This window comes from Malus domestica, chromosome 17, assembly GCF_042453785.1.
Source record: "Malus domestica chromosome 17, GDT2T_hap1".
Taxonomy (NCBI): Eukaryota; Viridiplantae; Streptophyta; class Magnoliopsida; order Rosales; family Rosaceae; genus Malus; species Malus domestica.
The window spans coordinates 14,989,506-15,061,594 of NC_091677.1; the positions used below are offsets into that span (position 1 = coordinate 14,989,506).

General features: G+C 37.7%; 2 protein-coding genes and 1 long non-coding RNA gene across 3 annotated transcripts; 2 read left to right on the forward strand and 1 right to left on the reverse strand.

Moving 5' to 3' along the window:
* The first annotated feature begins 13,250 nt into the window (after window positions 1-13,250).
* Window positions 13,251-23,597, forward strand: LOC103423670 (homeobox-DDT domain protein RLT3-like). Its single transcript, XM_029097295.2, has 17 exons — window positions 13,251-13,630; window positions 14,001-14,363; window positions 14,795-14,853; window positions 14,964-15,335; window positions 15,452-15,514; window positions 15,594-15,804; window positions 15,926-16,026; window positions 18,174-18,260; window positions 18,341-18,472; window positions 18,910-19,050; window positions 19,546-19,668; window positions 19,787-20,245; window positions 20,808-21,221; window positions 21,326-21,937; window positions 22,520-22,624; window positions 22,708-22,927; window positions 23,006-23,597. The coding sequence occupies exons 1-17, from the start codon at window positions 13,525-13,527 to the stop codon at window positions 23,026-23,028; spliced, it is 3,591 nt and encodes a 1,196-aa protein (XP_028953128.2). The 5' UTR covers window positions 13,251-13,524; the 3' UTR covers window positions 23,029-23,597.
* An 8,142-nt stretch (window positions 23,598-31,739) lies between these two features.
* Window positions 31,740-32,481, reverse strand: LOC139193288 (uncharacterized). Its single transcript, XR_011577680.1, has 2 exons — window positions 32,062-32,481; window positions 31,740-31,971 (listed from the first exon to the last, which is right to left on the reverse strand). It is a non-coding gene; the product is annotated as an uncharacterized lncRNA (long non-coding RNA).
* Window positions 32,482-53,972: 21,491 nt separating this feature from the next.
* Window positions 53,973-54,832, forward strand: LOC114824315 (uncharacterized). The gene is made up of 2 exons (XM_070817265.1): window positions 53,973-54,003; window positions 54,084-54,832. The coding sequence occupies exons 1-2, from the start codon at window positions 53,983-53,985 to the stop codon at window positions 54,735-54,737; spliced, it is 675 nt and encodes a 224-aa protein (XP_070673366.1). The 5' UTR covers window positions 53,973-53,982; the 3' UTR covers window positions 54,738-54,832.
* Window positions 54,833-72,089: the final 17,257 nt, after the last annotated feature.

Below are 72,089 nucleotides of genomic sequence, written 5' to 3' on the forward strand. Positions count from 1 at the left end.
CACTACAATTGTTGTGATAGTCAGATAGCAAGCACTGGTCCTAGAGCAGCTTCTGTGCCTAAACATTAAGGGTAACCTAAATTTTCCCTTCCCCCCCCCCCAAAATCCACTCCAACCCAAAATCTAAACCAAACTTAAAACCTAAAACTTAAAATAAAGGCATATACCAGTCACAAATTTAGCCCACAAATTGAAGTGGGACCCACGGATGAGACTGAAAACTGTGATGTGAAGCCCAAACGCCCAAACACACTTCCTCCACTCGCAGACGCGCAAGTCATTTAGCCGAGGTGGACCCCACCCACGTGGGTGTGTCCCCTGGCGTGTCAGAATATGTCTGTAGCCAACAGCTACTTTTCTCCATCGCACAGTTGTGGTAATTGGACCATTGATTAATCCAACAGTCCACATTCAAATGTTTTTTTTTAGTTTTATATTTATATATTTATTGAATCCAACGGCTTAGATCGAATATAATAAAATCTAACGGTAAAAAACAAGATCTAACGGTCCAAATTTAAATCCAACGGCTAAAATAATTTAAAAAAATTATTTAACTTAAAATTCAACCAAAAACTCTATAAATACCTATGTATTTGTTCAAACATCCACACAAAACTCACTTTTCTCCTACAATTCTTCCAATTTTTCTTTCTACCATTTCTTCTCATTTCCAAAATTTTCAAGATGGCAAAAAAGCATGTTAGAGGTCGTAATTGGACCTTTGACGAAGATATTGCTTTATGTTTGGCATGAATTTATGTTAGCGAAGATGGTGTCGTCGGCACCAATCAAAATAGAAAGGTTTTGTGGGGTAAAATCGTTGATAAGTTCCATGAAAACTCCAACGCCGATCAAAGGGAAGTTGGTGGTGTTTATGATCGGTGGAAGATTATCAACAAAGCGTGCACCTTGTGGAAGGGAAGTTTGGAGAGAGCCATGGTTGACATGTCTAATGGAAGGGGCGCCTCAGAAATTGTGAGTTTCTTTGTTGATATTTTATTTGTCATGTACATAATAGTATTTTGCAACTAATTGTTTTTATGTATTTGTTGCATAGGGTGACAAAGTAATGGCAATTTACAAGACAAGAACTACACCAAAAAATCAAGCTTTTAAGTTGCATCTTGCTTGGAACATCCTCAAAGATTGTCCGAGGTGGGGAACCGATGTGAACCAACAATGTGGAAGATTATTTCATAGTGAAGCCCCACCCCCAAATGATGTCAATGAAGGTGTGAATTTTGCCGACAATGAAGGTGTCGAACAAATGAACCCAACTCCTTCTTTTGCAAGGCCCCCGGGTAGAGATAAGCAAAAGGAAGCAAAGAGAAAAGGAAAGTCCCAAGATCTGATATGTGCACAATTTGCTAGCGAAATGGCAAGAATGAATGAAAACCAATGCCATCGGGAAGAAGAATTGGCCCAAATGCGTTTGGCCATGAAGGAATAAGGGGATAGGGAGCAAGAAAGGTTCGAAATTAATTTGATGATGGAGGACCTCGACAAATACACTCCATAGAGGAAGAAATACTTACGTGGTAAGCAAAAGGACATTTTACGAAAGAATGGCACAAGGAGTATATTTCAAGATGATGATTCATCTCAAGACTATCACCCAAGTCTATCACCAAGTCAAGATGGTGGATATCATTATTAAGTTTATGTAGTTTATGAGTTTTCGATTGTATTAAGTTTATGTGGTTTATTAATTGTCTTTTTTTTTTTTAAGTTTATGTGGTTTATTAATTGTCATTTGTATTAAGTTTATGTGGTTTATTAAATGCCGTTTTATTAAGTTTATGTGGTTATCATGATTTTCATGTATTGATTTAGTAATTTTTCAAAATTTATCGGAATTTAAATATTTTTAGGTTAAAATGTTCATAAAATTAATTTAGGATAGTCTACATAATTTTTTTTTTTAAAGTTATTTAAAAAAAAATAGCCTTAATTTATTCTTTGATAATCTCGGGCTAAAATTTTAGGCAAGAAGGGTTGGAGTAGAAAAGCTGTTTCTGGGCTAAATATTTTTAGGTTTTAGGTCACCATTGGAGATGGTCTTAGGGGTGGGGATGAAGTGGGGTTTACATACAGCCGAGGTAGGTCTTTATCAACATTTGGGAGCTAAAGAGCCTAGATATGTCAAGACCTCATGGTAATCAATACGAGCCCCCACCACCTATCAAATGTTGTTCTTCGACTCATCACTACTTTGAGCACTAACTTTCTTCTCTTACCCTTTTAAAGGAAGCAAAATTACAGTTCAGTTAAAAAAAAGTAAGCAACCCCGTATGTCGTAAGCGTAAGGGGGATCAAAAACCTATAAAAAGAGGAGGAAGTGTTTGACAAGAGGGATTGAACCTCTTAATTTGCTTCCGTTGTCGTGGGATAAAACTATTTGTGTCGGGCCAAATTTTTGAATAAAATTTTATTTAGATAAAAAATGAAAATTAGAATTAGAATTTTCATTCTAATTATTTAGGTGAAGCAAAACAGAACTACGCTCAATCAAGCACTAGCAATGAGGAAAAATAGGTCTTTTGCCTAGTAGTCGCCTTTCTCTTGTCCAGATCGGAAGTTGGAAATAAGGAGTCTGGTAATATATTTGTAGAACGAGGATAAATAATTATAGGAAAAATTAGTATCCGGTCCCTAGTTACTAATGTTCATTGATTAAAACCTTATTAGTTTTCAGATTTTAATCCAAGCCCCTAGCATTAATGTAATAATGAATTTACATGTCAGTTACATAATTTTTTAAAATAAAAATTAATAATTGATTTAGAATTTTAATACTCGCACCTTTATTAAACTCCTAACTAATTTTCAATTCAAAACATTTCCAAAATAAATAAAAAATTAGAATAAGTTTGTACCCATAAAATCAGCTACACGAGCAATTTGATAAGCTCCCAGATCCAAAAATTCATTGAAAATGGAGTTCTTGGTACCGGTCATTGCAGACACATGTATAAAAAGAACTCAATTGTGTAAACCTAAAACTCAACATTGTTGTTACAAGAACAGATCATGATAAGAACCCTAATATTCTCGCAGAATTTCGGACAATTGAAGAACAAAATTTCATTTCGCAAAGCTATGAAAAAGCTATTGAATTATCTGAAGCACGTGAAAAGAAAAGAAGGAAGCAGAATTGCTTAGATAATCAAGTAAACTACATATTACCATAAACAAAGATTTGATATGCATTAACTTTTTATAGCCATGAAACTAGTGGATTAATTGTGGGAGTGGATTTTCTGTGTGTTGATATTTTCCGTTTTCAACGTATGACATTTGGCTTTTTAGAGAGAGATTATTTCACCGACTTGATTTACAGGTGTCTAATATATTTATAACGATTTTCTGCAAAATGGGGACGAAAGAGTAACTTGCACAAATCTTTACATTTTTCTAAACCCTAAACCCTAATTTGCTATTTACTCGATCGTATACATTTTTAGAATACTTCTTAAACTACTTTAATTTATGAAACGGATGATTCAACTCAAATGCAAGGAGTCGAATGCATAGATCAATTGGTCCAGTTTTTATTACCAACATTGGATAATTTTAAGTAGGACTGGAGAGTAGAGAGGAACACTTTCCATCATTCAACCTTTTTTCTGGTGGTCCTAAAAAGCATCTTTAATTTGTTTTAAAAGATGAGACTTAATCTTGTCCATGATTTGATAATCAATTCACATTATCTTATGATCAGTGCGCACTACTCAAACTTTTACGTGCAAAGTCCACTTTTGATGACCTGCATTTGCCCTAAATATTTAATTAAAGAGTATCATCATTTTTAAGGAAACTAAAAAATATGGTAGGAGACGAGCCCTTTCTGTAATTGATAAAGTAAATCACCAGGTTGGATCGGATGCATTAAGTCAATAAATAGATAAAAATGAAATAATTGAAAAAACAATAAGAATCTAGTGCCTAGTGGAACATATAAAAAGAATGCATTTGTCAAACTACACTATAGGCAAATGAATGTGATCCAAATATTAAACAAACGCGCAGATAACATTTTAATGTAGTGACGGAAAGTAATGATACATGTATTTTTGGGGCGGATTTAACCTCCACTGATCTCCTTTCCCTCAAACAACTAACAATATAATGCTAACGCTATCGTTATCGTTTGTCAAAACAAAAAAACTATTAAACAAACGCAACTTCCAATTGATTATTACATACATGCTATAATGTGAATCGAACACTTGGTCTTGCATAAAAAAATTAAGATATCAATCTTTGATGGTTTAGGGTTTTAGTTCTTTATATTATATACTCACCAAACCTGACACGGAAGTGTTCATAGGGTTGAGGAAGGAGGGATCTGGAATTTGCAACTTGGCAGTGGTTAAGAGGAAGAAAGTTTTAAGGGTACTGGATAAATATATAAGTCACATTAGCTTGACTTGGACTAAATTACATTGGATTAATGAATCATTAATCTCGGACAAATATATTTTTGGAACTCATTTTTTTTTATAGTCAAAATGGTCTCTAAGATTGGCATAACTCTTGATCTTGGTCATTGAGATTTGAAATCGATATATGTGGTCCCTGAGTTAGTCCACCATCAATCATTTTGGTCATTTCGTGAAAAATCTCTATTAAATAAGAATAAATTATTTTTGTCAAATCACACTAGCCCATTGTTTATTAAATTGAGGGTATTTTTTCCATTTTGATTCTTATGTAACATAATTTTTTACAAAATGACCTAAATGATTGATGGATAAATTCAGGGATTACTTCTATTGATTTCAAATCTTATGGACCAAAATGAGGAGTTATGTTAATCTCAGAGACCATTTTAGCTAAAAAAAACCTTTTATTTTCCATTTTTCCAATTTGCCTCTACCCAATGAATCTAAATGACCAGAGAATCATTACTAGTCAATTGTGAGGTTTAGCTTACTCCCCCACTCCCTTAGTGTGAATAATATCGTTTGTTTAAAAAAACAACCAGAAAGTAAAAAACGAGCCACCCATGATTTCTTACTATATACCACAACCTTCATAGAGCCTAGCTGAGCGAATTTGTAAGTGAGAGGTTTTAGGTTCGATTCTCTCCAAAGGAAATTTTGAACCACATTATTGCTAGTCTATTGTGATGCTTAGCCCATTCCCCCACCCCCTTAGAGTAGATAATTTCATTTATTTCAAAAAAAAAAAAAACAACCAGAGAATAAAAAACGAGCCACCAACGATTTCTTACTATATACCACAACCATCACAGAGTGTCTAACGAACCACATTTGTAAGTAAGAGATCTTAGGTTCGATTCTCGCTACATGCGAATTTGAATCATATTATTGCTAACCCATTATAAGACTTAATCCACTTTCCCCCACTCCCTTAGTATAGATAACATCGTTTATTTCAAAAAAAAAAAAAAAAAGACCAGAAAGTCAAAAATGAGCCACACACGATTTCTTACTATATATCACAATCATCACAGAGCCTAGCGGACCACGTTTGTAAGTGAGATGTTTGATGTTCGATTCTCGCCAAATGCGAATTTGAACCACATTATTATTAGCATATCATGAGGCTTAACCCAATTCTCTACCCTATTTTGTGTAGAAATATCGTTTATTTCAAAATGATTATAAAATAAAAATAAAAAAAAGACAACCAGAGAGTCAAAAACGAACCACCCACACGATTTCTTACTATATACCACAACCATCACATAGCCTAGCAGACCACATTTGTAAGTGAAAAGTTTTAGATTCGATTCTTATCAAAGACGAATTTGAACCACATTATTGCTAGCCCATTATGAGGCTTAGCCCACTCCCCTACCCCATTTAGTGTAGTTAATATCATTTATTTAAAAAAAAATTAAAGAAAACGACCAAGGAGTCAAAAAATGAGCCACCCACGATTTCTCACTGTATACCACAATCATCATAGAGCCTAGCTGACCACATTTGTAAAAATATGATCTAGAATTGATGTCAATCCTTGTTCTATATGGCCATTCTTTGCAAAGATAAATGACATAAAAATCATTTTATATAGAAATTGATCACAGAGGGTTTTTTTGCGGAGGTTTTGACCCATCACTTCTAGCCAAAACCTACTTCAATTTCCCTTTTTCATTTTCATCTTCACAGTGTTGTTTTTTTATTCATGGTGGTTAATTTTTAATCAGTAGTTCTCAAATTGAAAAGCTCAAGTTTCTAGGTTAGTTCAATTTGCTGAGGTTTATTTCATTTGTTGGGAAGAACATGCGGCTGGACTCTGTAGACGAGGTTGTCAGAGTTGCTTAGAGAGGTTGGTTTCGGCGACCAGACCGTCAGACTGCAGGCAACGTAATGTGGGAGGGGACATGGGGACTGAAGGTCAGAGGCGAGAGAGATAAAGGAAATCGGGAAGAAGGTCACTTATGGAAAAGGTTCACGCAAAGGCAATAACGGTTGAAGAACCACATATGTCGAGTGGTTTCTGGAGTTGCATTAGCAAGACTGGCAGCCCGAATCAGATACCGGATAGTACTTACACTTTGTTGAAATAATAAAATGCAAAATGAAAGTTATTGATTTTCTGTCTAAGTGAGAGTCGCAACCTAGACGGGTTTAGGTGGGCTAGACAGACACCTAAGTAGGTCTAAGCGCACTTTCTTAATTTTCAGACGTCTAGGGACTATTCGGGATGGTGGCCAGCTGCCTAGCTCCTAGGCGGCGGTGGAGATTTTTAGAACAGTGTTATTTAGTACAAATCTGGTGTTTGGTGTCGTTTGTATTAAATGAGAACCAGATAAATTAATCCGGACCCACCTATTTTATACAGCTCACACCCGCTAACTTATACACTCCAAAATCTATGTATAATTAGTCGGGTTGCTAACAAAAGCACACTTGCTACTTTCTTAACCCCTTCCTCGCGAATCATCTTCCAGCTGCTTGTGTTTGCCATCGTCAGCGTCAAGAATTTCTCCTCCTTCTTTTTCTTTCTCCTTTTTCCCCCTCCCTTTCCCACTTCCTCCTCCTGATTTCTTACTTGAACAACTCACCCTATTCGAATCTAACTCTATTAGCCCTAATTAATTAGCAACAAAACATCTGCCTCTAAAACCCAATTGCTTATGCAATATCTAATTGGGTTTCTTATGCAATTTTATGCAATTTCTTGTATATATTTTGGTCGAATTCGAATCAATTTATCTTCAATCTTGATGCTAGTTTAGGGCAAGGTCCTAAAAGACGCTAGACACTAGGTACTAGTCGTGTGGCGTGCTAGGGCTAAGCGCCTAGACTATTAGATGGTCTATGTAGCGGCTAGGCAGACTAGGTGAATTTAATTAAATTTATTATATAACATAGAAATAGTTGCCTACGTACACTCTAAAAAAATTATTTTTGTATTGAGACTTTGAGAAAGTTAAAAATTAAGCCATTGTAGCATTAGCATCATCACAGACTAATGCAGCAAAAATTAAAAAAAAAACCCAAAATCCAACCCCATTTGAAAATTAAATAATTCATAATCTAAAATTGACATCATTTTTCATCACAAATTAATCAATAATTCAATGAATCAACATATGTAATGGAATGGTGTATCTATAATTCAACACCATTCAATTGTAGTATGAAGAAAATTAAAGATTACAGTCTAAAAAGAAAATAAAAATGGAAAACTTACTTGCAAAGTTTGAACAGGCTGCAGAATAAGCCAAGGCAATGGGGCGCCTGAGTTTAGGCGACGACAGCTGCATAGTTAGATTCTGAGTGAGCGGATGAGAGAGAGAGAGAAAAAAAAAGAACACATCTGTGCGGAGAGACAGGGAGAAGAGAAACACGAAACAATAAGAAAAATAATAAGAGTTCTTCTTGGGTAGGTTACCCAAAAAACCTTTAACTTAATTAAATAAATTAAAAAAATAATGGAACCATAAACCCTGAATCGTGTAGCCTGCCTGGGCTGATTTTTAGATAGTAGTTTGGGAATAAGAATCCTATTTTAGCATGGGTTTAAGAGCTTTGCTCAGCCCATATGCCGGACAATCTTCACGGTGTTTATAAAGGAATTAGGATGTGTTTGTTTGCCTTCACTAAATCTCTTTGGACTGGACTAGCTATTAGTCCAATACCGTGTTTGTTACATGTAGAAATAGATTTAATGAGATTAGAGCCGACTTGTCCCGACTAAGTCCTTCATTAGAAGGTCTTAGCAAGACCCCCCCCAATAAGCATTGGATTGCTAATAATGTTCGCATTCTTGTCCAGTTTTTCTCCTTGCTTCTTTGTTCTGGTCTGGTTAACCGACCTCGCCAGACCACCCCACCGATAGCGATGGTGACGATCGTCGTGAGATGTACTTATTTTCGGCTCTGCACTTCTTCGACTTCATAAAGGACAAGAGCGAAGCCGAGTCTGCCATAGAAAACTCTTCACTGTTGGCGGCATGGCCATTCACGTCGATTGGAGGAGGGGATGATGGTGGGTCATCGAAGAAGAGATGTTGGATGAGGAGACGATGGTGGGCTCACGGCTGGAGGTTTGATTCGGAGATGGAGGATCTCAATTACGTAGAGGTCTGATAGACTGATTCGCTTCTTTCCATTTTTTCCCCCAATTTTTTATTTTTTATTTTTTATTTTTTATTTTTTTATCATTTTAATTTAGGGGAAATTTATTGGCAGTGTCGATTTATTGTTTGGTTTGATTTGAATTTGGCATGTAAATCTTTGGTTTTTTATACTAGAAAACGAACTTTTGGAGTGGATTATGAGTTAATTTGCAATTTCTCCTCCTACGTATTTTTCAATGTAGGATTTGATTGTAGGTTGGTTAGTATATGATGTTGTTGTATGAAATTTTGTTGTTATGATTGTATACGGTCCATTTTTTACTATTTTCATTGTCTCCTTTTTTAGTCCGACAAATCACCAAATACTTCACTAAGTTGGTCCAGTTTAGTCTATTATAAGCCAGTGTAGCTTAGTCCTAGAAGTTAATCTAGTCCGAGATAGTCCGGTGCAACAAACGCACCCTTAGCATCCAAATCTCGTCCAAGCATTTTTGTTTTTTGTTTTTTTTTTAATTAAAAAAAACACATTTGTGATCTTTTATCTAAACTACATATTAATGAAACACAACCAAAAGATGGTGAAAAGACATTTTTGTCTTTTATCACAACAAAAAAGTTAAGAACAATAACGTAATTTCATAAAACAAAATTTTGTTGTTTTTTGTTTAAGCTTCACCTACAAGTGATTGTATCATCTCTAATTTAAAAAATTAAAAATTAAAAAACATCTCTCCCTCTTCCTACTCCCATGTCCTCAGTCTCTTCCTCTTTCCTTCAATTTTAAAAACAAAAGCAAAAAATTTCACAAAAGTGTGTGGGCATATACTAGTATGAATTATTATTCTAAAATTAGTAAACAAGCAATTACAAATTATAAGTCGAGTCCTACCTCTTAATCCGACAGAGAACCAAACGTTTAGAACATAGTCAGTACGCCAAATAATTGGTCAGTACTTATCCAATGTACAAATTAGTCTATTTGACTGAAATAGTCAGTAATGTGAAACGTACCAAACGAGGCCCTAATGTTTGGCAGTAGTCTAGAAAAAGTGAGTGCAATATTAATATAGTGAACTCATATATGTTTCACGCTCTTACAGTAGGGTCGAAATTTTGAGTGTAATACCAATATATTTGACTCATGAGTGTGATGTGAATATATTGAACCACACTAGTGTAACAATTGTATTATAGGTGTCAAACTCAAGTTGTTTAATTCTTATATATAGGTATCACACTTCCACACGAGTCCTTTCTAGTCTCATTTAAGTTAGTCCTTGAACACACCAACACATGATATTATAATCCTAGCTAATTCAATAATCCTGGCTAAAGAGGTGAAACATTAAATAAATAATAAATGGTTCATATGTTTCACTTTTAGAATATATTAAATAAATAATAAATTTAAGTGTTATAATTTAAGTAGAATAATAACATCACATGTCTGTGTTTGGGGTACATTGAAAAAATAATTCGTTTAAAGGGTTGTAATCTTGCTTAAAATTTAAACCCAAGACAAAGCTAATGGCTCTTTGGGATTATTGTGTTGTTCTACACAATATTTGTCCACCAATATTTAGTGCCTTCACATGTCTAACCTATCTTCTTGGTCGTCCCAAAGTGAAAGACCATCTCGAGGCTTTCGTAACACTTGAAAACACAAGTTGACAACTTCTCAGATGATAGATATAACGTCGACCTCCTTTCTGAGGGGATGTGTGAGTTGTGATCATACCATTGTTAAATTTGAATCCTCACTTACAAAGAAGTGACATGTTATGAACTTGCCAAGCTTGATTGGCGTAATGAATCTCTATTTGCTTCTGATATCGTTTGTAAAGAAGTGTCAAGTTATGAATTTGCATATGCAAAATGTTGCTCCTTTCTAATAGAACGAACTCATCTTCTCGCATGTCAGGTTACTTATTGGTTTTCGGACTAATGCGAGTTACTTATCGGTTCTTGATGATGCGTGTGTAGAAGAGGCGTGGGTACTAGTACCCCCAACACCATTCTTCTATCATTGTCTTGGTTCCATGAGTTTCTTTGGATGAACAAGTGTTGATTTGGGTGTTAGGGTCGAGATTTTGACGTTTTGGCGGCGAAGTGTTTTCTTTGGGGTTTTGTGATAGTTGATTTCATTTTTTTCTTTTCTTTTAATACAATGATATATTTATACTAAGGGGTGAGAATAATGATTTGGTTTCAAATAATTCATTCATGAGATATGAACTTCAGAAATTTCACTTACAAGTGAAGAGGAATATCATTAGAACATAGTTATTTGGTTCGATTTTCACTTTTGAGGTGAAGTGAACCAAGCTGGACTCAAGGTATACCTAGTCCACTAATGGCCAAACAACATGCTATATATATATATATATAGCAAGTCCACCCCACTACGACAGTAATTGCCCCATCAACTGGGCAAAGACAATTATTGTCTTAGTGAATAGTAATTGTCCGAGTGCATCTCCACCCCGCAAATGGCATTAAAAAATTATATTTAAAAATATTAATATTATGTTTAATTTCAAATAGGACTTTTAACTAATCTCGTCACGTCATGTATCATTATTCGAAATTACAACCCCGTCCCGGTCACGCCACAGTTCATATTCTCTTAAATTATTATTATTATTATTATTATTATTATTATTTTTTACACTTTTCTATATTTTTATATTTCTATAAAAAATTTACTAAAACAAAATTCATATGGATTGTTGGATGACATTTTTTTTGCAATCCAAGAGCCAGGTTGTGCCACGTGGTCACAAAGTCTTTCTCAAATACTTTTTTCTTTTTTTTGAATTTTTAAAATTTGGATTAACACAGACCACCAGATTTGGAAAATCCAACAGCCCATGTCCGCACTAATCTTGAGTGGCTGCAGCACGGGCCCTGCCACTTGCATTTTGTGGGACCACTCGTGCTCACGCGCGTATCTGGTGCAAAAAAATTATAACGTGGGTGACTTCCTGACGTCACATGACCTCATGCCTGGATTAGGCAATCCCTGCTCGACTGCTCAGTTAGTTGGTTTAGGGCCCACCAGATTGCCCGAGGGCGTGCGCTGAAAAGGTTTTTGTGTGTTTTGGGGGATTCAATCACCCAATTGCTTAAGCAATTGGATGGGTTAGAAATGCTCTAATGGGCTGGAAGTCCATATATATAGGTTGGGCACCTTGGGCTACAAAAACTACATGAAACAAAGTTGAAGTTGGGCCATTGGCCCAAAACTCCAAATGCAAACCACTTCCTTTGTCCAAACCTTGACTATGGGTAGGCAAACGGGTCCAGGACCCACGGGTCGAGGCGGGTACCCATAATTTGGGGCGAGTCCAAAATTTCAGAATAAAAACCGAGGCGGGGCAGGGTGGGTATATGAATTTAGTGAGGCGGGGCGTGTCTTAAAATAAGAGTGGACGGGCCCCCAGCTCGGCCCATTTCTAGCATGTCCAAGAACCCTAGGCCAACACGCTCGGTCTCTCCTCCTGGCTCCTCTCATCTCACTCACAGACGTCGATCTCTCATCTGTTCACCACCACCATCATCAAACGTCGATCTCTCATCCGTCCGCCACCATCATCACCCTCTTGGTCTAATTTCTTTCCCTCATTTTCTGAATTTACTTCTCTCTCTAACCTTCACTTTGCAAAACTCTCTTATTTCCACCAAGAAACCATCATCCACAACCATCATTTTCCTGGCCAGATTTAAATCGGAACCACCAAAATCAGTTTTTGGGTGGCTTGATGATCATGTTATGTGCTTGCATGGAAGATCCGAAGCTGCGACAGTAGTAAACTCTCGAGCCCGAGAACCTTAGGCTAACTCATTGGATTTTGGTGAGTCATTCGTCCAAATTTGTACCAATTTGTATATGGTTGAGTTATGTAGTGATGTATGTTGGGATTTGGGATGAAATTTGAGGGTTTTAACCCTTATTTCATCACTATCAATTTCTCCAGAATTTGGCTGGGAGACTCGTCCAAATTATGGCGAATCAGAGACGGATTTAAACCCCATTATAGAAATTATGAGCTTGTTGGTAAGTTTCTAGACTCTTACATGAATTTTGAGTGAAATTTAAGTGGGAATCGGGATTCTTAACCTCTGAATGCCTACAAGCATTTATCTAGAAAGTGGTTATGGACTCCGGTTGAGTTTCGTCGAGTCCGAAGCCAATTTCAGCCCAAATCTTCTTGGATTGAACGTAATAGAATATTTCCATCATTTTTGGAGGGTTTTGGTTTAATTTGGTGAAGGAATAGAGCTGATTCTAACCTTGGACAATTTCTAGACCTTCTCTGTAGAATCCGTTAAGCTTCGGCGATGTCAAAGATCTGAAGGATGAGCGACATAGCGAGTCCGGGTGGCGATCCAAGCCCAAAAAAGAAAAGAAAAGGAGGACCTATGGACTCGTTCCGAACAGATCGGGTTAGGTTCTGTTCCAATGATTAGATTTGTAATATCCGACCCGACTTGATCAGTTTCCTTTTTTAACGGGTCTGGTTTGATCCCTTGGGCGTGGCCTGTGCCCACCCCTAACCTTGAGAATGCATCTTCTTGTACCCAAAAAGCGAACCTCAAAAAAAAAAAAAAAAAAAAAAAAACAGAAAAAAAGATGATGCCATAAATATTTAAGTTAATTAATTAAGTAAATATTTCCCAAGAAATTTGATGAAGATAACTATTTTGGTAAAACCCAAAACCCTACTTGGTGGTTAGCTGCTGCTTCTCCCCTCATCTTTTTTGGCACAAAATTACAGACAAAGCATGCAGATTACAGAGCTCACTCTTCCAACTCCATTTTTCTGCAACTCCGGCACCGCAGCTCACGCTCCGACATCGCCGGCGGCAGTCCCACTCTGCTAGCTTGTACAACTCCCACCCATTTTTCTACTTTTGGTTTCTGCACTTCAGCTGCTTCTAGAAAATGGTGGCGAAGTTTCTATGATTTTCTGCGATTTCGAGAAGTTGGAGAGGAAGGGAAAGATGATGGAGAAGATAAAGAAGAAAACGCAATTGCAGGTTGAAGCCCTCGAGAGCTTCTACTCTGGTATCCTAATCTCTCTCTCTCTCTCCCCTCTCTCGCTCAATTTTGTTATTGTTGCTCTGTTTCTGTATTGGGTTCGATATTGAGTTACCCAATTGACTGTTTGATTGAAATTAGCATTTTAGATTTTCATTTCTTGATTTGGAGTTTCAAATTTGGAATATTCAACTGCAATTACTGTTCTGTGTGTCGATTTTTCGAAACTGGTCAGGACGTAGTTGCACAGTGCAACTATTGAAGCAATTTAGGATTGTTTATGCATCTGGTGCCATAGATTCTGCGGAATGATAACAAACCGTTGGTGTTAGCCACAAGAGAATTAAACCCGATATTTGTATTTTTTTTTGTTTATTTATATTTTAATTTTATACAGAGGAGAAGTATCCGTCACAAACGGCAATGGAATGCCATGCTGCTGCGTTCGGATTGACTTACAAGCAGGTTCGGGGTTGGTTTGTGGAGAAGAGGAGGAGAGAGAAGCGAGGAAATAGAACCAGTGAGTTGGGAGCTGGTGCTACAGGGATAGATAAACACGGCCCCTCAAGAACAAAAGCTCCTCCATCATCTAGATACATGAAAACAAGTTTGCTTACTAAGAAGGAAAGAATGAAATGGAATCATATTCAGGAATTGTTAACTCCAGACTACATTCTAAAGAAGGTGTTCCGTAAGGATGGTCCTCCGCTTGGTGTGGAATTTGACTCTCTTCCCTCTGGGGCACGTTGCCATTCTCCAGGTATGAACCGAGAAACTTTCTGGTCTGAGAAATCATAGGAAAAATGAATCATTTTTGGTTCACATTTTCATCTATCTGATATATATTCTACTTTTCAGTTTGTTCATAAAATATGCCATGCATCAGTCACAAAATTTTTGTTAGTTTTTTCGATTATTGATGAGAACATTCTCTTGATTTATTTTTAGGGGAGAGGCTTAATTCTTTGACATATGGTTGTTTTGTAATTTTTAAGGTCATTCAGAATTAGATTGTTTTGGTAGTTTGCTTGTGTTATTCTTCACCGAGTTAACTCTTATTCCTGTTGCGGTAGCCAATTGAATTTTTCTCCTCTCTGTTCTTTGTGATGTTATTTTCCTAATTGTAGAGATTTTCTCTTAATGTGATACATACTTTAAGAAGGTTTCACTCACATTGTAATTTCCGTTTAGATTCCCCAAATTTTCTTTCCCCTTGCGAAGAGAACGACAGAGCAACTAAAAGGAGAAAGGTAATGGATAGTCTTTTTTTTGCTGCCTTTATTTTTTATAATTTTCTTGTTTCTATTTAAGTCACCATAACCAGTCCCACATATATTCTTACCCTTTTCAATTTTATTAGGTTATCAAGCATGCTGTAATTAATCATCAGGATTGCAACACGAGTGCTCCAGTTAAAAAACATGGTGTTGGGAAAGGTTTTATGATGAATCATCAGGATTGCAACAAGAGTGCTCCAGTACAAAAACATGGTGTTGGGAAAGGTTTGATAACGAATCATCAGGATTGCAACAAGCGTGCTCCAGTACAAAAACATGGTGTTGGGAAAGGTTTGATGACGGTTTGGCAGGCAACCAATCCTAATGCTAGAGATTTTCCTATTGAAATGGGTTTGGCCAATGGTGAAGTTTCCAGTGTGTCACTAATTCGAACATCTCTATCGCAAAAACCAGTAACTCGGAACAGAAGATTGCAACCAAAAAAATGTGTTCCTGTAAGTCATACTGTCTTGCTTGGAGATATTTGAGCAATGATTTTGGGAGTCATCTTAAATATCGATCTTAGTGGTTACTTTTAGAAAGTTGTCTTGACAGTTTGTTGCCTTTTCAGAAACAGGGAAGGGTACGAAATAAGTTACAAGAAAAGAGGAAGCATTTAGCCAAAAGAAGAGAGGCAAGTAAAAAGTTGTTATTGCAAATCTGTGTTTCAAGATATCAGCTTTGATAACATTCAGTTTTCTTTTGGACACCAGATGGAAGCTAACAATAAGAACCAGAAGTTTCCGGGCAAAGAAAAATGTGAACTTGCTTTGGAAGGAACAGGTTCCCAAGAACATTTGGATAAGATTGCAATGCTTGTGGATGATGAGGAGCTGGAGCAAAGGGAATTACAAGTAAGACCAAATTCACTGGGGTGCTCTGATCATTTTACTAATGGAGATCATGCATGCTCACTTTGCAAAGGTTGGTTTGAAAGAAAAATTGAACCAATTTTCCAATCTAAAATGGAATTCTGTATAATATATGTTTGCACGTATACTATTTTACTATTTTGGATGCGAATAAGAAGTTTCTGTAATTTCAGATTTGCTGGCCAAGTTTCCTCCAAATTCTGTGACGATGAAGCTACCATTTGATATGCAACCTTGGGATTCTTCTCCAGAGATTGTCAAGAAACTGTTCAAGGTACATAATGTCAAATTGCTTGCAACTTGATTCTGTTGAGTTGCAAATACAGGATACGTTGTACGTGAAAGATGTCATACATTTCATTTGTTGGAATTTGTAGCTTGTTGTCACACTTTAGTTCTTTTTTGTTCAGAATGATGTTTCAGGGGTCTGTTTTTCTCAGTGTATTAAAAGCGTGAGGCGTGGGTGAGGCATCCGAGGGATAGCCCGGCCTAGGCATGAGGCGAAGCCTCACGGGACCTAAATTTTAATTTATACACTGTACACATATATTATATTAAAAACAAGAAGATTATTAATCAATAATCACCCTGAGCACACACATATATTATAAATATATGTACACACATATATATACATTTATTATATTTTATATACATATAAAATAGAGGATGAAAAGCACAATGAGCACACATATAACAATGCACGCATACAGCGCACACATCCATTATATAAAAAAATAAAGAGTAAATTGTACAAATGGTCCCTCAACTTTAATCAAATTGGAGCAATGGTCCCTCAACTAAAAATCCATTACCTTTGGTCCCTCAACTTATCAAAACGTGCAGCTATGGTCCCTCAACTAAAAATCCATTACCATTGGTCCCTGAACTTTAATTCAAGTGGAGAAATGGTCCTTTAACTTTAACCCAATTGTAGCAATGGTCCTTCCAATATAACTCGTTTTGACAAATTTTTTGACATAGTTGACGAAAATAACCATAATTATACACTTTGATGAGTTAAGGGACCCTAATTATATAAATGGTCATTCCAACATAGCTTATTTTGACAAAATTTTGACAAAATTGATGAAAATGACTATAGCTACACATTTTGATAAGTTGAGGGACCAATAGTAATGGATTTTTAGTTGAGGGACCATTGCTCCAATTTGATTAAAGTTGAGGGACCATTTGTACAATTTACTCAAAAATAAAAATCAGAAAAAAAGCAGAGAGATGATAGTGCAAGGAAGAGGTATGAGGCAGTTAAAACCTACCCAAATTTTGGGTTTGGGAGAAAAAAAAAAAACCCCTGAGGCACGCCTAGGCGGCGCCTTCCGCCCACTCCTTCAAAACAGAGGCGTTAGCCTTCGCACCCAGCCTCAGAGGCGCCCTAGGCATGCCCTGAGGCTAGTTTTTTAAAACATTGGTTTTTCTACAATTTCTAAGAACACTTCGATCATTTTGCAAAAGGATTTTCCTCTACTATCATTCTTGTAGAGAATTAGGTTTAGTCTATATGGATTAGATGTAATTGAGCAAGTAGCAACTTCCACTGTAAATGTGTGTTAGAAGCCTCTGTATTCACAATTTCACATTACACATATTTAACACCTCTCTTTATGCATATTGACTTTTAGATACTAGCTAATGAACAAAGTTCTTGCGAACACTTCTTTGTGAAGGGTTGGGGTAGGGAAAAAGGAGAGAATTTTCTAACTTTTCAGTATTGATCTCCCCTTTATCCTTGGGAGTGAAGTTGTGATAGCTCATAACCATTCCTTTGTTTTTTGGATTCATTGGTCTTTTGGCTTTAGATAAATACTAATAAATATGGTCTCAAAACATTCTTTCTCTTTCATCTCATCTTTATAGTTAGCCAAGATGTAAGAACATTTTTAGAGACTGTTGAATTTATTCAACTATTCAAGATACATCACTGAGCCTATGATTGAATGTATTCTTCATCTTGACCTTCTTTCAGCTCATAACACAGTACTACTAAGCTACCACTGTAATGTCTTAAAACATAAAAAGTGTACAGTTAATTAGCTTTTTCCACAACTGATCAGTATAAAAAAAAAAAGGTCGTACCCAGTGCACAAGGCTCCCGCTTTACGCAGGGTCTGGGAGAGGTGAATGTCGGCTAGCCTTACCCCCATTTATGGAGAGGCTGCTCCCAAAACTGATCAGTATGATTAGAAAATTTGTGTTAAATTATGGAGATATGCTTATTTATTATTCTCTGTGGAAACTGGCAAATGAAAAGATCTGCAGTGTTAAAGCTTTACCCTAGATTGTTGCTGTTGTTATTTATTGGGTTTATTAGTAGATGTGTCCAAGGGCCATGAATTCAGTTTACTAGATTTTGTTAAGTTATTATACTAAAATATATTCTGGATTGACTTTCTTGGGCAGGTTTTCCATTTCCTTTATACTTATGCCATTATGGTAGATATAAGCTCCTTCACTATTGACGAGTTTGCTCAAGCATTTCATGACAAGGTTCTGTTCTTTGATCCAACATCAGATTTATATTGTGTCTTCCACTTGCTCAACTTCTTTCTTTTGTCCATGCCTTTTAGGATTCCATGCTACTTGTAAAAATTCACGTGGCCCTTCTGAAGCTTCTTCTAACTAATGTTGAAGCGGAGCTTTCCTGTGGATCCATACCTCATTTGAACAAATCATGCAATTTTCTTGCATTTATTCACTCGGTGAGTTACAAGGAACAGTAATGTCATATGCATTTTATTTGGGTACATACATGCCACCGCGTGCCAACATTATGAAGTTTGTCATGATAGTAGTTATATGATTGGGCAGGACCTCATGATACTGGTTTTCTTGTAATTTTTCTGGTATGAATGTTTAAGGATAGATGGATTTCTAGTCCGTCCTTGATTGTAATTTACTTTTCCTTTTCAGTAGACGTTTATTCGTCCTATTAAAAAATAAAAAAACTTCTGAACAAAATCATAATCAACTATTAGTTGTTCAACCTCATGCACTTTAAGAAGATCTACTTGCTCTTTGTAGTATCTCAAAGATATTTTTTGTCAAGCTCTTTTAGATCTCTTAAATTAATTGTTTTTTCATCTTGAATCGAATGCAAGTACTCAACAACTGTCATCTTTATAAAATGATTTGGCAGGTTGAAAACCAAAAATCCACTCTGGAATTCTGGAAGAGATCTCTAAACCCTTTAACATGGACAGAAATAATGCGCCAAGTACTAGTTGCAGCTGGTTTTGGTTCAAAGCAAGGTGCAATGCGAAGGGACGCCCTTAGCAAGGTTTTCGAAACTATTTAACTACCATAGTTGATTTAACTAATACGTATTTATTATTAACACATACGTATTCCACAAGTTAAGTGGTATGGATGCTCGACATATGTGTTAATTACCAAAAACCTTGAGGGTTCAGAGCCATAGTGGCAGTGGTGATTTATTATCTGTCATTACCCCAGATAATCTCCTTTTGCCTTGACCCAGAACTCTAGTTAGATAGAGTCAGTTGCCATACTGGAGGGAAGACCAATGTTAAAGAAAATAATTTCGTATTTTGCGCTTTTTAATAATATCCATTGAGCGTATTTTTTATTTGCCTCCACTTGTCTACAACATTATTTGCCATAATGCGTATAAATTCCATGGAGGTGTTATTTTCTTCCCTGTGGTAATTTATGTTATACTGTTAAAAAGTTTTTTTTTTTTTTGTTTTTTTTTGCATAAATCTACCTATACACATGAAACTTGGATTTTGAAATTTAATCTTCTGTTATCTAGGAAATGAGCCTTATGGTGAAGTATGGTTTACGTCCTGGTACTTTGAAGGGCGAATTGTTTAGAGTTCTGCTAGAGCAAGGAATTCATGGGTTGAAAGTTTCTGAGTTGGCAAAGTCATTACAGGTATGTTTCTTAAACATGTTATTATCTTAACCTTTCTTATGTGTTAATCATTAAGTTTATAACACACAAGCACATCATTGCACTTGAATTAGTGACGGACTTTTTTTTTCTTTTGAAGATTTCTGAATTGAACCTTTCCAGCGAAATAGAGGAACTAGAGTCTTTAATTTGTTCAACTCTTTCAAGTGATATTACGTTATTTGAGAAAATTTCCTCATCCACATATCGTGTCCGTATTAATTCTTCGGGAAAGGAAGTTGAGGAATCCCAATCAGATACCGAAGACTCTGGAGCAGTTGATGACGAATTTGGTGACAGTGGTACATGTAGCAGTGATGATGATTCTGGCTGGAATTCAAGAAATTCCAGAATTAGGAAACTGACTTATACGAACAATGGTAGAAATAAAGATAGCATGCTGACAGTACACACTGAAATCGATGAGAGTCATCCAGGCGAAGTATGGTTATTAGGACTGATGGAAGGCGAATATTCAGATTTAAGCATTGAAGAAAAGGTGAATGCAATTGTAGCTCTAATTGATCTTCTTACTGCAGGATCCAGTTTCAGGATGGAGGTAATTTATAGAATCTTGGCATTGACATTGAAATCTTTTCTTTATTGTTATTTCTTTCACCCTGCAATGAAGTTACCCTATTAAATGAAACTTGTGCTGCCCTTTGTAAGATAATATTATATGATGGTGCAAACAACCTTAGATTTACAATTGTTTGACAGTAAATATTATTTGAATATTGAATGAGATTCAAGTAGCCATCGTTGTTATAGTGGTTACAACATTAATGTTGATTCCTATTAGTGCTTGCCTTCAAATTGGATCCATCTTTTGGGTTGAAAGCCTGTGACCCTAATGAAATGTTGACAGGTCATTAGTGCTAGCTTCTTAGGTTTATTCCAAAAATACTAGAAAAGAAATTTCTAGCTTGTTGTCTTTGCTATTGTTATGTATCATGTGTTTCCCCATTGTGTTCTTACTTCTAGATGGGCTTCAATTGTACTGATAGTTTTCAACTCATGTGTCATGCAGGGTAGTTAAGTAATTTTCCACAGATTAATCATGTCCTCTCATTTTTCTTGTAATCGAGTGTTATAACCATAGTGTGCTTATTCTTTTATAGGATCCTACAAATGCTGTTGCTGAATGCATTCCTAGCAGCCTTCATTCTGGTTCAGGAGGAAAAATTAAGAGGTTATCCGCTAACCAACATAGTGATCCAAGGTCAACCTGGGTCCATGCAGGACAGATGAGTCGTGCAAAAGAAGATAATACATTAAATTTTCACCCGATAGATTCTTCAGCAGCAATCTCAAAGTTTTCTGAAGAGAGATCCTCCACAAAAGGAAAAAATGGAAAAGAAAAAGAAGTGCAGTTTGGCTTACACCCAATGCAATCTGTGTTTTTGGGTTCTGATCGTAGATACAATAGATACTGGCTTTTCTTGGGCCCTTGTAATGAATATGACCCAGGCCATAGAAGGGTTTACTTTGAATCTTCAGAAGATGGTCACTGGCAGGTTATTGATACTGAAGAGGTATCCATCTCAACTTCTGTTATACAGTCAACGTGATTATAGTACATGTTGCCTAACCTTGTATAAGTTATAATGTTTACTTGCTTTTGCTTAACCGAATGCAGGCTTTGTGTGCCTTGTTGTCAGTTTTGGATGACAGGGGTAAACGAGAGGCTGTTCTTATCGAATCTGTGGAGAAACGAATATCGTTTCTCTGCCAGGCAATGTCAAGTAGAATGGTAACTAGTGATAGAATTGACAAATTGGCGCAATCTGATCAATCTGTGCCGGATAATGTTAGAGAAGACACTTATTCACCAGTATCTGAGGTAGACAACTTATCTGGAACTGCAAATGATTCTCCACCTTCATCTGGAGCTGTGGTTCTTGAAGTTAGGAAAAAGGGAGAAGAACTGAAACAGAAATGGAAACGGATCCAAGCATTTGATTCATGGTTATGGAATTTCTTTTACCTAGAGCTTAATGCTGTTAAACTTGGTAAACGATCCTATTTTGATACACTTCATAGATGTGAAAGTTGTCATGATTTGTATTGGAGAGATGAAAAGCACTGCAGAATTTGCCATAAAACATTTGAGCTTCATTTTGATCTGGAAGAACGGTATGCCATACATGTAGCCACATGCAAGGAGAAAGAAGCAAGTGATACTTATCCTGAGCATAAGGTCCTCTCATCACAGATTCAATCACTAAAAGCTGCAATGCATGCAATTGAGGTAACCTGTCATTTGGATTTTAGCTTTGCATTTTCTGATAAATGGTTGTAGTTGAGAAATGAAAACATCGTCAAGTTAAAAAGATTTAAAGTTAAACTCCTAGACTGGAGAAAAATAAGACTTCATTTGATGGTCAAGCTAGGAATATGGCTTGGAATGTGACTAGTCAGATATTTGTGCAGTCGAATCCAATAGCTTTTCTTTTAAAAGAAAAAACAACCTGATTTCTTATTCGCTAAAGTGCAATAAGATTGTATGTGAAGGGATGGCGGGGAACAAGGCCAAAAGAGTAATTTTCCTTGTGTTACTGAGAAGGGACTGAGGAAGATGTATACCACTCTAAATGGAGCGGAGTGATCAAATAGTATCTTCTTGCCCCCTCTGGTTAGTTTGGGCCTCTGGTAGATAACCCACAAATAATAATGGGGCTATTCTTTGGTGTGTTTTGGCCCTGAAATTTTGATTGTTGGATGCTTAAAACGTGTTTTCTAAATTATATATTGAAGACATTTATAGACGCTTCAAATCTCTTAAAGTTTTTTCTGTGCTTTGCTGATCTTCACCTCCCTCTGCTTCGTGCAGTCAGTCATGCCTGAAGATGCTTTGCTGGGTGCTTGGAAAAAATCTGCCCATAAGTTATGGGTGAAACGGCTCAGACGTACCTCATCTTTGTCTGAGCTTTTGCAGGTTTGGTACCTTTCACTTTTCAATATTATCTGTGTTTATTATTTAGTCTGAACCAGCAGCTTCTTTATTGTTTATTCCTGCAGGTTCTTGCGGACTTTGTGGGTGCCATCAACGAGGACCGCCTGTATGAATGCAATACTGTGCAAGGTTCTTGTAATTTTGCTGAAGAACTCATTGCGTCCTTTGCATGTATGCCACACACATCATCTGCAGTTGCACTTTGGCTGGTGAAATTAGATGCCTTAATTTCTCCGTTCTTGGAAAGAGCCCATTCTGAGAAAAGGAAAGAAATTAGTATCAGAGGTAACAGATGAATATAGTGACTTCTAATTGTGTATATATTGAAAATCTCGTCATCTGAAAAACTTCTTTGTACTTCAGGGAAGCATGTTCCAAAGCAATAGCCCCACCTTTTTTCAGGAGATTATGCAAATGCGAATTCAACCCCGCATTTTTTGACAGATTGAGGAGCATTTATGTATCCACTGTACTTGCCCTAGGACAGCCACTGCCAGATTGGTAACATTGTTGCAGGGTACCAATCATGGTACTTCGTATGAAGCTTGGCTTTTAAGTTCTCTTTTGTTGCCATGCACGGCTATATCGAGTCATTAGTAGATGCAGTGGAAAGTTGCACGTTGAATCCATCCAATTTTATATCACGGAAGCCTCCTCCGGAATATTGCCGCTGTCTTTGTGGAAGATTCAGATTTTGTCCATGCGTGCTTGTTCTAGTTTATGAAAAGAGGAATAAAATGTCACCAATGTACATTGTTGTAAAGAAAACAAAATATTTTTAGTTTTTTACATTTTAGTGGAAGTTTAGAAGAGTTGAAAGTGATCTTTATGATATTCTTTTGTATGCAATTGTAGGTGAATAGTATCCCAAGCAATCCAGTTTGCTGCCAAAAGCTTGTTGGTTTGGTGGAATTTGTATTTCTTTATTATTTAATCATCTATTTATATTGTATTAGTCCAATGTGCAGGAAAAAGAGTGACATTATTTATGTTTGCATTTTCCGTTGAAAAATTGTGCTTAGATTTGCATCATTTTTGTTGCTCGATTGGCAGGTTGTGTTCTAACTTGTAAAGAGATCGGATAGACCTAATTCATATTTGGTTCATTTATTAGTCAGATTATTGGATTCGGATTGTATTAGGTAGGATTGGCAAAAGGGCGGTGTTTGTTGTGTTCCTGTTGTTTTCGTGTAACATCTGCTATCTTAACGGGTTGTGTTGTGTCACACCTATTATCTTAACGGGTTCTTAACAGGTCGGGTTATTTTACTCAGGTAAAATGACTTGACCCGTTATGACCCGTTAAGAATTTTTTATTTTTCCCTAAATTTGCACATTCTACACTGCCACATAAATATTACTTTGAAAACCAATTCGAAACGAAAAACCCCAACTTTCACAAACCCCAGAAACGAAAAACCCCAAATTGAAGAAACAGAACCAATCTTATTTTAAAAGTAATTCGAAAGAATCAACAATTACCTCGAGGTTTGCTCGATCTAGAGAAAGAGAATCGAAGACAAAAGTAGTAGATCGACCGGTGGTAGGTTACTAGGACGTATGTGGTGACAGTGGTGTGTGGAGGGAGATTGGAGAGGGTGGTCGTGGGCTCGTGGATGCTCGGAGTTGAGGTTTAAGACTGAGATTCGAGAGTTCAGTTAGAGTGAGAGAGGACAGCTGCTTCGGTTCGAGCCTTCGAATGAGAGAGTCTGATTTAGGGCTAAGAAAAACATTGGACGACTGAGATTAAACCTCAGCTGATCCAACAGTCATCAATTTTCTAAATTTAATATATATAGATATATATATATATATATATATATATATATATATATATATTTATACTTAATTATTAAATTAATATTTTTCTTATCGTGTAACAGGCTACCCACGTGTGTACCTGACTGACCCGTTATTTTAACAGGTGTTTATCAGGTTACCTGATAACGACCTAATTCGTTATTGTGTCAACCCGAAAACCTGTTAATTTTGTGTCGCGTCGGGTTAATTGTTCGTGTCAGAAATTGCTAGGCCTTGTATTCGGATCATTGAATTTAAATTGACCATCCATATGAAGAAAGTGATTTAAGGCCATGGGATATTTCTCACTCTTGTGTCATCTACCTAGTGTTTAAAATATTGGTCTGCATAAAAATATCGATATACAAATTTGTTGAAATATTGATGGATATATTGAAAATCGATACCGATATCAGTTGCTTTCGATGGAAATAATGAAAATTTAAAATGAAACTTTTGGAAATGTCAAACACTGGTTTGGACGAAATATAAAAGTTTCCTTGATATTTAAGCGATGTGTTGGAAATATCGATGAAATCTGTCAATTTTAGCCTAAACTGAAGAGTTTCTCCTATATGAGGTGAAGTTTAGACTTCAACCCCTTTTCATATATTTTTTTCTTCTGATTTTTCGTATATATCCATGAAAATATCGACAATATTGAAGAAATTTCAAACACTGCAACTACCATATACCCTTTGTCAAAGCTCTCTTCCATTGCAATTCCAAATTATTAACAATATTTGAGTTCACCTCATGGGTGCACCTTTTTGTTTATCTAATTGTGATTAACGGATCTTTATTGTCCAAAAATCAAGGTTTTAAAAGACGCTAAACGCTAGTCGGACGGCAAGGCTGGGGCCTAGCTGGACTAAGCAGATTTAAATAAATTTAATATATATATATATATATATATATATATATATATATATATATATAGTAATTTGGCGAATTTGAGGTTATAAATGAAATTTCAAACATCTTATGAAATTCATAGTGAATTTAAAAGAAAAGTGAAATGTCAAATATGTGTGTATAAAATAATTGGCTAAATGAGATACTGGGGCACATAAAACGAAAGTGGGGCACACCACACCAGTATTTAATACGTGTTAGGTTGTTAATTGTTCTGTCCATTTTTTTTTTTGTCAAATGATAGAATTGTTAGGTTATGCAATAAAAATTTGTTAATCACACAATTAGAGACTTTATTTAGATGATATTCCTCACTGACTGTTCTGCAACATGTCCCTATACTGCTGTTCGGGCTAGATTTGTCCCTTGCATAACTCCCTTTGTCTTGCCTGTTGGGCAAAGTTTGGTGCTTGGTCTTCACCAATAAAAGTTTGTTATTAGTTTGAATGGTGCATTTGTGGGGCCTTTGTTAGGATTTGAGGTTCACAATCAAAGCTAATATCAGTTTGAGCGTGCCACTGTTCTTTTTATGATTGTTTTATTGGTTTTTTAGTTCATTGTTTACTTGCGCCACAAGTCATTTCGACCCTTTGGTTTATCTGGATTATTCACAGATAGGTTAAGTTTGTATTAATTTGTTTTCTTGCCTTTGGATCAAGAACTTTTTATTTATAATACCATATGTTCGATTATGAAGGAAAATAAGATCATTCAAGTTATTTCCTTAGTTATCAGTTTAGGCCGACAACAAGGAAACAAGAGTTATTAGTTTGACAGGATTAATTATGGATAAAACTAATACGAAAGTAGTTAAAAATGACATATGATCTAATGAAAGATGCAAAAACAACAGATTAACCTTATGGAAGTGCAAATAAATGAGATTCGGGCAAGATTACAACCTTGGCGGGCAAAGGTTAGTTTTCTTGCAGACACTTCTCCTTGTATTTTACAGAGATTGAAGTCTAGGAAAATGAAAATATAAACAAGGTTTACTAAAAAGGGATTCGATAGTAGAGCTTCTTAAAATTGGCAAAAGATAGCTTTCTATGGTGGGCCTGCAACTAGAAAAAGGTAAGGGGTGAACAAACTAAAGAGAGTTTTCTGCTCTCAATTTCTTCCTTAACTTTCTCTTCTATCTCTTTTGACATCCTTCTTGGAGCTTGCTTCATCGGCTTGTACACTTTCTTTATAGGCATTATGTATTCTACCAACTCAAAATCTAGCCCTGGCATCTCTATATAATGCCATGCAAAACAATCATTGAACTCATGCAAAAGATAAACTATTTTGTTCGATTTGCGGGTTCCAAAAGGTCACTAAGTTGTATTGGCCTTGGATCCTCCTCAGTCCCTATATTAATGGTTTCCAAAGGGTCTTGAACTTCAAGTGTTGACTTATCGGGCTCTATAGACAAAAATTCGATCGACTTTGGGGCCTCGGGCATATCAGCAGGCCAATCCAAGTTATATATACATTTTGCCCTATGTACAACAACTTTTATATATTCTTCTCCAAAAATTCCTTCTTCTTGGTTATCTTTGGTGCCTGAAGTTTCTTCTTCCCGTTCTACCATTTCTTTGGTTAAACATTGCTTGATTTCTCTTATTTCTCTTCTATACTTTAGCAGTCTTTTGATTAAGGACCTGACTGCTACTACCTGGTCCTTTTTCTTCTGGTCTGTCATCAGTGGTAATGGCGGGCTGGGACAATGTGAGGTCTATCCCATTCCTCCTTAGCAAGAAGCAATCTTTATAAACCTTCTCGGGCACTTTTTTCAAGGGGTCGGGCAAAATTACTACTCTTGATTATTCTCTGCTAGTTTCTTTAAGGTTTATGGGGGCCGTCATTGGTTCTTGTGATAAATAATCTTCTTGCATCACAATTGGTTGATCTGATTCAGCACAAAACATGGATGATAACACATAAGTCATGTTAACATAAAAGTTGCTAGGTCCAGACGCCCCCTTCTTTTTTCTCTCCAATATGGCATATGAACTGATCCATCCAAGCTTGTGCATCTTTATTTAACATCAACTTTGGTGTTTCTTCCTCTTTTGCTGGCCTAATGTTAAAATCAAGTAGTTGCTTTGGAGTCCCAAAAGGTGTGCCCCCTTGTGATGGTGCATATACCATTTTCTCAGGAGATATGGTTCCAAAATGAATAGGCACAGGGTTCCAACCTGGTGTAGGTACCATAACTATGCTTTCTTGCATTCTTCTTAACACCTTGTACTTCCTAGGGTGAGAAGTTTAAGGAACATGTTCTCCCCCTCATTCAGTTATGTTGTTGACCTTTTATATCTCATTCTTGCTCCTTTAGCTTGGCTGCTTCTCACTTCCTGAAACAATCTTCTCAAACTTGATGTTCTCAGAGGCTTCTGATATGGTAGTGGTTTTCAATGAATTCATATGAGCTTTATGTTGCCTCTGAACCCTTCTTATCATAGATGGCCTTATATCTCTCGCAAGCCTTCCATCTTTGCATACCACATACCATTTTTGGCCTAGTTGGGCTGAATTTACCTTTGTAACTGGTGTTATTGGGCTTATGGTCCTTTTTGTTCTCCTTGGTCTGGTGCTACCATGATCGGTGGACTGGGGCACTTGGACATTTGTCCAACGTGGTAACCTCCCATATTTTCCTTCTACTTCCTCTGAAGCTTCAAAATCCCTGAACACCTAAGACAAAGTATTGGGTTATGAATCTCCTCCCAACCTGTGAAACACATTATTAGAGGTCTATTTTTTTGGCTCAGATGCTTGAAAATTAGCTTTGCAGGCTTCTTGTTCTTCCTTCTTTTTTCTTTTAAATAATTATTCGTCAATAATGACCCCTGGTGTTGGTACCTCTAACTCACATTCACATTGGTATTTACTACATAAAACAACTCAATTGATCACAGCTATTTGAGGTTTAGCATGCAACCGCTTGCTACCTTCAGTGGGCGTGACTGTAACTTTCCTCTGTCATCCTATATTCAAGGTGGCCTTTCCCTTCCTCATCTTAACCCAATTGAGGTTTATCATATTAATTTGGGCTTTAGGAAAGGGTACGTGTCAATCACCATGTTGGCTTGGGGATTTTCTTGCAACAACTTCCCTTTGACTATCAAGTCTTGAATTTAGTCTCTAAATTGCACACAATTTGTGATGGAATTATTGAAAGTGTAGTGGATCTTGCAATACTTCCCCCTTAGTTCTTTAGGTTTATACATCTTCTTGGTGTTGACGAGCAAGATCACTTGAGCCCTCACTAGCTCCTAATAGATTTCAGTAGCCTTGGTTAAGTCGAAAGAGTATGATTGATACTTTAGGGGCTTGATATGAACAAATCCTCCATCATTCATCACAATCTTCTGATCCTTGATTGGTTGAATTAAACCCTTCACTGTTAAAGGTTTGAAAGGAATAGTTATCTCTACAGTGCACAACTCTATTCCTTCACCCAAGTTATCCTTACTTTCCTCTATCTCCAAGCCTTCAAACTCCAACTGATGTATTGGTGCTTTATTTTTATAGAAAATGGGTGCTTTAGATGAGCGCTTCACTTGTTCTTTTGTCAATAACCTGTCATATTTGGTAGCTGCAATCACTAACTCCCGAAGCTCATTAAACTGTACATCATATAACTTCTTTTTCAGAGGTAGCCTCAAAGCTTTCTGGGCAACAACTCTCATCATAAAATTCTTTGTAGACTCATGCTTATATTGCTTTACCCCCACTAAGTCCTTAATAGTCATCTTAGGCTTCACTCTATAGAACTGCTTATGAAAGGGTAACAAAGAGTACCATTAGGAAGCTAATCCCACTAGAGAGTTCCCAAACAATCTTAACTTGTAGTTGGGATTGTCCTCAAAAGACACATAGTAATTTGAAAATTTAAAAATATGGTATCTGGAGGACACATTACAATCCTCCCAACTAAAGGTTGGAAAGGTGGGCATCTTAAAATTAAGGGGAAAAGGGTTTTGCTCATCCACATATGTAGGGTACGGCTTCTGGTATGCGACCTTGAACATCGGGTGAGCTTAAGGTTGAGCATTTTGTATCATTATCTTCTTTAATTCTGCCAGTTCATTCCTAAGTTGTTGATTGTCTATATTGTTATTCAAGGAAAAAGAATTCTGCCATTTCAGGCCATGGTCCATGCTCGAGAAGGCATCTCTTGTTGCATTGGGTTATTTCCAACTATCTTCCCATCTTCCCTTATTAACCAATGCTGGTGGTCGATAAGGTGGGGGTTTTCCTTCATCAACGAGCAAGCTTCTGGTATTGGTGCACTTACCTGGTTTGGATGCGCTAAGTTTGATTACATCTAGCTTGCCTGGCTTCCTAACCTCTAATGGTGGTGGAAAAAGGTTTGTCAAGCCTAACTCTTGTGACTCTTCTTTAATGTCCTCTTGGTGACCAGTTCCCGCCTGCTCATTCTTTTTCTTCCCAAGTAAGGGGAACTGGGGGGTAGTTGGTTCTTTCTTCAAATCTAAAACTAGACCTCTTTCATTAACAGCTCATTCCTTTGGTGGGGAGTATTCTAACTCCAACTTTTTCTGTAATGTACCTGTTAAAGAGCATAGCCTGCTAACCTTCCCCTTGGTTTATAGGGAGATTTTTTTCCATACTTCTCAGCACTTGCATCATGGTTGCTTGCAAGTCTTCTTTAGTTACTTTTCCTTCAGACTTTTCAGAAGAAGTCAAGCTTTCTATGATCCTGGGACTAAGTGGGGAGGGAAAAGCTTCTGGTTAATTTGTTATGTCTGCTTCTGGCAGGCATGTTGCCCGAATTCTACCTTTCACCTGAATTTCTGATCATTCCTTCGTCTTGGCATACAATATTACAAGATTGGGTCCCATAAGGCGTGCCAAAATTATGTTCGAGCTAGACAACAAGATTGGCATACAATATTACAAGATTGAATTCAAGTTATTTCCTTAGTTATCAGTTTAGGCCGACAACAAGGAAACAAGAGTTATTAGTTTGACAATATTAATCATGGATGAAACTAATACGAAAGTAGTTAAAAATGACAAAACTAATACGAAAGTAGTTAAAAATGACATAGGATCCAATGAAAGATGCAAAAACAACAGATCTACTTTATGGAAGTACAAATAAAGGAGATTCGGGCAAGATTACAACCTTAGCAGACAAGGTTCGTTTATGAAAGATGCAAACACTTCTCCTTGTATTTTACAGAGATTGAAGTCTTGGAAAATGAAAGTATAAACAAGGTTTACTAAAGGGATTCTATACTACGACAAAGGGAATGGTAGCAGAGCTTCTAAAAACTGACAAAAGATAGCTTTCTATGGTGGACCTGCAACTAGAAAAAGGTATGGGGTGAACAAACTAAAGCATAATGGTTTCTTGTTGTTGAGTGCCGAGTTGAATGTTGCTTGATTGATTGGTTGAAATAGAGTTTTTTTGCTCGCATCCTTTGCTGTTTTTGTATTCTTAGCCTGAGCGTCCAAGCCTTCCCTTTTGGTGATGCCTTCCAAAGCACGGTGAGTCATCCACTACAAAACAAAGTGTCATTAGCGAGGGTCAAATACCGTTGGAAAAGGCATTTTGCCGTCGCAAATACTTATTTCCGACGGGAAAAAGCCCTCGCTGAGCGTCGGAAATTGTCTCATTGGAAATACTTTTGTTCCGACCAGCCGTTGGAATTAATGCATTTTCGACACACATGACTCGTTGTTAATAGTTATTTTTATGTTGGAAATGAATGTTCAAAATGGCAAACTTATTTTATTTTCGACATGGAATTTTGGTCGCAAATACTTATAGAGTTGTCGAAATTACTTTTCAAGTGACGACAAATGTTTTTTGCGATCACGTTTTTCCAACCAAACAATTGTGTCAAAAAATCTTTTTCCAACAAAATCATATTTTTTTACGAGAGTACACAATCATCGCAATTACAATTACCGACCATACAAGGTTGTCGAAAATACATAACGGCTTGACAGAAATAGGCACAAAAACATATTTGCTATGATCAAGCATCGTCGAAAATATGTACTTCCAACGGTGAAGTTTTGTCAGTAATACATATTTGCAATGGCAAGCTTCGTCGGGAATATATATATTTTCGACAATGAAGACTCGTCGAATATATATATTTGCAATGGTGAAGTTTCATCGGTAATATATATTTCTGACGGTGAAGCTTCATTGGAAATAAATATTAATGACCATATTTAGTCGTCGCAAGTTTTTTCATAACCAATATTTGGTTGAAAATGGGTTTTTCCTATATGAGCGTCTTTGTTAGAAATGTGCACATTAACGAGAGAAATTTACAATCGAAAAAGCTATTATTCTATTTATAATTAAATTATATATTGAAATTAAAATATGATAAAAATAGGTATGTAATCGTTACTAATAAATTAACCAAACCATTGTATTAAATTTCTCAATATCCAAGCAAGATTATTCATAAAATTATTTAAAAAAGAAAATGGACAATAGTTAAATTGGAAAAAAATACAAAAAGAACAATATCCCACGAATAAAACCTAACAAGTTCAGATATTTGATAATATCAAAATGAAAGTATGATGCACTACTAATCTTCATGTTGAGCATCTGACCAACTTTCAACATTCTCCTGTCAAACAAACAATAAAGAGAGTAAGTAAAGAAATAATATATTATTCAACAGTAAGACAAACAATAAAAATGAAATAAAACAATTTACCATAGAAGCAGATGGTCCTGAGCGCGCATAATTATTTGAGTTGTTTGGCATCAATCTTTCAACTAATTCTTGCAAAGAATTCAACTTATCTGTTAAAGTGTGGACTTGGTCCTTCAATTGCTCATGGCTTTCTTCACGTTCTAAGCACATACGTTTATTACAACTTTGGCTATTTGAGGGATATGCATCTTTAGTACTAAAGCCAACACCTACACCAAGAAGACGACCATGACTTGGGCCACCAATCACCTCCTTGTATATAACCCAATCATTTACTTCATTTTGTTCTTCCATAGCAGTATTCTTTTTGTTGTCCATTTTTTCCTTCAATAAAATTGTAATATGTAAGCATAGGTAATACACACAATATCATGTAAAAAAAAGATTGAAATTATGATAACATACATAAAGTTCTTTAGCCTTTTCACTTGCCCAAGTTTCTTCACCTTCACTCTTACGCTTACTCACATGGAATTTTTTGAAACAATCAATCGGGCTAGGTTCAATTCCACTACGATCAAGCTATTAAGATTATAAAAAAAAAAAGTTCGTTAAATAAATTTTAACTATGCAAGAATGACGGTAAGGAAATGTGCTAGAAACATGGATGTCTTCCAAAAAAAAAAAATTTCTAGGATGATTCCATGGGTCTTATACTATTCTTTTCCATGCCAGTGAAATTGACATGTAGTTTAGACAAAATCAAAAATAATTTCTGATGGCCAAGAACCCAGACTTGATTAGGCAAAGACAAAATCCCATTGTAGCTTTTCTTTTTGTACATATAAATTAAAAATCCACATATAAAATTACCTTGTATATTTGCATGTTGGGTCTCTTGCATTTCATTGTCATGTAGTTCAGTGGTGGTATCATGTTGGTTTAAAGAGAGTCTAGATGACAGACGACGTGTGCTTGATGAATTTTTTTGGCTCCTTCCCTTTTTTGCCATATCTATCAATCATACAAATACAAGAAAATTAGATGCCAATAGTACCGAAAGATAGAAAAATGAAAAAACGAAACCATGAAAGCTAAAATAAAATCGACTAGAATTAGGGTTTCAATGGCAGAAGGCAAAATATATACATAAACCCTAATTGTTAGAAAATCCCAGCAACCATGAAAAATGAATAAAATTGAAATTTAATATATACATAAACCCTAAACTTAAAATTGGCACAAGGAGAACTCATTGTCACAAAACCTAAACTGGACGAACTAGACAAACAAGATGACTTTAGGGTTACCTGTATGCTCACGGTTGTGCACTTTGAATATTGATTATGGAGAGTTTTTGTTGCCTCCTTTGAAGGTTGGAGGCATTAATATAAATAATGGCATAGATGCAACCCTAATCTAATCAAGAGTGTAGTTTCCCTCGTCTTTTTTTTTGGCTGTGGGCGGAACAAATTTTAGGAAATTTTTTTGGAAATTGTGGGAGAAAAGGGAGGGACATGCCAAAACCCTAATTAATTTGGAAAAAAACCAAACCGTCAAACTTACATAAAAACAAGAGTTTGGGCGTGTGTGGAATTTTAATTATTGAGATTGAATTTCGTATTTTCTATTCCATTGAAATCTGTTTCTATGTGGTTTATGATTAATTTGGAAAAAAAACCAAACCGTCAAACTTACATAAAAACAAGAGTTTAGGAACTGTGGGAAAAAGAAGAGGGAAGCCAAATTTATTTTTGGGAACTGGCAAAACACTAAATTCTACAAACATTTTTTTTAAAATATAAAATAATATTGTTCCATACCATTCATTTAAGGAAAAAAGCCAAAACCCTGAACATTATCAAAAATTAATATTTGCAGTCTGGAAAATTAATTTGAATGATCTAACCGTCAAACTTGTTTCTATATGCTTCAAGATCACATACGTAAAAAATTGCAAAAAATGGACATTCAGATATTAGGTAACGAGACGAGACCTTTTGACGGTTATAAACACAAACTCACGATTTAACAGTGATCTTAACTCCGATTTTGATGATTTTTTACAAATACAATCCTCAACCTTATAAGAGTATGTTGAATGAATTTGATCTTCAATTTAAAATATTTGCACTAGTGGACACCACAAATTATTATGTTCAACTTAATGAAAGTATAAAATAAACTCCAAGTGTTTGTTGAATATGTCGTTTTGAAGGAATACACATTCTACAAAACTAGTTTCAACGATCCAACCGTCAAACTTGTTTCTATATGCTTCAAGATCACATACGTAAAAAATTGCAAAAAACGGACATTCAGATATTAGGTAACGAGACGAGACCTTTTGACGGTTATAAACGCAAACTCACGATTTAACGGTGATCTTAACTCCGATTTTGATGATTTTTTACAAATACACTCCTCAACCCTATAAGACTATGATGAATGAATTCGATCTTCAATTTAAAATATTTGCACTAGTGGACACCACAAATTATTATGTTCAACTTAATGAAAGTATAAAATAAACTCCAAGTGTTTGTTGAATCTGTCGTTTTGAAGGAATACACATTCTACAAAACTAGTTTCAACGATCCAACCGTCAAACTTGTTTCTATATGCTTCAAGATCACATACGTAAAAAATTGCAAAAAACGGACATTCAGATATTAGGTAACGAGACGAGACCTTTTGACGGTTATAAACACAAACTCACGATTTAACGGTGATCTTAACTCCGATTTTGATGATTTTTTACAAATACACTCCTCAACCCTATAAGACTATGATGAATGAATTCGATCTTCAATTTAAAATATTTGCACTAGTGGACACCACAAATTATTATGTTCAACTTAATGAAAGTATAAAATAAACTCCAAGTGTTTGTTGAATCTGTCGTTTTGAAGGAATACACATTCTACAAAACTAGTTCCAACGATCCAACCGTCAAACTTGTTTCTATATGCTTCAAGATCACATACGTAAAAAATTGCAAAAAACGGACATTCAGATATTAGGTAACGAGACGAGACCTTTTGACGGTTATAAACGCAAACTCACGATTTAATGGTGATCTTAACTCCGATTTTGATGATTTTTTACAAATACACTCCTCAACCCTATAAGACTATGATGAATGAATTCGATCTTCAATTTAAAATATTTGCACTAGTGGACACCACAAATTATTATGTTCAACTTAATGAAAGTATAAAAGAAACTCCAAGTGTTTGTTGAATCTGTCGTTTTGAAGGAATACTATTTTAATATGGTTTTGTGTTTTTTTTTTGTCGAAAATACGGTTTCGTGTATGTAATATTTTAATACCCAAATTAATGTATACGATCCCTCCACTTTAGTACTGCTTAATTATACCCAAAATAAACCTACGTATAATTTTAGTTGGGATAAACAACTCTTGGATTTGTGAACTCCAATTCCTCCGTTTTATGGTTTGGGCATTCTTGACTTTCTCCCTCCATTCCGTCGGACGTCTGTACTCTAGGTATTTCTTCCATCATCTGGACGTTCTTGAATTTTTTATTCCGTTCCATTGTTATGTTATTTATTGGCTTGTTCTGTTTTCCAATTAATTGTGACTTCAACCTTTATTTTTCAGATTTATAGTTTTGATTTTGCACGTCTGTTGGGGGGGGGGGGGGGAGTCTGTGGGGATGGGTTGGGGGGTGTTTCGGATTTATATTTTTATTTGGGTCAAATTGAAGGGGTTGTCTTAGTCTTGCTAAAAGAAGAGAAGAAACCATGTACGGTTGGGGTTGGGTAGACAAAGAAGGCTCCATAATCAATTATAAATGTCTAATGCATCTAGAATTCTAGTAGGGATTGACTAAGAAGCAGGAATATGGGAGTTAGGTTGTACATATCTGAATTACTTTCAACTTTTTCTATATGTTTGGGTTGGGGGGGGGGGGAGATTAAGAGTTAGCATTTGGGTGTGTGTGGAATTTTAATTATTGAGATTGAATTTCGTATTTTCTATTCCATTGAAATCTGTTTCTATGTGGTTTATGACTAATTGAGGTCCATGTGAGATTGAATTTAGAATCTTTATTTGCTTTTCTTCTTTATTGGCATGCAAGTTATGAATTGGATTATCGAAATAAGAGGATTTTGTTGATTTGCATTTAAGCATATTGGCGTTTATTGTTTTTTTTTATTTTTATTACTGTGATTATATACCTAACTGATTTTGACGATAATACTGAGAAACGCAACACGTTTATAGCATTCGATAAAGACTGTTCGGTTCTTGCGCGTGTGTGTCCCCCCAATTAGACACTATGTGTGAACTTTGTTCCATGCAGGGAAAAATGCCAATCGATAAATCTTGGATGCAATCTGGGAGGTCATCCGAAGATTATTTTAACGGAGTTGAAACTTTTCTTGATTATGCATACAACCATCTTCAGCCGGACGATGCTAAAATTTTATGTCCTTGCGTCAAGTGTAGTAATAGATACAAAAAAGTTAAGGTTGAAGTACAACAACATCTTCTTTATAATGGAATTATCAAAAATTATACTATATGGTATTTGCATGGGGAGGATGAGAATGATGAGACTGATGAAAGCAACAGTGATAGTGATAGTGATGGTAGTGAGAATGATGTGATCAATATGGAACAAGATGATGATATGCATGGTTTAGTAGAAGAAGGTTGTCCACAGGACCCAAATAGAGATGCAGAAAAGTTTTACAAATTGTTTAAAGAGGCAGAGCAGCCATTGTACGATGGTGGATGTATCCTGTAGAAAGGTAATGTCAATTTTCAAATATTATTATTACATAACATTTTATTTGATATCAAGTTATATTCTCTAATTTCAATTTTTACTATCTGGTTAGGTATTTGCATAAACTAAAAAGTTATGTTCGTAATAAGGCTCGTCCAGAAGGATCTATTGCGGAAGGCTACTTGGGAGATGAATGCATAACATTTTGCTCTCGTTATTTGCATCGAGTTGAAACTAAGTTTAATCAAAGGGATAGAAATGATGATGGAGGTCGTTATCTGATACATCTCAATTACCTATTTTTTCAACACCAGGTAAATCTTTTGGGAAAGGTGTACTTGAAGAGATGGGTATCGAACTCCTTGAGGCTGCCAAGTTTTATGTTCTACAAAATTGTGATGAATGTTTACCTTTTGTTCAGTAAGAAATCTCTCATTACCATACGAACTTTCAACATTCGATCTTTTACTACTTATTTTTAGTATTACAATATTTTAATATATTAATTAATTTAACTAACTCCTTGTTATATGCGCAGAGAACATAAGAATATTCTAACGCATTCTGGTGTTAGAAATGTGGAGGAGTCACATAGGCTTCAATTTTCAAATTGGTTTCATGAGAGGGTATGTATACTATTTATGTGAAAACTGTTGATTATTAGATATATTGTTTCTACAATATTTTTCTTTCTATATATGCAGATCAAACAACTATACTATGATAACAAAGTTGATAAGAAAATGCTTTCGTTGGCTCTCGGTCCGGAAAGGCGAGTAAAATATTATCCTGGTTACTATATGAGTGGGTTTAGGTTTCATACATTGCAACGTGATGAGAATAAAAAAACATAAAATTGTGGAGTTATGGTTAAGGGGGAGAATCAGATTGATAGTGTGTCTTGGTATGGAGTATTAAAAGACGTGGTTGAGCTTCGTTACACAGAAGGCAATAGAGTTGTATTGTTCAATTGTGAGTGGTATGACATTGTGCGAAAAGGAACAGGTTATAAGATAGATCGTTATGGAATAATTAGTATTAATACAACTCGCAAGTTGACTACTAAAGAGCCATTTGTGCTGGCAAACCAAGCAACCCAAGCTTTTTATGTGAGAGAGATTAAAAATAAGGCTTGGAGTTACGTGGTGGAAACGAAGCCTAGAAATGTTTATGAGATGCCTAATGTTGATGATGATGATGAGCCATACCAAGAAGAAGAGGCGCATGGGGGTATTCAAGCCAACCAAAATGATGACGAAGATGATGAAATTGTGGGATAAGCTCTCATTGTGATTGTGTTTTTTTTTTATCTGAAAATTTAGTTGCGGAAGTGATGTGGTTATACTTTGTTCAATGTCAATGACAAATGTTATGATTTAACAAAGGCATGCAAATTATTTCTTTATCATAGAATACTATATTAAGTTATACACTTTTTTTCTCAATGGTTTTATTTTTAATTTAATGGTCCAATTTTCTCCATATGTATTCTAAGTTATATGATCTATTTATTGTAGAATTTAAATTAAGCATCAAACTTATTTCAAGAATATTCAAACGACACATGTGACCTTTAGTAAATAATTGATTCCAACAAAACCATATGCCTTAAAATTTATTCTGACAAAGAAAAAATTTTGTCTGAAAAATATGATTACTTCCGACAACAACTAATCACCCTCGAAAATATAAAAGCATTACCGAGAGGACTTTTGTTTCCCTCAAAATGATAAAAACATTACCGAGAGGACTTTTTTTCCCTCGAAAATACTAAATCAATTTCGTCCACATGAGTAAACCTTTGGAAATAACCATTCTATTTCTGATAAGAACTTTACTTGTCGTTAATACAACTGTCACCAATTCTTCCCGCCAAACAAAAGTGCAATTCCGACGAAACTTGAGACTTTTTCCTAGGACATCATGTGCGTTGGTAATAAAAATTTGTTTCATGCCATGTTACCGACGACTCATATTTTATGGTCGCAAAATGTGCTTTTTACGACGGTTTTTTTGGGCCCTCGAAAAATCTTCGTCGGTAATGACTACTTTTTTTGTAGTGATCATCTGCTTTGTTAATTACTTACCCATGCCATTGAAAAGTGCTTTTTGCTAAGGGTGAGATGCCATCTGTCACTTGTCACTTCTCACCTAGGCTTGTTGCCTATTAGTAGCCAGAAATGGTTTTTAAATTCATCATGGGCTGCCACCTTTCCCCACCCAATTCCTTTTTGCCTTTTGCACATTTGGGCCTTCAATTGCTTTGAGCCCAATGTTAAATATCCACCCAAATAGTCCCTAGTGTGATTATTAATTTTATTTGATTAAAGTTTTCACCTTTGTTTTTAGAATTGGTTGATTCATTATACTTCTTAACGTATACTCGATTGAATGATGAGATGAATTATTTTGTTGGCAAAATTCAGTAGGGAGGTTGTCTCTGTATGTTGTTGTCTCATTATCATGCTTCTTAGTCCGTTATAGCACCAAATGTTTCATTAAATTAGTTCAGCTTAGTTTATTCTAAGCCAATCCAGCTTAGTCCTTAAAGCTAGTCAATTCTAAGATAGTTTGGTCCAACAAACATACTCTAAGTGAACAAGAAAATACACCTACAAAGTGAATGCAAGTATTGTCCCCCATAAAACCCCGTCACCCATAAATAAAGAACAACTAATTTATTAATAAGCGAATGGATTTTTATTTATTACATCATAATAACAAGGCTTTTTAGCCAAAATGATCCCTGAGATTTGCATAACTCCTCACTTTGATCCCTGAGATATGAAATCAATAGAAGTGGTATTTGAGATTGTCCACCATTAATCATTTTGGCCCTCGGGTGAAAAATTATGTTAAGTAAGGACCAAAATGACAAAATTACCCTCAATCTAATAAACAATAGGCCAAAATGATTTGACCAAAATTGAGGGTATTTTTTATCATTTTATTCTTATTTTATGGAGATTTTTCACGGAATGACCAAAATGATTGATTGTGAACAAACTTAGGGACCAATTCTATCTATTTCAAATCTCAGGGACCAAATTGAGGAGTTATGCAAATTTTAGGGACCATTTTGACTAAAAAGCCTAATAACAATAGGCTAGATCAAGAGTTATTAAACCTCCATTGAACCTTCTAGCCCTTAACCTTTCCACCTCAAAAGGCTTACTTTAATTTACAACCAGATCTGCACCTTTCCTCCTTCTCGCAACCCCTTCTATAAGGGTTAGATGGTGGAGGCATGCAACATGAAAACCTACAGCGAAACGGCTGGCTGGTCGTACCTCAGCAGTGGATACTTAAGAAATTTGGCATTTGTCATTTCAATGCAAAGTGAGCACACCAAGAAAGCAACAATGCAAACTTTAAATGTCTTGGTTCGTTAACTTCGAACAGTTTCTTTGGTAACTGAAACAAAAAAGTTCTCCCATCCTTCGAACATTCAACATAAACAAGACAGTTAGTAATAAGTAATCAGTTCATTAAACAATTACATGTTTACATGTTCTATACCAGCAATCGTTAATCAATGTTCTAACAAGTAACATGCTGGTTAACTTCTTACACTCATTATGGTTTCGTACTATATGTCCTCCATCAAAACGAATAGTAGCCACACCAAACCTCTATGTAGTAGATGATACTGGTACAAGAGCAGAGATGAAGGCCATAGATTTGTGTGAATGAGGGCATCCTCAAACAACAAAGTCATAATTAAAAAGCTCAAGAATTTACTAAACACAATACTTATATATTAATCTAGAAAGTTTTTCATACAATAGTCCCTTACAATATCCCTTGACGCGTTTTCATGTTCTGAAAGTGTTGCATGACAACATCATTACCAATACCATCAAATATCTCTCTCTATAAAAATAACCATGTTATCATTCATCCATTGATCTCCCATCCAATTTCTCAATCAATTCTTCAGAATTTTCATGGTCGAAAATGCTCTTTCAACGGTTGCAGTAGTAACACTGGAAGAGTTAGTGCTAATGTCACAAGCAAGTAAACTAGCGAATACACCTTGTGTTGTGTTTTTTTGCATTGAAAGATCTCCAATCTCTTTTAAGCTTGAAAACTCAATGCTAAACCGCATATCCACAGTGTAAGTCTCAAGTTGAATCTTAAGTATCACCAACTCATTCATAGAGAAGTCTTTAAGATAAAACTGGGCAAGATGCAATAGCTTTTGGCTATCAAAAGCAGAGAAGAAGTCGGCTGGACATAAACATGCCAGACTAAGTAACTCAGTGTTGGTCTCATTGACACGACTATTTAGTTTTTGAAGCTGTCAATCCAAAACAACATAAAATATCCCAACACAATAATGATGCATATTTGTGACTGCTTGTGCTTTTCATTGCCCTTGCCTTCGAGAAAGAAACATATCATCCATATTAGGCACATCAATATCATGTTTAAGACAAAATTTTGAGACTTCACTAAGTAAAGAATCCCAACCACTTTTCCTCATTATCTCCAACATTTGCTTACAAACTCCAACCAACTTCATGGCATTTACAATATCCTGATCCTTCCTTTGCAATGCTTGTGACAATTCATTGGTTATTCCTAGTATATCTTTCATCAAGTGTAGATTAAACACAAAATCAAATGATTGCATGGAATCTAATAAATTATTCGCTTCACATCTTTGTTGAGAGCTTACTCCATCATCTGCTATTACTTCAAGTCCATCAAGTATGGATGAAAACATAGTCATTATGCTTACTAAAGTACCAAAGTGTGAACCCCAACGTTTTTCTCCAGCACGTTTCAAAGTAGTTTCTTGATTTTTGCCTTTCCCACTTGTAAACTCACCACTGTTTAGTGTTTCAATAACTGCAATAGATTACTTCTCTCGAAGAAGATCACAACACTTAGATGAAGCTTTAACAACATTTACCAAAATAGTAACTATACTAAAAGGAGACTCAATTTGGATGTTCTTCTTTGCCACAGCTACAAGAGCTAATTGAAGTTGATGTGTAAAACAATGAATATAATAGGCACAACCACTTTCTTTCATAATAAGAGCTTTAAGACCATTGAACTCACCTTGCATATTGCTGGCCCCATCGTAACCTTGCCCACGCAACCTAGACATGCTTAATTTATGCCTAGAAAATACCTCATCAATGGTTTCATTGAGTGAGAGAGCATCGGTACTAGTAACATGCTCCATGCCAATAAAACGCTCAACGACATGCCCATTTTTGTCCACATAACACAATACAATAGCCATTTGTTCCTTCGTTGATACGTTGCGAGATTCATCAATCAAAATAGAGAACAACGAAGTGCCAATGTCTTTAATAATGGCCTTGACAGTCTCAGTTGCACAAGCATTTACAATGTCTTTTTGAATATTTGGTGATGTCAATTTGTGATTCTTCGAAGCATTTTTCAAAGTAACGGCTTTCACATCCTCATTGTGGTCAGCAAGAAACTGTAGAAGCTCAAGAAAGTTTCCATGGTTGCTTGAATGTTCAGATTCATCATTACCACGAAATGCAAGCCCTTGTCTAAAAAGAAATCGACAACAATCGATTGATGCATTCAACCGAGCTCTATATTGAATTCGAGCTTCATCATGAGTTTTAGAGAAAAAAGATTGGATATGTTGCTTTTGACTCCTTAAAGCTTTAAAATTACTCCATGCTTGATTGTGTGCACTATTGACGCCTCCAATATGAGTTAGAAGTCTTTCTTTCTTCTTCCAGTTAGAAAATCCTTCGCCAACAAAGAAATCACCACCTGCTTGTTCTCCAATGTTTGGTTTAAAAAGGTAGCAACACAGACAAAAGGCAACATATTTTTCTACACTATATTCTAACCAAGTAGGAAAATTATCAAACTAAGCAGGGTTGAATCGTCTTTGCGTGTCTCCATATTTCTTGTAAGGAAAATTATGGGTTTTAGGTTGTTGAGGACTAGCTATCACATACGCTCTTCGTACTTAATCTCGAATATTAGGATTCTAATCTAAAATTCGAATTTCGCTTACCAGGATCTGATGGAAGATTTGATAAATTAAATTCTGTACTATCTTGTCCCCGAGTATCATATTTTTCTCAATAATTGGGGATGACGGCACTGATATTTTTTTGAAAAACCTCTCCATGATGTTTCAGTCTACAAAGTTAGTCATATTAATACCAATAACATATAAGGTTTATGCGTAATTTGTAGAGTTTATAAAATAAAAATCTCAATAAAATTCTTAGACTCTTAATCCTAGAGTATACTATACTAATATGCCTAATAACTAATCCAACCAATAATTCAATTAACCAATACCAATAAGCATACAAATTATTCAACAAATAAACATTTAATTCAACTAATCACATGAATAAATGTATACCCATATTCATAGAATTCGTAATTTCATAATTTCATTCATCAATAATCATAGAATTCATATCAATAATCAATAACCAATAACCATATGATTCTATATTTCTATACCAATTAAACAAAAATTTGTATTAAATAATTAATTAGGGTTAGGGATTATAAATTTAGGAATTACAAAATGTACCTAAATTTATATATGTCGGCTAGAGAGTGGCTGGCTGCACTACACTGGCTGGGAACAGCACCCTTGCTCTTGTTCCATTCCGTTTCAAGCTGCTGGGAATTTGGAGGCAGAGCCTTTGATTGGCAAAGGCAAATAAAAATGAAACAGAGATGGAATGGGGGTGGACCGTGGGGACAAGCGATCCCCCACTATACATAGTTTTTTTTTTTTTTTTCAAACATATACGAAACGACGTCGTTTCGTTTACTTGTTTTTTAATTTTTTTTATTAGGACCAAAATGATGTCTTTTTGGCATGGATTAAAAAAAAAAAAAAAAGACCCAGCTCTGCTACTGTAGAACCAGATCTATTTAAGCATAATCAGAAAAATCTCGATAGGGGCATCCGCCCCCTAGGCCCATGGTAGCTCCACCCTTGTACAAGAGTTAGGGTTTCGGAATATCATAATGTCTTTGCAAACATTTTTCAGTAAGTACCTTGAGAAACAAGCTTTAGGTACGGCCTACCTTCGTAATGTTAAACTTAAAAGTAAATTGTAGCAATTGTCCCTTAACTTTAACTCAATTAGAGCAATGGTCCCTTAACTAAAAATCCATTACCATTTGTCCCTCAACTCATCAAAACGTGCAGTTATATATGGTCCCTCAACTTTAATCCAACTGGAGAAATGGTCCCTCAACTTTAACTCAATTGTAGCAATGGTCCTTCCAACATAACTCATTTTGATAAAATTCTAACGAAGTTGACGAAAAGGATTATAGCTACACGTTTTGATGAGTTAAGGGACCCCCCAATTGTAGCAATGGTCATTCCAACATAACTTATTTTGACCAAATTCTGACGAAGTTGATGAAAAGGGCCATAACTACACATTTTGATGAGTTGAGGAACCAGTGGTAACGGATTTTTAGTTGAGGGACCATTGCTTCAATTTGATTAAAGTTAAGGAACCATTGCTACAATTTACTCTAAACTTAATTATAGATGATGCCAACACTGGACACTGGAGTGCCAACAAACATTCGTCGTTTCGATGCAAAGTGAACAGACCAAAAGAGTAACAATGCAAAGTTTAAATGTCTTGGGCACACATTGTGCTATTAGCTCATCGACATCCCAGTTCTTGTCTTGAGTATTATAAGACACCTTCAACTTGCTATATTTGCTTGGAAGAGCTTGAAGGATCATGAACACCAGTTGTTTCTCACCAATGTTGACATCTAGAAAATTCAATTTCTCAGCTGCATCAGTCATTTTCATGATGTGGTCTCTGATTGAACCTGTGCCCTCAATCTTGTAAGTGGTAAGCATTGCCATATATTGACTCATTTCTGCCTTTTGAGACTCTTTGAACTTCTTCTCAATTGCTTGTAAATAGTCAATAACTAATTCATGCTTCTTGATCCTGCCTCAAACAATGTCAGTCATGGCACTTTCAAGTATAGAAAGTGCCACTTTATTAGGTCTTGTCCATCTCTTTGCATCAGCTTTCTCAGCCCGAGTACTTTGATCAGTCAAAACCGGCTTGGGAGTGTCAAGGGCTATGTCGAATTCATTAAGTGTCAACAAGAGTCCAATCTCTCGTCTCCACTTCTTGTAGTTGCTCCCTCCAGTGAGAATGGGAATATTTGCCAAGTTCATAGTCCTTAATTATATTGCAGATGCTGCAGCGACCATGAAATCACAAACATGAACTTATTAGCTCCAGATTTCATCTCAACATCCTTTTGCACATCATGACTATAATCACAGACTCATACATATAGACTTAACAAAGGTTTGTTGATAAGCATACACAGAGTAAGTGATATAACAATAACTTAACCAATATTCTGCAGCAATCATATATCCTTAGACTCTGAATGTATCAATGGTGTCTGATACATGTAATAAAACAGTTTCAAAAGTTATCAAGATTGAATCAAGAACCAAAATTTGTATTTAAAACTTATATCTCTAATATGTTTCTCACTACAACAATTTTTTGCAGCAATCAAACTGCAGCAACAAAACACATTCATATGCACTTTAGCGTACACAAACATTCAAGGGAATCAAAAGCAATTAACAACATACCTTTCAGTCATTGATTTCAAATTCACAAAAGGAGCAGCGGAAACGATTTAGGATTTGAAAATAGAAGGTCTTAATGCTTAACGCTATGTTTGGATGAGGAAAATAAACTTGGAATTTGGATAAAATTCAGAATTTGTAAATTGACATGCACGAATTCTCTTGTTTGGATTCATAAACATAGAAATTTAGAATTTCCGCGTGGAAAAAAACTTGGAATTTAGGACCTCCAATTCCCAAGTTTAAATTCCATATACATAGGTGTCATTTCCCAATTTCTATGATTGAGAGCTTAAAAATAACAAATTCCGTATTCAATTTCATTGTTCTTTTAGGCTAACCAAACAAGAAAATTCACAAATTCTAGAAAATAAAATCTCATCAATTCAATTTTTGTCATTTTAAAATCTCTTGGTAATCTTAAATTTCTTCATTCAAACACAGTGTAAAGGAAAAACCCAGATCGTAATTCAAGAATGGAATAAAAAACTGACTCTAATCTAGGAAAAACCCTCATTCAGCAATGGTTTGGGATTTCCAATTTTTTTTTTTTTTTAATCTAATAGAGCCATTATTTTGTCGTTTTCTACCATCGCATCTTTAACCATCTCCCGAACCCGACTTCGATTCTCCATGAGAGCGCCCTTTATATATATATATATATAGAATGAAAACACAAACGTTTGATCTTTTCATATTGAACTCATGTTTTATGTGTCTTGTGGCTCTGATTCCACATGTTAGCAGTGAACTGACATACAAGACTTAAGCATAAATCACAACCTAATAGACCTAACCAAAATTCATGTACAAGAGGAGCAAGAAGAAAGGCATACCTGCAGCGACTCCAGAACTAGAGGCCATGACAGCAAACTTTCCAGTGAACCTTCTCTTCTCTCGCAGATGATCCAAGCTCGACTTACAAATAGGTTTCAGTCCCAAATATGAGCATATATTCTGTGAGTAGAGGGGCCACTATATATATACATATAGTCCTTCCATAATTAGATAGGATTCCCTATTAAAATCCTAATAGGAAACAGATACTTGTTTCCTTGTTCCAAAAGATCCGAATGCTATACAAAATCCCTTTAAACCAAGGATCAGCATTCCTCTTATCAACAAGACTTTTCTACCAAACTAAATACCCATAGCCGGTCCCTAAAACTTCTCTATCTCATACTCATTCTTACACATTTTCCTTTATTATCATTCAAAGATATTTCTGAAATAAAATCAACCAAATTGTACGTTGTGTTTGCACTCAAAATATACCCATTTTTACTTATTTGGGCAATTTGGGTAAAATATGGTATTTGAAGGATTAATATGCAAGAAAGCTAACTTGGAAAGATATTTGGCTGCAAGTGGATGAGTTTGGCACTATAATATTGTTTTTCCCATTTGTTTGGATGGTGGAGGTTTGTCAAGCCTTTGTTTAATCAAGATACATGCATGTATTGCAAGTGGATGGGAGAGCCTTCGGATAAGGAACAAATGAAAAAAGCCAACTTGCTTCTTTTAATTGTTAGTTTATTACAAGTTGGGGAGACATGTGCTAAAAGCATGTGGTGGAAATGCAAGTTCCTCTTTAATATTATTTCTCCATGCAAGTTGGCAAAAGCAATGCAAGCTGCCCAAGTTTCTTTCGGGCAAGTATAAGGTTCTCAGCATGTGACTCTTTTCAGATCTCTATTTAAAGGGGCAGATGCACAAGGATTATGGAAACTCAAAACAACCAATCAAAACTCTACTCAAATTAGCTCATCAGCTTCCTTGTAGACATTTATTTTTAGCCAAGCATCCTTTGCTTTTCCTGTTTATTAGCTCTGCTACTCACTTGTAGTATCGATCTTATTTGTAGCTTTTATGTACAACCCTCTTTTAGTCATTTAATCTACAACCAATCTGCAATATTAGTCATTTTCCTCTGTCATTTATATTTCCAAGTAACCTTGTCATTTACATATTGTTGATGCACAAAATCAGCGAAGACTTTGGTACAACAGAAAGTGTCAGGTTTTGTGATCTTCGCTTGGTTGCTTCGGTCACTAGTGAGGATAAGTACGTAAATGAATAGAGACAGAGAAGCAAACACAGGATGTACGTGGTTCACCCAGATTGGCTACGTCCACGGAGTAGAGGAGTTCTTATTAGTAGTGAAGGGCTTACACAAGTACAAAGGATCAAGCTCTCAATTTAGTGAGTTCTTGTGAATGATTTAACACAAATGGCATTAGGCAATATTGTGGGGGAATGACCCCTATTTATAGAAAAACTTGTAGCTTTGTCACATTGACATGTGTCATGTTGTGATTGGTTCTTGATGTCGACACGTGTTGCGCTCTGATTGGCTTCTAATCTTGACACGTGTCGAGTAGTGATTGGCCTCCTGGTCGGAGGGGAACTCTTCTGGGTCCTTGACAGTATAGCGTTGGCCGGTGCTCGGTAGTTTCGGGATTGGTCAAGTATGGTACAAACAGTGCTCCCCTAAGTTCCCGAGTGAGGGAAACTCCTCGGTTGGGGACTTGCAAGATCCAATCCCTTGAGTAATCACGAAACTTCTAAGTACCGAAGTGTGGTCTGATCTTCATCTGCCCTTCTCTGGAAGTACCTTTCCTCCATCCGGGAATGGTGTACTTAGCTGATGTTGACGCACAAGGTAATGTATCAATTTCACTTGAAGCTTAGTTGTAGTTTCGGGCTTAGTCAAGTGTGATACAAACCCTATAGTAGGAGTCCCCTAAGTCGCCGAGCTAGGAGATCTGCCGAAAGAGGTGACAGACAAGGTAAGCAGTCAAACTTCCAAGTAAGCAACCCAGGATCAGAGGTTTGACTTCGGCTTCCGGTTGATTGTTCTCCTTCTCCTTGTCTCTCATTCAACTGCCAGGATAAGGAGAAGCAAATGGATAAGAGATGATATGAGATACTTTTGCTTTTGAAGAAGTAACTTTCCACAGGCTTATTCTTGAACTGTGCTGGAGGGTTTTCTGGTGCCCTTCAGAGTATAAGGCCGACTCAAAAATTTGAGGGTCAAAACAAGTCCATCAAATCTAGAGTACGTTCGACCTTGATGATATGGGATACTTTTGCTGTTGACGGAATAATGAATGTGGTATGGAAAGGTGTCGTGCTGTAGTGATCTGTTTCAGCCTACCGTTGAACCTTCTGCTTCAATCTTTTGCATGGCATAAGTGGTGTGCAACCTTTGCATTTAAATGGTCCTTCAGAACATTCCTTTGTAGTGACTCATCCACGCTTGGCAGCTTCAGTGTAAAGAGCCAATATCTGATCAACTGTCATGAGGTATTTGCCGGTGGAATTCGTGACCTTGACAGCAGTTGAGGATGAGTACTCGAGAGCAATGCTAAGTAAGCAACCAGGCAAAGGCTCCAGGCAGTCAGTTCCAAATTGGAGGTTTGATTTCAGGTTCCGACTGACTGCTCTCTTTCTCCTTGTCCTGCAGGTGTGGACAAGGACAAAGACAAAGACAGGGAGAAAGCATGATATGGGATACTCTTGCTTTCGACCCTGATGATATGAGATACTTTTGTTCTTGGTGTGGCTTATTTGCTGAGGTATTATCGGGGGGAAATAAAGCTGAGTATTTCGAGAGGTTATGTTGAGGGTGCCTTTTCGAACGCGAGAAAAGGTTGAGCATTTTTGCAGGTTTGCCTTTCCGTTGAGGAGGGAGGTCAATGTATATAGGGATTTCCCAATAACAAGTAGTAATGCTATTCCTTTACCCTTCTTGGTCACAGCAATGTAGTGGGAGCTGCCAGTTTCACGTGTTTTAATTTTGTCAGAGCACTTTGAAAAAGTGGTATGTGGTATCTGGAAAGCTGATATTACGTGTGAAGATTACAGACAAGCTTTATCTAAGGAAATCTGGCTCTCGAAGTTCTGAGAGTTGTGCCTCTTCGGTTTTCGAACAAGCAATCCCGTCGAGGATCTGACTCTCGAGATTCGGAAAGCGGTGCTACTCCGGTTTTTGAGAAAGTAATTATGTTGGGAGTCTTTTCTCGAATGTGAGTAAAGGTTGGACGTTCTTGCCAACCTGTCTTGCCGCAAAACACGGAGGTCGACACACATAGGGACTTTCCAGTTGTCAAGCAGTGGTGCTGTTCCTTTACCCTTATGGGTAATAGTAGGGTAGCTGGAACTTCGAAATTCTCGTGCCTAAACTTTGTCAGAGATCTTTGACAAAGTTATATGTGGTACCCGAGGAGTTGATGGTGCATATGGAGAGCGGTGATTGAACAGTAAGATTCACGTGCTTTCTACTTCACCAGAAATCTTCGACAGATTGCCCGTAATTTCCGCAAAGCTGATTGTGCATGTGACAGGTGCTGACGAGGCTGCAAAAGCAGGTGCTTCTTCGATTTCTGAGATTGGCCCTCGTGGTCTCTGAGCAGCCCAGCTTTTGAGAAAGCAAACGCCTCTTCGATTTCTGAGATCGGCCCTCGTGGTCTCTGAGCAGCCCAGCTTTTGAGAAAGCAAACGCCTCTTCGATTTCTGAAGCTCCGTCGAGTGCAGATTTTTATAGAGGCTGGCATTAAGTTCCACAGCACACTTGAATCTCTACCAGTAGAAGCTCATTTCTTGCACTTCTAAGATCTTGATTTGTCTGACCTCTTCCTTCTTCAACACATTTGAAAATGTCTGGACCCTCCGACCGTCGTTTTGACTTGAACCTTGGAGAAGAGACAGCCACGCCTTCTCCAGACAACATATGGCGCCCATCCTTCATATCCCCTACTGGTCCTCTTACCGTTGGGGATTCTGTGATGAAGAATGATATGACCGCTGCAGTGGTGGCCAGGAACCTTCTCACTCCCAAAGATAACAGACTACTTTCCAAACGGTCTGATGAGTTGGCTGTTAAGGACTCTCTGGCTCTTAGTGTTCAGTGTGCAGGTTCTGTGTCTAATATGGCCCAACGCCTATTTGCTAGAACCCGCCAAGTTGAATCATTGGCTGCTGAAGTGATGAGTCTCAAACAGGAGATTAGAGGGCTCAAGCATGAGAATAAGCAGTTGCACCGGCTCGCCCATGACTATGCTACAAACATGAAGAGGAAGCTTGACCAGATGAAGGAATCTGATGGTAAGGTTTTACTTGATCATCAGCGGTTTGTGGGTTTGTTCCAAAGGCATTTATTGCCTTCGTCCTCTGGGGCTGTACCTGGTAATGAAGCTTCAAATGATGAACCTCCAATGCCTCCTCCTTCTGGGGTTTTGTCAAGTACTGAGGCTCCGGATAACCACCCTCCGGTGCTTTCTCTTTCTGGGGCTCTACCGACTGCTGAGACTTCCCCTAAGCAACCTTTGTGAAGGCTCCCTTTTGTTTGTTTATTTTGACTCATGTATATGTACGTATTTGTGGCTTATCGAAAATATTAATAAATAAGCTTTGCTTCATTTCAACATATTGTGTTAAATACACCAAAGCCTTCTTCATAAAGTTCTTTGAATTTTTGCTTTTGTTGAAACCTGTATTGTTGAAGCTTTGTGAGTGAAGCATGTAGTTTGAGGTAGTGTTCCCTTAATTTCCCGAGTGAGGAAAACTTCTCGGTTGGAGACTTGAAAAATCCAAGTCACTGAGTAGTCACGAACTTTTGAGTACCAAGGCGTAGTAGCATATGGTGGGAGTCCCCCAAGTCTCTAGTCGAGGGAGTTGACGAATGAGGTGTCTTGCTAATAGTCCATGTCGTAAGTACCAAAACTTCATTCTTTTGTTTTCTAAGTGGTAGCCCCGGACTTTTTCTTCATATATTTTGTTTATGAAGGTTGCTAGGCCCGAATAAGTGGAATTGCAGAAGGTGTAACGGTTGGTAGCTGTTTTATGGAAAGCCATCTGACTACGATAGTCTTGCACATGATGACTATAGGGAGATACACACACATACTGCTATGATAGAGGGTGTAACCGTTGGTGCATTACAATCATAATGGAAGCATCACAATGATGGAAGCATCACAATGATGAAAACACCATAATGATGAAACATCATAATGATGTTTCTTTGGTGGAATTGGTTTTCATTTCCCCTAACAACCTGAATTGGTTTTCAATATAAGACCATCATCTGTAGCTCGAATCACAAAGTTGTCTTCATGAAAGTTGTTCTTTAATTCCTTAACTACAACATATCCAAATTTGAGAGCCATCAGATCAGTACAACTCTAGAAATTCAGGTACGACGAGTGATTGTTCATCATTCGTCTGTCAACACGTCAGACCTGTTGTGAGCTTCAAAAACTCCATTTTCTCTTGCGTAGATCAACATACTTTCTTCATCGAAGTTGTTCCTTAACTTGTGAACTACAACATATCCAAAATTGAGATCCCTCGGAGCTGTATAACTCAAGAAATTCAGGTATGATGAATGACTGGTTATTATTTTTCTGTCAACCCGTCAGATTTGTTGTGAGCTTCGAAACTCCATTTTCTATTGTTCAGATCAGCATGCTTTCTTCATTGAAGTTGTTCCTTAACTTGTGAACTACAACATATCCAAAATTGAGATCCCTCGGAGCTGTATAACTCAAGAAATTCAGGTATGATGAATGACTGGTTATTATTTTTCTGTCAACCCGTCAGATTTGTTGTGAGCTTCGAAACTCCATTTTCTATTGTTCAGATCAGCATGCTTTCTTCATTGAAGTTGTTCCTCATTGTCTCTTTCATAACATATCAAAAATTCAGAATGAACTAATGGTTAAATATTTCCAGATCTTCGAAACATCACAGCAGCTTCGAAATCTGCAAGAATCCGACTGTCATGCTTGGAGCTTCAACACTTTAATTTCCGTGGCTCAAACAGAAATGGTTCCTTCTTGAAAGTTGTTCATCTGCTCAAGATCTAGAGGGTGTCCAAAATTCAGCTCCATTGGAGAAAAGCAGCAGCTGAAAAAATTTGATAGAGAAAAGGAGGCGAAGCTTTGTTGGATTTCTAGGCTGGGGAAGATTCCAGTTTTTGTAGCAACTTCAGTACTGGTGAATTGCTTGTATTTTTGTCCATAACTAAATTTTGGACTTTGAATTATTATTTGATCTATCATAATATGTTTGGGAACATATATAAGTGAATAAATAAGAAGGAAAATTTTGGGCCCTTGTGGGTGTAAAACAAAAAATGTTTATGTTGACCCAAGTGTTTTTGTACAAGTTCAAGGGCATCTTGGGTTTTGTGAACAAAATTTGTTTATTTGGAGCAAGGTTTTATGTTGAAGCTTTGTAGGTGAAGTTTTGGTGTTGAAGCTTTCTAGGTGAAGCTTTGATGGTGAAGCTTTGTAGATGAAGCTTTCTAGGTGAAGCTTTGATGGTGAAAGTATGTAGAGGGAGCTTTCTAGGTGAAGATTTTTTAGGTGAAGCTTTGTAGGTGAAGCTTTTTTAAGTGAAGCTTTTCGGGTGAAGTTTTTTTTTTTGGGTGAAGCTTTGTGGGTGAAGCTTTTTAGGTGAAGCTGTTTTTTTTTTTTTTTTTTTTTTTTTTTTTTTTGGCGCTTGACACGGTCTTCATTTGCTTGTTTTGTAGTGACTGTGGAAGACGGATTGCTTTCTGATTGAGAAGGGTTCCGGCATCGCTTTGCACCATCTTCATGTGGGTAATATAGGAACTTCCTTATGTTTTGATCATGCATGTAGTGATAGAATTTGTTTCTTCTTATTGTAGATGTCAGAGCCTGGAAGTTCTAGTGATGAGGGCTCTTCTAGCTTTAGCTCTAAGTCTGAGTCTGCAATGTCGGAGTCTTCAGGGTCTTTGTTAGAGTCCTGTACTAGAGAAACATTGGATGATCTTCCCAACCGTCGAACTTTAGCTATTGCTAGTTCTTCCTCCATGGCGTTGGGTGAGGGGGTTGTTTTTGATGCCATACCCATAGTTCGCTCTGAGTTCACAGCAGACCATCTAAAGAATAACTTGTTAAATAATGAGAAGCAGGTTGAGGCGCTAAGGCAGTCATGTAATATCCCTCGTAGTGTAGGGATACGTTTGGTACATGATGAAGAATGGCCTTCTGAGCCTCCCCAGGGTCATGTTATGTTCTACACCCAGATATTACTGACTTTAGGGGTGAGACTACCTTTACATCCGTGGTTGCAAAAGATGTTATCTTTGATCGGATATGCACCTGGGCAACTCAATCCTGGTTTCTGGGAAAGGAAAGCACCCATAAAAGGAAAGCACCAGTGTTAGTTCCTTCGGAAGACATCCTACCGCATAAGAAAATTCATAAGTTCCGAGGGGAACCATCCGTCAGACTTAAGTCCCAAGATGGGGTCCTTAAGGGGCCTGCCTTTAGGAAGACTGGAGTCGAGGCCGTTGAAAATGCTGCTGCCGTAGTTGTAGGAGAAGGGAGCCGACTGTTGCCTCCTCCTCTTACTATGGAGCACACTGTCCAGGAAAATGATCCCGGTTCCCGCCATGAGGGGAAAGGCAAGGAAAGAGCTGGCAGTGTCCCGTGGAAGGACTTGAGGGTTGCCACGCGGCCAAAGGATTTTGGGGATATCAACAATTGCTTGGCAGGGCGTCGATTCGCCTTCGATGAGCTCGGAGAGCCCTTAGCTAAGGATTAATCGGATTGTGACCGGATGTTGAAGCTGTCTTCATATGTGAGTGTTACTTTGTCATTTCCTTACTTTTTCCTCTTTATTATCATTATTTAGGTAGTGATGATCGTCTTGCCATGCAGGTCATGGCCGAGTATCACGACAGACTGCAAGAGGTTGAGCGGTACAAGGCAAAACTGAAGGAGAATAAGCAGCTTGTGGACGAGGCCCGAAGGAATAAGGGACTTTTGACTCAGGCTCTCCAACTGAAGGACGAAACCATGGAGAGCTTGAAAAGGCGAAATGGTGAGAACCTAAGGCTTAAGAAATTGTTTGAGGCAACTAAAAAACAGTTGGAGGTGGCTACCTTGGAGGTATCCAAGGTTAGGGGAGAATTGGATGGTGCCTTAGTTGAGATTTCTGAACTGGAGAAGAGCATTCCAACTGAAAGGGAGGCTGCTGTGCAAGAATACTTAAGTTCTTCGACCTTTCATCTTGCTATTAAACCCCACTGTGCTCAAGAAGCTCGCTTTGAAAAAAGGAAATGGATGGCCGTCCTTGATCGTTATGATGATGGGAGCATTCTTCGAAAATACCACGAAGATATAGATGAGCATCATCGAAAGGGCGAGACATTTGTCCTTGCTGTTGATCATAGCAGCGAAGATGAGTCTGATAATGAAGGTAGTGCTGATGCACAGACTCAGCATGGTGAAGAGGATCTTGGGGATGCAGAGGATGATGGTAGGACGCGGAGTGATACTGCCAGGGGTTCGGCTTCAGATGAGAATGAATAGCAGTGTCTTTACTATCTGCATGTATTCTGGATGTAGTAGTCTGATGTGTGTATAACATGTGCCCATGTTATAAGCTTGAGAGTTTTGGATTTTAGGTGTTTATGAGTGTTTTCACTATTATTAATGCATGTTTGGCTATGTATGAATATATCTATTGTTTGGATATAAGCCCTTGTTTGGTTGTTCCTTTCTTTGTATAGTCTTGTCGACACATACTTAGATTTTGTTTCGTGTTGGATATATCTGCTTTGAGGTTTCAACACTTGAGTGTTCCATTGCTAGGAATGTAAAAGAGTGAGGGCTGAGTTGGCTAAATTACCTCTTTATTGAATTCATTGCCAAATGGCCTTCATTACATAGGATGCCGAACGGCTATAGCTCAACACTTGTACATCGTGAGTCTATTTGTAGTAGTACTTCAAGTGATCAGCGTTCCATGGATGGCCAAGGGTCTTGCCATCGGAGCTTCTAAGTGTGTAAGAGCCAGGGCGACTGATGCCAATGACTTCATACGGTCCATCCCAGTTTGGACTAAGTGTGCCTTCACTCGGGACTCTGTCGCAGAGTAATCTTTTCTTTAAGACCCAGTCTCCTATTTTGAAAGAACGAGGCTTGACCCTAGAGTCATAATAGTTGGAGATGCGCTGCTTGTAGGCGACATTCCTCAAGTGAGCTTGGTTTCTGTGTTCCTCGACTAAATCCAAGTTGAGGGTGAGTTGTTTGTCATTTTCACTTTGAATGTAGTTCTGGACTCGGAATGTTGCTTGCTCGAGCTCAACAGGGACAACCGCCTCTGTGCCAAAGGCAAGTGAGAATGGAGTTTCTCCTGTTGAAGTCCGATATGAAGTGCGATATGACCAAAGAACTTGGGGTACAAATTCTGGCCAACAGCCTTTAGCTTTGTCCAAGCTGGTTTTCAAAGTGCGCTTGATTATTTTGTTGATGGCCTCAACTTGTCCATTAGACTGGGGATGAGCTGGAGAGGCAAAGCATAAGTTGATGTTGAACTTAGAGCAGAACAACCTGAACTTCTTGTTGTCAAACTGTCGCCCATTGTCAGTGACTATCGCATTGGGAATGCCGAATCTACAAAGGATGTTCTTCCACACGAAGTCTTCTATCTTTGCCTCAGTAATGGTTGCCAAGGGTTCTATTTCGGCCCACTTTGTGAAGTAGTCCACTGCAACGACTGCGTAGCAGACTTTGCCCTTCCCTGCCGGCATTGGGCCGATCAAATCAAGTCCCCACTGGGCGAAGGGCCAAGGGCTGATCATAGGAGTAAGAGGCTCTGGAGGGGAATGAGGAATAGTTGCATATCGTTGACATTTGTCACATGAGCGGGATACTTTGATAGCATCCTGGTGGAGTGTTGGCCAGTAATATCCTTGGCGAAAAGTCTTGTGTGCTAGGGACCGAGATCCAGCATGATCTCCACAGACTCCCTCATGTATTTCCCGAAGGACGATTTCCGCCTCGGCAGGCGTAAGACACCTTAAGTATGGCAGGCTAAAACCTCGCTTATAGAGTTGATCATTGATGATCAGGTAGCGGGTAGACTTGTATCGAATTTGCTTAGCCTGGACTTTATCATTTGGGAGGGTGCCATGAGCAAGGAAATTATAGATCGGGGTGATCCAACTATCCCCCTGTTGTAAGTTGCATACTTCTGCGGCCATGGCGCTTGGTGTTGCCAACAGTTCGACATGAATTTTTCTTCCAATCTTGTCTTCCACAGCTGAGGCGAGGCGAGCCAGGGCGTCTGCATGACTGTTTGCCGCTCGAGGAACTTGGGTGATCTGGTAGTGGAAGTGCTTGAGCAAAAGTTGTGTTTGCGCAAGATATGCTGCCATGGAGCTGTCCTTAGCATCAAAGTTGTTGGTAACCTGGTTGACCACTAATTGGGAGTCACTGAAAATATCAATTTGTTTAACCCCGAGGTGTTTGGCCAAACGTAATCCTGCTAGAAGGGCTTCATACTCGGCCTCATTGTTTGATGCCTTGAATTTGAAACGAAGAGCATACTCCATTGCTACTTTGTCGAGCGTAGTCAAGACTAGTCCCGCTCCACAGCCCTGTTGGTTGGATGAGCCATCAACATACAGACTCCATGCTGAGGTCGTTGATTCTACTTTCTGAGCTTCCGATGGTAATGAAGCTACTGCTTCAGGTGTAGAAGCAATGTCAACAGGATATGTGAAGTCGGCGATGAAATCTGCTACTGCTTGACCTTTTTCGGCTGGTTTTGGTTGGTAGGAGATGTCAAACTCACCCAATGCTATCGCCCATTTGATCATTCGCCCAGACGTGTCAGGACTCTGGAGTATCTGTCGAAGAGGGTGATTGGTAAGCACGATGATGGCGTGTGCTTGGAAATAAGGGCGAAGTTTCCGAGCAGACATGACCAATGCTAGAGCTAATTTCTCAATGTTGGAGTATCGTGTCTCCGCATCTTGTAGGGCCTTGCTAGCGTAGTAGACGGGCCGTTCGACACCACTGTCCATTCGAATAAGAACAGAACTGACTGCTGAAGCCGAAACCGATAGATAGATGATGAGAGTGTCACCAACTTCTGGTTTGGAGAGCAGAGGGGCTTTACTCATGTACTCTTTGAGGTTCCTGAATGCCTTGGCACATTCCTCCGTCCATGTAATGTACTTCTTATTTCCCTTGAGTGCTTTGAAGAAAGGAGCACATCTGTCTGTGGCCTTAGAGATGAATCTGGTTAAGGCTGCCACCTTGCCAGTAAGGCTTTGGATGTCTTTTGAAGTTATTGGCTCTTTCATGTCGAGGATTGCTTTGATCTTTTCAGGGTTAGCTTCAATGCCTCGTTGGCTAATCATGAAGCCTAAGAATTTGCCAGAGCCCACGCCGAAGGCACATTTGTTGGGGTTCAACCTCATTCGATACCTCTTTAGAATGGTGAAAGTTTCAGATAGGTCGGTGATGTGTTGGTCAGCATGTTTGCTTTTGACTAGCATATCATCAACGTAAACTTCCATGTTCTTCCCAATTTGTTCGGCGAACATTGAATTGACCAGTCTCTGATAAGTTGCTCCTGCATTCTTTAGGCCGAAAGGCATGACTTTATAGCAATATAGTCCCCTGTCAGTAGTGAAGGTCGTGTGTTCTTGGTCTGAGGGGTTCATGAGGATTTGGTTGTATCCTGAATAAGCGTCCATAAAGCTCAAGAGCTCACACCCTGCCGTAGAGTCTATAAGCCTGTCAATAAGAGGAAGAGGGAAACTATCTTTCGGACACCCTTTGTTTAGGTCGGTGTAGTCAACACACACCCTCCACAAGACCTTTTGAAGCGAAAGACTTTCTTTGGTCGGATTTTTCCTAACAAGGACCACATTTGCTACCCATGTCGGGTAATTGACTTCGCGGACAAAGCCTATGCCTTTGAGTTTTTCAACTTCTGCTTTCATTGCCTCGTATCGTTCAGCGTCATAAGATCTTCGCTTCTGTCTCACCGGCTTGATCTTGGGGTCAATACTCAAACGATGACAGATGACATCGGGAGAGATGCCTGGCATGTCCTCGTATGACCAGGCGAAGACTTCAGTGTTCTCTTTCAAAAAAGATATCAATGCTAACCGAAGGGGTGGTGACAATGTGGTGCCAATATTCACCATGCGGTCTGGATGATCTCTTGAGATAGGTACCTTCTCCAACTCTTCAGCAGGTTGGGCTTGCTGGGTGAAAGAGTCATCTCGAGGATCATCGGGTTGATTGTTGCTATCAGGAAGATCCAAGGTCGCTTCATCTAGGCTGGTCTTTGTGACTTGGTCATGTACAGACAGGGTTTCCTTGGGTCCGGGCAAGTGTTGTTGCTTAACTGAAGTGTTGTAACATGATCGTGCACTAAGCTGATCTCCTCTGATGTAGCCGTTGCCATGAGGGGTTGGAAATTTCATCAACAGCATATGCGTGGATACCATAGCCTTGAGATCATTGATGCCTGTGCGCCCAAAGATGACATTGTATGCCGTTGGGCAGTCAACCACTAGGAAGTTAGTGGTAATGGTAGCCGTGTAAGGGCATGTACCAATAGTAAAGGGTAAATGTATGCTCCCTAAGGGTTGCACGATATCACCGGAGAAGCTTATCAGAGGAGAAATCGAGCGATCGAGCAAGTGTTCAGCTACACTGAGTGCCCTGAAAGCTCCGGCAAACATGATATTGACCGAAGCCCCTGTGTCTACGAGGATTCGTCGAACATCAAAGTTGGCTATGTGAGCCTCCACGATCAATGGGTCGTTATGAGGGTAGATGATGCCTCTTTCTTCCTCAGGGTAGAAACATATCGGATCCCAGTTAGGTTTTTGATACTTCCCTCCCCTGATGTCTTCCACGTGAAACACTTGGTGACCAGGCCTCAGACTTCGTTCACTGTTTTTCATGGCCCTATTGGAAGATTCAGATATGGGTGTGCCGCCGCTTATGGAATATATGACATTCACCTGGCGTTGGTTACGGTTATCCCTTTGAGGGTGAAGAAGGAATTGATCAATTTTTCCTTCTCGTGCCAAAGCTTCAATACGATCACGGAGGATGATACATTTCTCGCTATCATGGCCGTTATGCTCATGGTAGCAACAAAACGTGCCCGCGTTATTCGGGGGCGTGTAATCTGGGTGCCTCGGCTTTGGCTTTGGTATCAGGTGAGCTATGCTGGGGTAAATGGCCGCGCATGTGGCATTCAAGGGCGTGTATGTCCCATACCTTGGGGTATGGGGTATCCTGACGCGGGTTTGACCCACTGCATTGACTGCCTGGGGGCGAGCGTTATTGTGGCGATACCCTTGGTTATCGGGATAGTGTCCCTTACTCTTTTTACTGAAAGGAGAGTGGTGAGGATGGAAATCCTTCCTCTTGCCTTGAAATTGATATGTCTGTTGATTCGGTGAAGCATTATGCAAGGCATGGGGAGGTGCCACTGCTGTTTGGGAAGTCGAGGTCTTCTCATTTAGGTGAGTCTGGCTTCCACCTCCCACTTGTTGATAAAGGATGGTTGTAGGGGGTTTCTCCTGATATGTCTTTGCCTCGGCGGAGGCATGGTTATAAGCCTGCGCCATCACCTCAGAGTAAGTCTTCCAAGTATTGGCATTGATCATGTATTTAAAGAAACAATCACGTAGGCCTGCCGTGAAGGCTTTGAGGGCAGTCTTGTCGTCTGCCTCGGCACACCGGGAGTATTCATGGCTGAAGCGGCCAGCATACATACGTAATGACTCGTCTGGCTTCTGGCGGATAGTGTACAGGTCATCTGCAGAGTGCAAGCGATCGATTTGGAAAATGTGTTGGGAAACAAATAGTTTCCTCAATTCCTCAAATGAGTCTACCGTCTCAGGTGTAAGACGACAATACCAATTTAGAGCTCCACCAGAGAGGGTGGAGGGGAAGAGAAGACATCGCTCTTCGTCGGTGTGCATCCGGTATGCCATGGTGGACTCAAAGAGGTTAAGGTGCTCAATCGGGTCCTCTTTTCCAGTATAAAGTTGCAAGCCAAGCTTTTGCTTTGTCTTTGCTTGAAGGGGGGTGTTGAGGATCCTCCTTGTAAGAGGGCCAGGCCTGGGTTGGTTCCAGTCAGGTATTTCAGCCTGACGTTCAGCCTTCAACTTGTTTACTTCCTCAAGAAGTTGTAGGACAAGGGGGTCCTGAGCGGAGTTATGTGTCACTGGAGCTTTCTTTCGTAAATCTCCATCTCCTCTTGGAATTAGGAAGGTTTGATCAAGGGCATGTGATTTTTCCCTGGACTCGCTGTACTGGCTTCCAGGGTATGTCTGTCGGAACACCTCTGAGTCCCCTGTACCCTCATGTCTCTCTAGGACTTGTTGCCCCTTCCCCAAATTGGTGGCCGGCTTGGGCCGTGGCAGGGGACCGAGTCTCTCAGAAATCCTTGGGTCATTAATCTTTGAGCTTATATGGATGGAATTCTCTCGACGTTGCTTCAGGAAATCCCGACAATCGCGAAAGACGGCTTTCGATCCTTCTGCCCCTTCAGCAAAGAGGTGTCTCCCTCCACTTCTCATGGTTCGGGTCGAAGCAACTGGGTTAAGAGAAGCCTCATGTTGATTATCAAGTCGAGGGGTAATCTGTTCCCTATCAGGGATATCTATGTCGAATGCATGTGACCCTCTATGTTGGAGGGCACCCAGTTGATGGTTGACTTCCACGGGGGCAACAAGCTCGCGTGTCTGAGCTTGCCTAGCTTCGTGGAGTGTCTCGAAGAGCTTCTCATATTGCTCCTGGAGGACCTCATTCCTCATTGCTATCTTGTTGTTCTGAGCTTCCAACTCATCGACTTTAGCTTGAAGAAGAACTCGTTTTCCTTCCTTCTTTCGTTGTTTCGCACTATGTGCAAGGGGGGTGTCATTCTGTGTGCTGTGGCTTCCTTCGCTTCCCATGTTGGAGAGGGATGCCTGATCAAAAGAAAGTGTACGAATGATAGAAACCAGCTTGACACAGCTGAAGAGAGTAGGAAAAAGTGTCGTTTCCCACAGACGGCGCCAAATGTTGATGCACAAAATCAGCGAAGACTTTGGTACAACAGAAAGTGTCAGGTTTTGTGATCTTCGCTTGGTTGCTTCGGTCACTAGTGAGGATAAGTACGTAAATGAATAGAGACAGAGAAGCAAACACATGATGTACGTGGTTCACCCAGATTGGCTACGTCCACGGAGTAGAGGAGTTCTTATTAGTAGTGAAGGGCTTACACAAGTACAAAGGATCAAGCTCTCAATTTAGTGAGTTCTTGTGAATGATTTAACACAAATGGCATTAGGCAATATTGTGGGGGAATGACCCCTATTTATAGAAAAACTTGTAGCTTTGTCACATTGACATGTGTCATGTTGTGATTGGTTCTTGATGTCGACACGTGCTGCGCTCTGATTGGCTTCTAATCTTGACACGTGTCGAGTAGTGATTGGCCTCCTGGTCGGAGGGGAACTCTTCTGGGTCCTTGACAGTATAGCGTTGGCCGGTGCTCGGTAGTTTCGGGATTGGTCAAGTATGGTACAAACACATATTGTTCTATCTCTCCATATAAGTAAAGTCCTTATTTTTAAGGCAAACAAAGAACCTTAATTTGAGCAACTCCCACTCAAATGGCACAATCTCTTGATTTGAAGTCAAAAGGCGCAACCTCAATCATTCAAATCCCGTCTACTAGCGGCATCTAGTAGTGGCATGCCCGCACCCACCAATCTCGTATGTGAAGTAAATCCCCGGCTTGCCCGCAAGGCACCATGGCGGATTTAGGGAGCGAACACGTTGTCCAACTATTCCATATGTATTTGAAGAATTACTGGACGATTTTGATAGATGATTGATTCTTTCGTACAGTTCATTCAAAGATATTTCTCAAAATAAAATCAACCAAATTGTACATTTTCCAACCATTCCATATGTATTTGAAGTATTACTGGACAATTTTGATAGATGATTGATTCTTTCGTACCATGAATATATGTTAATCACAAATAAGTGGAGAAGAAAATGCACTCATAGAGAATGGACGCAAGTATTGTCCCTCATAAAAAAAGCGGTCATTCATAAATGAAGAACAGTGAATTTATTAATAAACGAGTATTTTTATTTATTACATGATAATAAACAATAGGCTAGATCAAAAAGCTATATAGTATCATTGAGAAAAAAAGCTATATAGTATATATGTAAGTTCATATCCTCTCTTTGTTGTAATAAGACCCATACCCTCCATTGAACCTAGTAGCCTTTAACCTTCCCACCTCCGAAGCCTTACTTTAGTTTACGACCAATTCTGCACCTTTCCTCCTTCATGCAACCTTTTCTATAAGGGGTGGATGGTGGAGGCATGCGACGTGAAAACCTGCAGTGAAACGGCCGGTCGTACCTCAGCGGTGAATACTTAAGAAATTTGGTATTTCTTCGTTTCGATGCAAATGTATCTGATTTCCCATAATCCTCATTATCTATTTAGTCGGTAGAGACAAAGTAGAGCCATTTGTGATCAATTTGTTTTGAAGAAATGGCCATGTCCAAGGCATTAACAGTCTGCATTGTTGCTCTCTTGGTCTGCCCAATTTGTACACCAAGAGAGCGACAATGTAGACTGTAAGGGGGCGTTTGTTGCACCGGACTGTCTCGGACTGGATTAGCTGCAGGGACTAAGCTGGACTGGCTTAGACTAGACTAAGCTGGACTAACTTAGTGAAGCGTTTGGTAATGTGTCGGATTAAAAAACGGGACTCATATATTATATTATTAAATTTTATATTTACAATATTTTATCATTAATTTAATTTATATATACTAATATTTTATTATTAAATAATCATTTTCCTTTCTAAAACCATTTATTTTGGTCAAGTTTTAATCATCTTCTTCTCTCATTTTTTCATCCACACACTGCATCCCTCCCCTCTCCCTTTTCCGTCCAAATCACTCTCTCTCTTCCCTCTGCCTCTTTTCCGTCCAAATCCCTCTCTCTCTTCCCTCTGCCTCTTTTCCTCTCTTCCTCTTCACTGCAAATCTCTCACAAAATCCTCTCACAAAATCCTCTTCACTGCCTCTAGTCCTCTCACAAAATCCCTTGCAAATCTTAAAATCAAACCAAAGAGCAAGAACGAAAATGAAAATTTAGGAGTTGGCGGCGGGATGCATGCATGAGTGGCTCGAAGGTGGAAGCTGGGGTTGAATCTGCTTTCGATTTCTGAGTTTTCTGGGTTTTTGGCTTTTTTGGGTTTTCTGGGTCTCTGACTTGGAGATCTTATGGACAGATGAGAGGGAGGTGGGGAGAAAGACAGTGGGAGGGCAAGTTCTCAGGCGTGGTGTGAGGCAAAGTGGAGGGAAGCAGGGAAACAGGACTAGCAATCCCCTCCTTTTCGGGGGCTCTAGCTAAGCCCAGCTAACGAAGGATTTAGTCGGCACGAGTCCGACTTAATCCCACTAAACTCAATCCCGGCTTGCACCAAACACAGAATAATAATCCTACCCAAGTAGTCCAGTCCAGTCCCACTTAGTGAGGGCAAACAAACGCCCCCTAAATGTCTTGGACGTAGCCATTTCTTCAGAACAACTTGATTACAAATGACACTACTTTGTCTTTATAGACTAATTAGATAATGACTATGGGAAATCAGATAGACAGCTAGAAGTACTGGGAGAGGTGATGATCATAAGATTGTGAAAGTCTATTTAAAGTGTTGGTATTTGCCAAATTTAGTAGAAAATGTGATGGATTGAATTAGAAAGCTGTTACTTGTTGGTGTATTGATTGAGTGCCATCGGTTCCTTGCTGAAGGGATAATTAATCTAGAAATTTAATTAGTTTCGACTTTGTAACTGAAACAGAAACGTTCTCCCTATCCTTCGAACATAAACAAGATAGTTAGCATCGATCATTCCTTGAACTGCAAAAGGCAGTTGCCTAGGTGCACGCCATTCTACAGAAAACATTACCAAATCAAACTTTTTTTTTTTGGTCAATAAACCAAATCAAACTTTATAATAACATGATGATACCCTACGGATAAATGACTCGTTTGGATGTGCTTTTAAAAAAACTGAAAACGCATTTAGTTAAAATTGATTTTGGGTTCCAAAAGCATTTTAAATGTTTTTTTGTTGTGCTTCTAGCAGGAAGCACTTAAAGTGCTTTTTCAAGATCCATGTGAGATTTTATTAAGGTGATTTTAAAAACATTTTTAGCAAAAACACTTTTAGTTATTTTAAAAACACTTCTAAAAAAGCAGTAAATCCCCAAGTTTAATGAGCCAGCTGAATATATTAATGATCAATCATTAATATAGTAAACAATTCAATCTATAAACACAACATATTAAATCCCCAAGTGGTTTAATTAACAAAAACATTATTGGATCATCTCCAATGGAGATGTCAAATTTTGAACAAAAATTTAAAGATAATGCTAGGGAGACCAAATTTTTAAACCAAATTTGCAAACCAAATGATGTGTTGCCAATAAGAAACAAGCATGTTAAACAACACTTAATTAATAATCCAATTATCTACAACCACATCATTTGATTTGCAAATTTTTTAAACCAAATTTGTAAATTAAATGATGTAGTTGCATATTAGATTAGATTATTGATTAAGTGTGATGGTTAACGTGCTTATTTTTTATTGGTGACCATTTAGTTTTCAAATTTGGTTTAAAAAGTTAGTCTCCCTAACATTAATATCGAATAAAATGGCGCCTCGGAAAACTCTTATAAGAAAAGATATAAAATTTCTCCACCGAACTCGATCAAGTAATTAAGATCGAACGAAATGGGGGATAGACTCGCACAATATTGTTAATTGTTTTTGGATCGAGAGCTATACTGTTGGTTTGAGGAACCCCTTTCTGTAGTCGATATGTTTTTAGAAGATAGTGTTAATGTGTAATTTTTTGGTCTATGGTATTTTTCTTTAATCGGGTTGAAATTCTCGACAATATTCAAATGAGGCCACATTTCGAATGACAAGTACCCTTCTAATGCACTTTATTTTTTTACTTCAATCGAACACAATAATAGTTCATTCACATAATCTCACGATTAAAAAGAAAAAAAAAATCTCATGATAAGATCGATTGCAATAAAATATTTCTTTCATAATTTGATTTCGAGTTACCTGCTTCTATTTCTTTCTGTCATTTCTTCCTCCTTGCTTCGGGTCTGAATGTTAAAGAATTGAGTGAATTAAAAATCAAAGGAGGTTCATGACTAGGGGTAAAGATGTCCGAGTAACAGTTATTTTGGAATGTACCAGTTGTGTTCGAAATTGCGTTAATAAGGAATGTTTATGTCACCTTATCCTATGTGTCCATATTCTTCTTACCATTAACATATATCATACTGCTTCAAAAAATATAAAAAGAATTAACAAAGAGAAAACAATCATGTTGCAGTCTAAGATAGAGCAAGGAATTTCCATTAATGAATGGAAGAATTATTTCATGTGTTACATCATGTATGCAATTTGGTCTGATAAAAGAATTACTATAATAAATAAAAGGTCGTTATATTGTCTCAGTGTTGTAAGATCCAGTGGCCTTTCCGATGACTTATTTCAATTTACGACCACCCGTGCAGTACACGCTCACCATCTGGCAACTTTTGTTATTATAAACAAGGGATGGCGGAGGATTGGATGGCGGAGGACTGGATGGTGGAGGCCACATGCAATTTGCCTCCCTGCAAGGAGACGGCTGCTCGGGCACTGTCACCGGTTTACTAAAATCAGCATTCGTCGTTTGAATGCAGAGTGAGCACATCAAGAAAGCAACAATGCAAACTGTAAATGTCTTGGACATGGCCATTTCTTCTTAAAATAAAATTGCAGATTAACAATATAGAGATATCGTATTTGTGTAGACTTGGAGAATTGGTGAGGAGGTGATGGTTATGTGATTGAGAAAGTATCTATTTATTGTGGTCGTCTTTGCCAATTATAGACAACGTGACATGATGAGTCGATATTGTACCATATATTTTACCATATTCTTAGTTATAGTTTATTGGTTATTTTGGTAGAATTTTGATACTTTGTTATATCTTTTCAATGTAGGACATTTGTCTTCTTCTAGAGCAAAAATTGACCAACGGATGAATTTTGAAGTGATTCCAATTAGAGGATGTTCGTGAGTCTTTGAAGATGATTGTGTCAAAATTTCAGATTTTTCTACCATACCGTTTGACTGTGGTGAAGATAAGAAGGCCCAGCGCGCAGCTTATTTGTTAGGAACGTCAAGCTTTAAAAAAAAAAAAGACCTTTTAGGACCAAATTAGAGTTGATTTGGTTGGTCAAAAGTCTGATTTTATGAGAAGTCTGAATTTCAATTTAAGTAGGAAACATTTTATTTCCTAGTTATCTTATTCTATTATGTTTCCTAGTTTTTAGAAGACATTTTCTAGTAAGGATTTTGTTTTGTAGTAGTATAAATAAGGCTTATTAGCCATTAGGAAGAAAAACGAACGCATCAATTTGGAGAACTTAGCTAGGCCTTGACGATTTGTATTTCAAGGTGTTTTCCATATTTTTTCTATTTCAATAAAATTCCTTTTGTTTTATGGTTGTTTGTAACTAATTTCCGTTTGCTAGGGCAATGCTTTGAGCCTTAGCATGAATATGTAGTCATTATTTAATTGCTTATGATATTATACATGCATACTTTGAATTATTAATCAATGTGTTTAAATTGTCTCTATATCTTAATGTTTAGCTACCATTAGGATGTTTAGATAAGTAATCGTATGCAATTCGGTCGGAATGTCACCGGAGGATTGAATATTGCTTCTTGTGATTGATAGTTGTAAGTTCACCTTGGGCAAATGCCACATCTTAGGGGTTGCATGGTTTTTCGAAGGGTTTTCACAAAGCGTTATGAGTTATGCATGTTTATATTTGATTGGGTAAATAACCAAAATGGTCCCTGAGATTTGCATAACTCATCACTCTGGTCCCTAACATTTCAAATCAATCAAAGTGGTCCCTGAGATTTTCCACCATCCATCATTTTGGTCCTTCCGTTAAGTGTCTCGGAACTCTTGGCCGGAAGTTTGGGCAATTTTCAAAGCTTCGTAACTCAATCGTTTCTTAACCAAATTCGACCCATAATATATCAAAATAAAGCTAGGAAAATGTAGAATAAGATTATACCTATTTGGAAGTGCAATGGTTACCGGACATAGCCAGAAAATAGCCTCAAAGTTGACTGGTCCGAGAGAAAATTGGAAAACTTGCCGGAAACTAGGTAAACTTTAAACGTTCATAACTTCTTCAATACTCAACAAAATCAAGTGATTCAAAAACCAAAATCATACTTCTCGATGAGACAAAGAGAATTGTACCTTTTTAGATGGCTAATGCTTGATGGTTTTCCCGGAAAACGGCTCGAAAGTGGCTGTCCACGGCCATTTTCGAGGCATTTTCCGGCCAAAACACGGCGAGTTAACCATCGAAAAAGGTACCATTCTCTTCGTCTCGTCGAGAAGTATGATTTTAGTTTTTTAATCACTTGATTTTGTTTAGTATTGAAGAAGTTATGAACGTTTAAAGTTTTCCCAGTTTCCGGCGAGTTTTCCAGTTTTCCCTCGGACCAGTCAACTTTGAGGCTATTTTCCGGCTATATCTGGAAACCATTGGGCTTCCAAATAGGTATAATATTATTCTACACTTTCCTATCTTCATTTTGATATATTATGGGTTGAATTTGGTTAAGAAACGATTGAGTTACGAAGCTTTGAAAATTGCCCAAACTTCCGGCCAAGAGCTCTGGGACACTTAACGGAGTTTTTAACGGAAGGACCAAAATGATAGAGGGTGGACAATCTGAGGGACCAATTTGATTGATTTGAAATGTTAGGGACTGAAGTGATGAGTTATACAAATCTTAAGGACCATTTTGGCTATTTAGCCTATTTGATTTGAATGCCACAGACGGATTGCATGTTTGATATATGTTCTAGCTTGAATGCCACAAGTAGAATATGCATAAGGAAAACCTAACCTTCAAAGTTGTATGTGTAATTCATAAGTAATTGGTAAAACTACATAAGATTGTTAAGGTAATGGCAGAACCCTAGTGTTCTTTTATCATTATTTTCTAAGATTGTTTGCTTTCAAATTGGTTTCTTTAATTGTTTAATTTAAATTTCGTTTTGAATATTCTAGGTCATAATATTCTTGGTCATAAAATCAACCTTTTCCGAAACTTTGTTTTAAATAGTTAATTAAGAATTAGTTTAAATACAAATTATTCAATCAATCCTGGTGGAAACGAGCTTGCCTGAGCTGCTATACTACGATAACCTTGTACTCTTGCAAGTATTTTTAAGTGTTTTTATCCCTACTTTTGCAGGTGGTAAAAATCCATATCATGGCAGCAGACTGATGACCTGGAATATTTGTTATAATTCATTTTAAAGCTCAATTAGATGATACACTTACAATCTGGTTTGTTAATTTTGACTTAATTTGTAGCTGGTAAATTTGTAATAAGACAGTTTGGCTTGAACAAACCACACACTAGAAAACACCCATATATAAATTGTATAAACTCACAGCTCATGATATCATTTTTCTGATTTCAAGGAGAGATGTCGATAAGTTGCCCTAACTCCCACAACAGATTTCTTCAACCGCCCAATATTCTATCTTTTCCCTACATCTTTCTTTCTCTTTGTATTTTTCATTTTTTTAATCTTTATTTTAAAATCAATTTCATTGTTCCAGATCTTTAATTAATTAATTAAAGTGGTTTGAGTCCATTGAGACACCATCTCCAATCAATTTCATTGGTTCAGATTTTTTCAGATGGAGGTAATTTGGGTGGGAGGCCTGCGAATGGGTGGGGGATAGGAGATGGGAACGAGAGATGGGGGAGGGGGAGGGGGAGGGGGAGGGGGTTGGGGAGGACCTGCAAAGGTATTGCATGCAGTTGCAGTTCCGTATAATTTTTTAGTTTTTAAAATTTATTTTTCTGATAATACAGCATAGACCAAATTGATGCGTGTGAGCAAACATGAAGGAACAAATTGATTGAATTAAAACATATAGGACAAAAAATATTGATCCCTAACAGCTGTGAGTCTTTCTGATTCCTGGAGGGAGTTTGTGTTAAGAGAAAATGAGTTGTATGTGGATGCACACTGCATGCATAAAGGATGCACATGTCATGCTCATGCACACTATATGATCAAAGTATGCACATGTTACGCACACAGCATGCTCAAAGGATGCACATGTCATGCTCATGCACCCTATATGGTCAAAGGATGCTCATGTCATGCACACTACATGCTCAACACATGCACATGTCATGCTCATGCACACTACATGATCAAAGCATGCACACAACATGCTCAAAGGATGCACATGTCATGCTCGTGCACCCTATATGGTCAAAGGATGCTCATGTCATGCACACTGCATGCTCAACACATGCGCATGTCATGCTCATGCAAAATGTATGCTTAAAGGATGCACATGTCATGCACACTGCATGCTCAACACATGGACATGATATGCACACTGCATCCTAAAAACATGCACATGGAAAGACAAACACTGATCCGCTAGGTACTAAAATTACAATAACATTTAAGCAAATAATGGGTTTTAGTTTGAACAAAAATTGAAAGTAGTTACTAAGCGGGTTTTAGTCTAAATAAAAAGAGAAAAATTCCAAGTTATTTTTTTAAAGGAATTTTGAAATATTTTGTTCCAAGAACTTGAATGAATATTGAAACTCTGAAAACTTTTGGATGAAATTGGAAGGCAACTCTAATTCTGAAAAACTTTGGATTAGAATTGAAACACTTGATTCCAAATTATGTTTTGGTTCATAAAACTGTTTCCCACGCAAACAAGCAGAAAAATTGAGAAATGCAAACACAATCCAATATTACTTCAAATCTCTCATTAACAATCAAGCCAATCTGCGGAAGAAATTAACATATCATGTTTCAAAGTTCACCTTTTAGAAAAACATCAATAAAAGTAAAAGGTAAGATCAGTAAACTTATTTTCCAACTATATAACTTACACCTCAATGGAATACAAAATGTGATTCTAAAAACTTCTGGGTGTAACAAAATATAAAACCGATTTCTTCTTGATCCCGAGAGAAGGTTGACGAATCTCGTATGGAACCACCGTGCAGACCTTACAAAGAAAATGGAACCATAGAGCATAACAGTCCTTTGTATCACTTGACCAAAAACATGCAACAAATTTATACAGATTCATCCACATGGTTTCCTAGCTTCTCAACTATCAAGTAAGACAAGGCTCTCTACAAAAGGAAGGCTATTTAACTGGTTGCTGCTACCAAAATTCCAATGTCTTTAGCTTTGTTGGTCTTCAAACCCACCACTACGATGGTTCCTAGGTTAACAGAATCAACAAACACCAGTTCATCCTGACTTTTAAAACCAAGAAGCATCCAATCCTCCCTTTCAAAATCAAGAGTTTTAAACTACTTTTGCAGTCATACACTAAGATTGAATTCAGTCCAAGATTTCGCCACACCATAAGTCTTCATGACCCAAATCTGAAACCTATATATTATCCCGTAGGTGTATAATCAATCTCAATCAAGGCAAGAGACTCCGTATTTCAAAAAGACACAGTTTGAACTTCTTTTTCTCAAACCTTTCGGAATCATAATCTCGCCAAATAATTCTGTGCTCAAATCAAAAGACCTAATATTGATATGTTCTTGGCCATGTTCTTGCTCTTCTTTTGTCACGGAGTTGAACCCAATGCAGAGTACCATTCAAAAAAACACTTTTGGAAGAAACCCCACCAAGCTTCCCATAATCAGGAAGAGCAGCAGCACTAAGGCGTTTCCAAAAGCCCCGGGTCGAAAATGGCTTTATGTGGAAGTTTTAAGTTTGTTTGAATGTGTTTTTCATAGATAGAATGAATGTACAAGAGAGAATATATAAAGAGAGGGAGATGGTTACAAGCAACCTTCCCTTTACAAACTCTACTAACCAGGTAAACCCTAAAGTTGTCACTCCACAAATTAAGGGAGTGCACCAAGCAGCTAGCACAGAACTATCAAGAAGTCATCTAGCTGTCAATCTTCCTCAAATGAAGGGATTAGGATTAGGCTTAAAAGAGAATCCCATGGAAAAAGGAAACTGAAAAACTGGCAGCATAGGTATCGTCCAACCCATATCCCAGCAGCCACACCATATTGACCATCTTATGTCGTCAAATACTCCCCTTCAAGCTAGATCGAGGAGATTGATCAAGCCAAGCTGAGAGCTTCAATTTCAACATCATTTTCACCTGTGATGATGAGATCGTCCACATAAATGAGAACCACCAATATACCAGCTAATCTTTTACGAGTGAACAAGGATGAATCCGTATTACTTTGAACAAAACCAGCAGCTTCCAATACTGAACTCAACTTGGCATACCATGCACGTGGAGATTGTTTCAAACCATAGATTGCTTTATGCAATCGACACACCATACCATTTTGACCTTGAGAAGAACTTGGTGGAAGTTGCATATATACTTCATCTTGTAAATCCCCATGAAGGAACGCATTTTTTACATCCATTTGATACAATGGCCAGCACAGCCACCGAAAGAAAAACCCTAACAGAGTTCATTTTGGCTAATGGAGCAAATGTCTCCTTGTAGTCTACCCCAAACGTTTGAGTGAAACCGCGTGCAACCAATATGGCCTTGTGACATTCCATAGATCCATCAGCCTTGAACTTTGTCTTATAGATCCATTTACTCCTAACAGCCTTCTTCCCTGATGGTAACTTCACAATGTTCCACGTTTGATTGTTCTCCAAGGCATGAAGTTCATCCTTCATCGCATTTCTC

Coding starts and splice junctions, on each gene's coding strand:
- LOC114824315 (XM_070817265.1), top strand. CDS start 53,983: ATGTTGAAGCTGTCTTCATAT. Junction 54,004..54,083: donor TGTTGAAGCTGTCTTCATAT/GTGAGTGTTACT, acceptor CTTGCCATGCAG/GTCATGGCCGAGTATCACGA.
- LOC103423670 (XM_029097295.2), top strand. CDS start 13,525: ATGATTTTCTGCGATTTCGAGAAGTTGGAGAGGAAGGGAAAGATGATG. Junction 18,473..18,909: donor TTCTTGCATTTATTCACTCG/GTGAGTTACAAG, acceptor ATGATTTGGCAG/GTTGAAAACCAAAAATCCAC. Junction 21,222..21,325: donor AGGTTATTGATACTGAAGAG/GTATCCATCTCA, acceptor AACCGAATGCAG/GCTTTGTGTGCCTTGTTGTC.